Source organism: Microcebus murinus, chromosome 1, assembly GCF_040939455.1.
Source record: "Microcebus murinus isolate Inina chromosome 1, M.murinus_Inina_mat1.0, whole genome shotgun sequence".
Taxonomy (NCBI): domain Eukaryota; kingdom Metazoa; phylum Chordata; class Mammalia; order Primates; family Cheirogaleidae; genus Microcebus; species Microcebus murinus.
Window position 1 is genome coordinate 163,610,567 of NC_134104.1, and position 67,551 is coordinate 163,678,117.

General features: G+C 62.5%; 17 pseudogenes; all 17 read left to right on the forward strand.

Annotated features, from left to right (window-relative positions):
• Nucleotides 1-3,079: 3,079 nt before the first annotated feature.
• On the forward strand, nucleotides 3,080-3,198 carry LOC142874795 (uncharacterized; annotated as a pseudogene).
• Nucleotides 3,199-7,074: 3,876 nt separating this feature from the next.
• On the forward strand, nucleotides 7,075-7,193 carry LOC142874807 (uncharacterized; annotated as a pseudogene).
• Nucleotides 7,194-11,038: 3,845 nt separating this feature from the next.
• LOC142874796 (uncharacterized) lies at nucleotides 11,039-11,157 on the forward strand (annotated as a pseudogene).
• A 3,864-nt stretch (nucleotides 11,158-15,021) lies between these two features.
• On the forward strand, nucleotides 15,022-15,140 carry LOC142874808 (uncharacterized; annotated as a pseudogene).
• Nucleotides 15,141-18,991: 3,851 nt separating this feature from the next.
• Nucleotides 18,992-19,110, forward strand: LOC142874799 (uncharacterized; annotated as a pseudogene).
• Nucleotides 19,111-22,966: 3,856 nt separating this feature from the next.
• Nucleotides 22,967-23,085, forward strand: LOC142874809 (uncharacterized; annotated as a pseudogene).
• A 3,867-nt stretch (nucleotides 23,086-26,952) lies between these two features.
• Nucleotides 26,953-27,077, forward strand: LOC142874821 (uncharacterized; annotated as a pseudogene).
• Nucleotides 27,078-30,965: 3,888 nt separating this feature from the next.
• LOC142874709 (uncharacterized) lies at nucleotides 30,966-31,084 on the forward strand (annotated as a pseudogene).
• A 3,900-nt stretch (nucleotides 31,085-34,984) lies between these two features.
• LOC142874811 (uncharacterized) lies at nucleotides 34,985-35,103 on the forward strand (annotated as a pseudogene).
• A 3,860-nt stretch (nucleotides 35,104-38,963) lies between these two features.
• On the forward strand, nucleotides 38,964-39,082 carry LOC142874813 (uncharacterized; annotated as a pseudogene).
• Nucleotides 39,083-42,943: 3,861 nt separating this feature from the next.
• On the forward strand, nucleotides 42,944-43,062 carry LOC142874814 (uncharacterized; annotated as a pseudogene).
• A 3,860-nt stretch (nucleotides 43,063-46,922) lies between these two features.
• Nucleotides 46,923-47,041, forward strand: LOC142874720 (uncharacterized; annotated as a pseudogene).
• A 3,897-nt stretch (nucleotides 47,042-50,938) lies between these two features.
• On the forward strand, nucleotides 50,939-51,057 carry LOC142874731 (uncharacterized; annotated as a pseudogene).
• A 3,890-nt stretch (nucleotides 51,058-54,947) lies between these two features.
• LOC142874815 (uncharacterized) lies at nucleotides 54,948-55,066 on the forward strand (annotated as a pseudogene).
• Nucleotides 55,067-58,940: 3,874 nt separating this feature from the next.
• On the forward strand, nucleotides 58,941-59,059 carry LOC142874816 (uncharacterized; annotated as a pseudogene).
• A 3,943-nt stretch (nucleotides 59,060-63,002) lies between these two features.
• Nucleotides 63,003-63,121, forward strand: LOC142874742 (uncharacterized; annotated as a pseudogene).
• A 3,963-nt stretch (nucleotides 63,122-67,084) lies between these two features.
• On the forward strand, nucleotides 67,085-67,203 carry LOC142874753 (uncharacterized; annotated as a pseudogene).
• Nucleotides 67,204-67,551: the final 348 nt, after the last annotated feature.

Genomic DNA, 67,551 nt, shown 5'->3' on the forward strand with positions numbered 1-67,551 from the left:
TTATTTTTAAAAAAGTGTCTCTTATCTCTATTATTGCATTTTCTTTTCTCTCTCTTTTCAAGCAGATGATGGGAGTCCAAGTGTTAAGGTGACATGTGTTGCCCGTGCCCCCCTCCCCCGCCCCGTGTTCTTATTCATTTACCTCTCATGTTGTTCCAGCATATTGTGGGGGCACCAATGTTAAGGTCGGGTGCGTTGCCCTCTCCCAGCCTCCCCCCTCGGGTCAGAGCTTCAAGTGCGCCCATCCCCCAGTGGGTGCGTACCCACCCCATTCCTAATGGATGTGTATGCCCATCCCCTCCCCCCACCCGCCCGACACCCACCCGAAGAAGGTGATTCCTCTGTGTCCACTTAGGTGTCCATCGGTTCGTACCCATTTGCTGGTGAGCGCGAGCACGTGGTGCTCGTGTGTCCATTCTTGGGATACTTGGCTTACTGGAACGGGTTCCAGCTCTGGCCAGGAGAACCACGAGAGGTGCCCCCTCACCGCTGCTCCTCATAGCCGAATAGCACTCCGTGGTGTCCACGCGCCACATTTTATTTACCCACTCGTGGGTCGATGGGCACTCGGGTGGCTTCCAGGTCTTTGCGATTGTGACTTGTGCCCTGACACTAACCCTAACCCTTACCCAGCCCGTCTCCTCCACGGCCCCTGCCTGACTGACTCCTTCCCGCCCGGCCTATCACCTGTCACCGTCCTCTGCCCCTGCCTGACACGCTCCTCCCCGCCCGGGCCGTCACCGTCCTCGGCCCCTGCCTGACGGGGCTCCTCCGTGGCCTGGGCCTTCCAAGGGCTTGGTGTGGACGCTGGTTCCAGGACGCCCTCCCAGGAACCCGGTAGCAGGGCGGCCGCAGCGTCTCGCGCAACCCAACCGTCCGCCGGCTGGCCGCCGTGGCTAAGCGGCCTGCGGGGGACGTGCTCCCGCTGTGCCGTGGGGGCCCAGCCTGGTGACTTCTCTGAGGCCCCGCGGCTGCCGCTCCCCGCAAGGGGATAGCCGCGGAGGTGGGGACCGCCTCCTCATGGGGACATACACCCAGCTCTCCACGTCGGATTCCGGGGCTCTCTGTCCTGCCAGAAGGCCCAGCTGGCCTGCGGGTCCTTAGAGTGGCAAAAACATCCGAAAACTGAGATTGAGGGTCCGGTGGGTGTCTGCACTTTTGTGCTGGGCACCCCAGGGAGGCCCGGGGGCTGGCTGGACAACGCGGTCTGCTGGGCTGGGGGGGGGTTGGAGGAGCAACTGATGCCCTTTGCACTTTGGGTAGCAAGTGTCTGAGGTGTCTCTGGGCCCTGTGCCATGTGGGGGTAGGGGCGGGGGCAGGGCGGGGTGGGAGGAGGAGGAGGAGGAGGAGGAGGTGGGAAGGGCCGTGGCCTGCAGTCGTGTTCCCCGGGGTGGCACAGCATGTGGCTTCTTCCACAGGCTGCTTGGCCTGGGCTCCCTGCACCTGGGCCTTTGGAGGACTGGCCCTGTGCTTGCCAACACTTCCTGCAGGGACCCAGAGCTGGGAGGTTGCATCTCTCAGCCCTGGGTCGGGCAGAGCCCCAGCGGGCCATGCCCACAACCTCTCTCAGCAGGGGTCCCCCAGAAGGCTCCTTTGGGACCAGGATTCTCTTGCGGGTGACTCTTTAAGGTCTGGCCCCTGGATGGAGGAGCACCAGGAGTAGAGGAGCAGGAAGGGGAAGGGGGTGGCCATGCGAGGGGACACTTTCAGGCCAAGTCCCAGCTTCAGTCTGATCCTCCTGGGAACCCCGGGGTGGACATCACACCTCCTGGTTGCCCCGCTCTGAGACAAGGAGCCGGGCTTCGCATTCCCACAGCAGCCAGTCGTGGGCTGAGGACACCTGGGGCGTTGGGAACTCCCTGGCTTCTCCTTGGTTTAACATCTGGAGCTGCTTGTGAATTGTGCCGCCACACACACCCGAGTGCAGGTGTCTTCTGCACAGACTGCGGGCCTCGCTCTTCTGAATGCCGCTAGCTCGCGACCCACCCACTGGTGAACCTGGTCAGGGTACTTTCTCTCAGGGGCAGACTCTGATCCGGGCGGGCTACCGGTGTCTCTGTTTGCTCCTTTCTTTCTTCCACTTCGGGAAAGGCTTCCTTACTGGGTGTGGAAATCTCCTATGCCTTTCCTCGCCTATTCTGTCAGCTCTAAAATTCTCTTTCAGTTGCCACCCTCACAGATGGATTAGGAAACTCTTTGCGGTGCACTCATTAGTGAAATGACCTCAATGACGCTGGAATCCAATATCTAATCGCCGATTTTTGGCGAGTCCACACGCCAGGGTGGTTGGGGTCCAATGCAGCCCCGGCCAGGCCCAGGCCCCTTGGACTGGGCCACAGGAGGACACAGAGGAGGGTCCCGGCCCCCACGGTAGCGGTGCGGGCAGTTCTCCAAGGGCTTGGGTGTTTTCCAGAGGGAGGAGATGGAGGGGACTGATTTCTTCAGCGCCCCACGAACCACGCCACCCCACCCCACCCATGGGACACATCCCGAGAGAGAGAGAGAGAGAGAGAGAGAGAGAGAGAGAGAGAGAGAGAGAGAGAGAGAGAGAGACGCCCCATACACTGGCTCCCCTCCCCCGTGCGCTGTGCCCCAGCCCTGGCCCGGGGGAATAGGCGGCCGCCAGGCCACAGGGTGGGGGGCGCAGCTGAAAGGGGTTGTGGGGGAGGGCCGCCCCTGGCTGGGGTCAAAGGGCGAGCGCCCCGCCCCTCCCGCCCGTGCGCAGTCAGCGGCCCCGGCGCGCTGGGGGTGGGGGGCGGGGAGGTGAAGGAGGCCAGGCGAGGAGAGGAGGGGGGCTGGAAGGGCTCCACCTTGGCGGGTCCAGCCGTGGAGGCGCATCTTGTGTGAGTGTGAGTGAGTGAGTGAGTGTGAGTGTGAGTGTGTGTGTATACAGAGACAGCCCCCAACCCCGGCCCGCCGCTCCCTGCCCGCCCCGCCTGTCACCCCGTCCCTCGGAGCCCGCGGGACCCGGCCGGCGAACTCAACAGGCCCGGCCCGGCGCGGGGCCTGGGGCGGGAGGAGGCGGCGGGGAAGCGCAGAGAGGCTCGGCTTCTTGAGCGGGGCAGGGGCGCCCTCCGCCGTCCACGGCCACACCACCCCGAACGCGCCCGATCCCGTCTGGTCTCGGAAGCTAAGGAGGGTCGGGCCTGGTTAGAACTTGGATGGGAGACCGCCCGGGAATACCGGGTGCCGTAGGCTTCTTCTTTTTTTTTTGCCTCTGGTTCTGTCGCGTTTCTGGGAGTGCGGGGGCGGCCCGGGGTGGGGGTGACCCCCACCCTCGGCGCCCGCCGCGGTGCCTGGCGCCCCAGCCCGCACCGTGGGGCCTCCTCTTGTCCCGAGCCGTGACACCGCCGCCACGCGGCAGCATGCGTGGCTTCTGGACAGTCAGGTCTCAGACCAAAGGTCTGCTCTGTGGGAGCCGACACGCTGGAGGAAACCTTGAGAGTCTGAGAGGGGAGGGAGTTCCAGAGAAGGCCAGGATGTCATTTTGAGGGAGTATGTGACCAGAACTCCTCCCGTTGCTTTTGGGGTTCTATGGGCTACACGTAGGAATCTTTGGTGGTGGCACCTGATGTTCGGGGATCCGGAGTCACACCCAGACCTGCTCCACAGGCCTCCTTTTACTTTTCTCTTCGGATTCATTTTTTTTTTTTTTTTTTTTGAGACAGAGTCTCGGTTTGTTGCCCAGGCTAGAGTGAGTGCCGTGGCGTCAGCCTAGCTCACAGCAACTTCAAACTCCTGGGCTCGAGTGATCCTTCTGCCTCAGCCTCCCGGGTAGCTGGGACTGCAGGCATGCGCCACCATGCCCCGCTAATTTTTTATATATATATCAGTTGGCCAATTAATTTCTTTCTATTTATAGTAGAGACGGGGTCTCGCTCTTGCTCAGGCTGGTTTTGAACTCCTGACCTTGAGCAATCCGCCCGCCTCGGCCTCCCAAGAGCTAGGATTACAGGCGTGAGCCACAGCGCCCGGCCGGATTCATTATTTTTAAAAAAGTGTCTCTTATCTCTATTATTGCATTTTCTTTTCTCTCTCTTTTCAAGCAGATGATGGGAGTCCAAGTGTTAAGGTGACATGTGTTGCCCGTGCCCCCCTCCCCCGCCCCGTGTTCTTATTCATTTACCTCTCATGTTGTTCCAGCATATTGTGGGGGCACCAATGTTAAGGTCGGGTGCGTTGCCCTCTCCCAGCCTCCCCCCTCGGGTCAGAGCTTCAAGTGCGCCCATCCCCCAGTGGGTGCGTACCCACCCCATTCCTAATGGATGTGTATGCCCATCCCCTCCCCCCACCCGCCCGACACCCACCCGAAGAAGGTGATTCCTCTGTGTCCACTTAGGTGTCCATCGGTTCGTACCCATTTGCTGGTGAGCGCGAGCACGTGGTGCTCGTGTGTCCATTCTTGGGATACTTGGCTTACTGGAACGGGTTCCAGCTCTGGCCAGGAGAACCACGAGAGGTGCCCCCTCACCGCTGCTCCTCATAGCCGAATAGCACTCCGTGGTGTCCACGCGCCACATTTTATTTACCCACTCGTGGGTCGATGGGCACTCGGGTGGCTTCCAGGTCTTTGCGATTGTGACTTGTGCCCTGACACTAACCCTAACCCTTACCCAGCCCGTCTCCTCCACGGCCCCTGCCTGACTGACTCCTTCCCGCCCGGCCTATCACCTGTCACCGTCCTCTGCCCCTGCCTGACACGCTCCTCCCCGCCCGGGCCGTCACCGTCCTCGGCCCCTGCCTGACGGGGCTCCTCCGTCGCCTGGGCCTTCCAAGGGCTTGGTGTGGACGCTGGTTCCAGGACGCCCTCCCAGGAACCCGGTAGCAGGGCGGCCGCAGCGTCTCGCGCAACCCAACCGTCCGCCGGCTGGCCGCCGTGGCTAAGCGGCCTGCGGGGGACGTGCTCCCGCTGTGCCGTGGGGGCCCAGCCTGGTGACTTCTCTGAGGCCCCGCGGCTGCCGCTCCCCGCAAGGGGATAGCCGCGGAGGTGGGGACCGCCTCCTCATGGGGACGTACACCCAGCTCTCCACATCGGATTCCGGGGCTCTCTGTCCTGCCAGAAGGCCCAGGTGGCCTGCGGGTCCTTAGAGTGGCAAAAACATCCGAAAACTGAGATTGAGGGTCCGGTGGGTGTCTGCACTTTTGTGCTGGGCACCCCAGGGAGGCCCGGGGGCTGGCTGGACAACGCGGTCTGCTGGGCTGGGGGGGGGGTTGGAGGAGCAACTGATGCCCTTTGCACTTTGGGTAGCAAGTGTCTGAGGTGTCTCTGGGCCCTGTGCCATGTGGGGGTGGGGGCGGGGGCGGGGTGGCAGGAGGAGGAGGAGGAGGAGGAGGAGGAGGAGGTGGGAAGGGCCGTGGCCTGCAGTCGTGTTCCCCGGGGTGGCACAGCATGTGGCTTCTTCCACAGGCTGCTTGGCCTGGGCTCCCTGCACCTGGGCCTTTGGAGGACTGGCCCTGTGCTTGCCAACACTTCCTGCAGGGACCCAGAGCTGGGAGGTTGCATCTCTCAGCCCTGGGTCGGGCAGAGCCCCAGCGGGCCATGCCCACAACCTCTCTCAGCAGGGGTCCCCCAGAAGGCTCCTTTGGGACCAGGATTCTCTTGCGGGTGACTCTTTAAGGTCTGGCCCCTGGATGGAGGAGCACCAGGAGTAGAGGAGCAGGAAGGGGAAGGGGGTGGCCATGCGAGGGGACACTTTCAGGCCAAGTCCCAGCTTCAGTCTGATCCTCCTGGGAACCCCGGGGTGGACATCACACCTCCTGGTTGCCCCGCTCTGAGACAAGGAGCCGGGCTTCGCATTCCCACAGCAGCCAGTCGTGGGCTGAGGACACCTGGGGCGTTGGGAACTCCCTGGCTTCTCCTTGGTTTAACATCTGGAGCTGCTTGTGAATTGTGCCGCCACACACACCCGAGTGCAGGTGTCTTCTGCACAGACTGCGGGCCTCGCTCTTCTGAATGCCGCTAGCTCGCGACCCACCCACTGGTGAACCTGGTCAGGGTACTTTCTCTCAGGGGCAGACTCTGATCCGGGCGGGCTACCGGTGTCTCTGTTTGCTCCTTTCTTTCTTCCACTTCGGGAAAGGCTTCCTTACTGGGTGTGGAAATCTCCTATGCCTTTCCTCGCCTATTCTGTCAGCTCTAAAATTCTCTTTCAGTTGCCACCCTCACAGATGGATTAGGAAACTCTTTGCGGTGCACTCATTAGTGAAATGACCTCAATGACGCTGGAATCCAATATCTAATCGCCGATTTTTGGCGAGTCCACACGCCAGGGTGGTTGGGGTCCAATGCAGCCCCGGCCAGGCCCAGGCCCCTTGGACTGGGCCACAGGAGGACACAGAGGAGGGTCCCGGCCCCCACGGTAGCGGTGCGGGCAGTTCTCCAAGGGCTTGGGTGTTTTCCAGAGGGAGGAGATGGAGGGGACTGATTTCTTCAGCGCCCCACGAACCACGCCACCCCACCCCACCCATGGGACACATCCCGAGAGAGAGAGAGAGAGAGAGAGAGAGAGAGAGAGAGAGAGAGAGAGAGAGAGAGAGAGAGACACGCCCCATACACTGGCTCCCCTCCCCCGTGCGCTGTGCCCCAGCCCTGGCCCGGGGGAATAGGCGGCCGCCAGGCCACAGGGTGGGGGGCGCAGCTGAAAGGGGTTGTGGGGGAGGGCCGCCCCTGGCTGGGGTCAAAGGGCGAGCGCCCCGCCCCTCCCGCCCGTGCGCAGTCAGCGGCCCCGGCGCGCTGGGGGTGGGGGGCGGGGAGGTGAAGGAGGCCAGGTGAGGAGAGGAGGGGGGCTTGAAGGTCTCCACCTTGGCGGGTCCAGCCGTGGAGGCGCATCTTGTGTGAGTGTGAGTGAGTGAGTGAGTGTGAGTGTGAGTGTGTGTGTATACAGAGACAGCCCCCAACCCCGGCCCGCCGCTCCCTGCCCGCCCCGCCTGTCACCCCCGTCCCTCGGAGCCCGCGGGACCCGGCCGGCGGCGAACTCAACAGGCCCGGCCCGGCGCGGGGCCTGGGGCGGGAGGAGGCGGCGGGGAAGCGCAGAGAGGCTCGGCTTCTTGAGCGGGGCAGGGGCGCCCTCCGCCGTCCACGGCCACACCACCCCGAACGCGCCCGATCCCGTCTGGTCTCGGAAGCTAAGCAGGCTCGGGCCTGGTTAGAACTTGGATGGGAGACTGCCCGGGAATACCGGGTGCCGTAGGCTTCTTCTTCTTTTTTTTGCCTCTGGTTCTGTCGCGTTTCTGGGAGTGCGGGGGCGGCCCGGGGTGGGGGTGACCCCCACCCTCGGCGCCCCAGCCCGCACCGTGGGGCCTCCTCTTGTCCCGAGCCGTGACACCGCCGCCATGCGGCAGCATGCGTGGCTTCTGGACAGTCAGGTCTCAGACCAAAGGTCTGCTCTGTGGGAGCCGACACGCTGGAGGAAACCTTGAGAGTCTGAGAGGGGAGGGAGTTCCAGAGAAGGCCAGGATGTCATTTTGAGGGAGTATGTGACCAGAACTCCTCCCGTTGCTTTTGGGGTTCTATGGGCTACACGTAGGAATCTTTGGTGGTGGCACCTGATGTTCGGGGATCCGGAGTCACACCCAGACCTGCTCCACAGGCCTCCTTTTACTTTTCTCTTCGGATTCATTTTTTTTTTTTTTTTTTTTTTGAGACAGAGTCTCGGTTTGTTGCCCAGGCTAGAGTGAGTGCCGTGGCGTCAGCCTAGCTCACAGCAACTTCAAACTCCTGGGCTCGAGTGATCCTTCTGCCTCAGCCTCCCGGGTAGCTGGGACTGCAGGCATGCGCCACCATGCCCCGCTAATTTTTTATATATATATCAGTTGGCCAATTAATTTCTTTCTATTTATAGTAGAGACGGGGTCTCGCTCTTGCTCAGGCTGGTTTTGAACTCCTGACCTTGAGCAATCCGCCCGCCTCGGCCTCCCAAGAGCTAGGATTACAGGCGTGAGCCACAGCGCCCGGCCGGATTCATTATTTTTAAAAAAGTGTCTCTTATCTCTATTATTGCATTTTCTTTTCTCTCTCTTTTCAAGCAGATGATGGGAGTCCAAGTGTTAAGGTGACATGTGTTGCCCGTGCCCCCCTCCCCCGCCCCGTGTTCTTATTCATTTACCTCTCATGTTGTTCCAGCATATTGTGGGGGCACCAATGTTAAGGTCGGGTGCGTTGCCCTCTCCCAGCCTCCCCCCTCGGGTCAGAGCTTCAAGTGCGCCCATCCCCCAGTGGGTGCGTACCCACCCCATTCCTAATGGATGTGTATGCCCATCCCCTCCCCCCACCCGCCCGACACCCACCCGAAGAAGGTGATTCCTCTGTGTCCACTTAGGTGTCCATCGGTTCGTACCCATTTGCTGGTGAGCGCGAGCACGTGGTGCTCGTGTGTCCATTCTTGGGATACTTGGCTTACTGGAACGGGTTCCAGCTCTGGCCAGGAGAACCACGAGAGGTGCCCCCTCACCGCTGCTCCTCATAGCCGAATAGCACTCCGTGGTGTCCACGCGCCACATTTTATTTACCCACTCGTGGGTCGATGGGCACTCGGGTGGCTTCCAGGTCTTTGCGATTGTGACTTGTGCCCTGACACTAACCCTAACCCTTACCCAGCCCGTCTCCTCCACGGCCCCTGCCTGACTGACTCCTTCCCGCCCGGCCTATCACCTGTCACCGTCCTCTGCCCCTGCCTGACACGCTCCTCCCCGCCCGGGCCGTCACCGTCCTCGGCCCCTGCCTGACGGGGCTCCTCCGTCGCCTGGGCCTTCCAAGGGCTTGGTGTGGACGCTGGTTCCAGGACGCCCTCCCAGGAACCCGGTAGCAGGGCGGCCGCAGCGTCTCGCGCAACCCAACCGTCCGCCGGCTGGCCGCCGTCGCTAAGTGGCCTGCGGGGGACGTGCTCCCGCTGTGCCGTGGGGGCCCAGCCTGGTGTCTTCTCTGAGGCCCCGCGGCTGCCGCTCCCCGCAAGGGGATAGCCGCGGAGGTGGGGACCGCCTCCTCATGGGGACGTACACCCAGCTCTCCACGTCGGATTCCGGGGCTCTCTGTCCTGCCCAGCTGGCCTGCGGGTCCTTAGAGTGGCAAAAACATCCGAAAACTGAGATTGAGGGTCCGGTGGGTGTCTGCACTTTTGTGCTGGGCACCCCAGGGAGGCCCGGGGGCTGGCTGGACAACGCGGTCTGCTGGGCTGGGGGGGGGTTGGAGGAGCAACTGATGCCCTTTGCACTTTGGGTAGCAAGTGTCTGAGGTGTCTCTGGGCCCTGTGCCATGTGGGGGTAGGGGCGGGGGCAGGGCGGGGTGGGAGGAGGAGGAGGAGGAGGAGGAGGAGGAGGTGGGAAGGGCCGTGGCCTGCAGTCGTGTTCCCCGGGGTGGCACAGCATGTGGCTTCTTCCACAGGCTGCTTGGCCTGGGCTCCCTGCACCTGGGCCTTTGGAGGACTGGCCCTGTGCTTGCCAACACTTCCTGCAGGGACCCAGAGCTGGGAGGTTGCATCTCTCAGCCCTGGGTCGGGCAGAGCCCCAGCGGGCCATGCCCACAACCTCTCTCAGCAGGGGTCCCCCAGAAGGCTCCTTTGGGACCAGGATTCTCTTGCGGGTGACTCTTTAAGGTCTGGCCCCTGGATGGAGGAGCACCAGGAGTAGAGGAGCAGGAAGGGGAAGGGGGTGGCCATGCGAGGGGACACTTTCAGGCCAAGTCCCAGCTTCAGTCTGATCCTCCTGGGAACCCCGGGGTGGACATCACACCTCCTGGTTGCCCCGCTCTGAGACAAGGAGCCGGGCTTCGCATTCCCACAGCAGCCAGTCGTGGGCTGAGGACACCTGGGGCGTTGGGAACTCCCTGGCTTCTCCTTGGTTTAACATCTGGAGCTGCTTGTGAATTGTGCCGCCACACACACCCGAGTGCAGGTGTCTTCTGCACAGACTGCGGGCCTCGCTCTTCTGAATGCCGCTAGCTCGCGACCCACCCACTGGTGAACCTGGTCAGGGTACTTTCTCTCAGGGGCAGACTCTGATCCGGGCGGGCTACCGGTGTCTCTGTTTGCTCCTTTCTTTCTTCCACTTCGGGAAAGGCTTCCTTACTGGGTGTGGAAATCTCCTATGCCTTTCCTCGCCTATTCTGTCAGCTCTAAAATTCTCTTTCAGTTGCCACCCTCACAGATGGATTAGGAAACTCTTTGCGGTGCACTCATTAGTGAAATGACCTCAATGACGCTGGAATCCAATATCTAATCGCCGATTTTTGGCGAGTCCACACGCCAGGGTGGTTGGGGTCCAATGCAGCCCCGGCCAGGCCCAGGCCCCTTGGACTGGGCCACAGGAGGACACAGAGGAGGGTCCCGGCCCCCACGGTAGCGGTGCGGGCAGTTCTCCAAGGGCTTGGGTGTTTTCCAGAGGGAGGAGATGGAGGGGACTGATTTCTTCAGCGCCCCACGAACCACGCCACCCCACCCCACCCATGGGACACATCCCGAGAGAGAGAGAGAAAGAGAGAGAGAGAGAGAGAGAGAGAGAGAGAGAGAGAGAGAGAGACGCCCCATACACTGGCTCCCCTCCCCCGTGCGCTGTGCCCCAGCCCTGGCCCGGGGGAATAGGCGGCCGCCAGGCCACAGGGTGGGGGGCGCAGCTGAAAGGGGTTGTGGGGGAGGGCCGCCCCTGGCTGGGGTCAAAGGGCGAGCGCCCCGCCCCTCCCGCCCGTGCGCAGTCAGCGGCCCCGGCGCGCTGGGGGTGGGGGGCGGGGAGGTGAAGGAGGCCAGGCGAGGAGAGGAGGGGGGCTGGAAGGGCTCCACCTTGGCGGGTCCAGCCGTGGAGGCGCATCTTGTGTGAGTGTGAGTGAGTGAGTGAGTGTGAGTGTGAGTGTGTGTGTATACAGAGACAGCCCCCAACCCCGGCCCGCCGCTCCCTGCCCGCCCCGCCTGTCACCCCGTCCCTCGGAGCCCGCGGGACCCGGCCGGCGAACTCAACAGGCCCGGCCCGGCGCGGGGCCTGGGGCGGGAGGAGGCGGCGGGGAAGCGCAGAGAGGCTCGGCTTCTTGAGCGGGGCAGGGGCGCCCTCCGCCGTCCACGGCCACACCACCCCGAACGCGCCCGATCCCGTCTGGTCTCGGAAGCTAAGGAGGGTCGGGCCTGGTTAGAACTTGGATGGGAGACCGCCCGGGAATACCGGGTGCCGTAGGCTTCTTCTTTTTTTTTTGCCTCTGGTTCTGTCGCGTTTCTGGGAGTGCGGGGGCGGCCCGGGGTGGGGGTGACCCCCACCCTCGGCGCCCGCCGCGGTGCCTGGCGCCCCAGCCCGCACCGTGGGGCCTCCTCTTGTCCCGAGCCGTGACACCGCCGCCACGCGGCAGCATGCGTGGCTTCTGGACAGTCAGGTCTCAGACCAAAGGTCTGCTCTGTGGGAGCCGACACGCTGGAGGAAACCTTGAGAGTCTGAGAGGGGAGGGAGTTCCAGAGAAGGCCAGGATGTCATTTTGAGGGAGTATGTGACCAGAACTCCTCCCGTTGCTTTTGGGGTTCTATGGGCTACACGTAGGAATCTTTGGTGGTGGCACCTGATGTTCGGGGATCCGGAGTCACACCCAGACCTGCTCCACAGGCCTCCTTTTACTTTTCTCTTCGGATTCATTTTTTTTTTTTTTTTTTTTGAGACAGAGTCTCGGTTTGTTGCCCAGGCTAGAGTGAGTGCCGTGGCGTCAGCCTAGCTCACAGCAACTTCAAACTCCTGGGCTCGAGTGATCCTTCTGCCTCAGCCTCCCGGGTAGCTGGGACTGCAGGCATGCGCCACCATGCCCCGCTAATTTTTTATATATATATCAGTTGGCCAATTAATTTCTTTCTATTTATAGTAGAGACGGGGTCTCGCTCTTGCTCAGGCTGGTTTTGAACTCCTGACCTTGAGCAATCCGCCCGCCTCGGCCTCCCAAGAGCTAGGATTACAGGCGTGAGCCACAGCGCCCGGCCGGATTCATTATTTTTAAAAAAGTGTCTCTTATCTCTATTATTGCATTTTCTTTTCTCTCTCTTTTCAAGCAGATGATGGGAGTCCAAGTGTTAAGGTGACATGTGTTGCCCGTGCCCCCCTCCCCCGCCCCGTGTTCTTATTCATTTACCTCTCATGTTGTTCCAGCATATTGTGGGGGCACCAATGTTAAGGTCGGGTGCGTTGCCCTCTCCCAGCCTCCCCCCTCGGGTCAGAGCTTCAAGTGCGCCCATCCCCCAGTGGGTGCGTACCCACCCCATTCCTAATGGATGTGTATGCCCATCCCCTCCCCCCACCCGCCCGACACCCACCCGAAGAAGGTGATTCCTCTGTGTCCACTTAGGTGTCCATCGGTTCGTACCCATTTGCTGGTGAGCGCGAGCACGTGGTGCTCGTGTGTCCATTCTTGGGATACTTGGCTTACTGGAACGGGTTCCAGCTCTGGCCAGGAGAACCACGAGAGGTGCCCCCTCACCGCTGCTCCTCATAGCCGAATAGCACTCCGTGGTGTCCACGCGCCACATTTTATTTACCCACTCGTGGGTCGATGGGCACTCGGGTGGCTTCCAGGTCTTTGCGATTGTGACTTGTGCCCTGACACTAACCCTAACCCTTACCCAGCCCGTCTCCTCCACGGCCCCTGCCTGACTGACTCCTTCCCGCCCGGCCTATCACCTGTCACCGTCCTCTGCCCCTGCCTGACACGCTCCTCCCCGCCCGGGCCGTCACCGTCCTCGGCCCCTGCCTGACGGGGCTCCTCCGTCGCCTGGGCCTTCCAAGGGCTTGGTGTGGACGCTGGTTCCAGGACGCCCTCCCAGGAACCCGGTAGCAGGGCGGCCGCAGCGTCTCGCGCAACCCAACCGTCCGCCGGCTGGCCGCCGTGGCTAAGCGGCCTGCGGGGGACGTGCTCCCGCTGTGCCGTGGGGGCCCAGCCTGGTGACTTCTCTGAGGCCCCGCGGCTGCCGCTCCCCGCAAGGGGATAGCCGCGGAGGTGGGGACCGCCTCCTCATGGGGACGTACACCCAGCTCTCCACATCGGATTCCGGGGCTCTCTGTCCTGCCAGAAGGCCCAGGTGGCCTGCGGGTCCTTAGAGTGGCAAAAACATCCGAAAACTGAGATTGAGGGTCCGGTGGGTGTCTGCACTTTTGTGCTGGGCACCCCAGGGAGGCCCGGGGGCTGGCTGGACAACGCGGTCTGCTGGGCTGGGGGGGGGGTTGGAGGAGCAACTGATGCCCTTTGCACTTTGGGTAGCAAGTGTCTGAGGTGTCTCTGGGCCCTGTGCCATGTGGGGGTGGGGGCGGGGGCGGGGTGGCAGGAGGAGGAGGAGGAGGAGGAGGAGGAGGAGGTGGGAAGGGCCGTGGCCTGCAGTCGTGTTCCCCGGGGTGGCACAGCATGTGGCTTCTTCCACAGGCTGCTTGGCCTGGGCTCCCTGCACCTGGGCCTTTGGAGGACTGGCCCTGTGCTTGCCAACACTTCCTGCAGGGACCCAGAGCTGGGAGGTTGCATCTCTCAGCCCTGGGTCGGGCAGAGCCCCAGCGGGCCATGCCCACAACCTCTCTCAGCAGGGGTCCCCCAGAAGGCTCCTTTGGGACCAGGATTCTCTTGCGGGTGACTCTTTAAGGTCTGGCCCCTGGATGGAGGAGCACCAGGAGTAGAGGAGCAGGAAGGGGAAGGGGGTGGCCATGCGAGGGGACACTTTCAGGCCAAGTCCCAGCTTCAGTCTGATCCTCCTGGGAACCCCGGGGTGGACATCACACCTCCTGGTTGCCCCGCTCTGAGACAAGGAGCCGGGCTTCGCATTCCCACAGCAGCCAGTCGTGGGCTGAGGACACCTGGGGCGTTGGGAACTCCCTGGCTTCTCCTTGGTTTAACATCTGGAGCTGCTTGTGAATTGTGCCGCCACACACACCCGAGTGCAGGTGTCTTCTGCACAGACTGCGGGCCTCGCTCTTCTGAATGCCGCTAGCTCGCGACCCACCCACTGGTGAACCTGGTCAGGGTACTTTCTCTCAGGGGCAGACTCTGATCCGGGCGGGCTACCGGTGTCTCTGTTTGCTCCTTTCTTTCTTCCACTTCGGGAAAGGCTTCCTTACTGGGTGTGGAAATCTCCTATGCCTTTCCTCGCCTATTCTGTCAGCTCTAAAATTCTCTTTCAGTTGCCACCCTCACAGATGGATTAGGAAACTCTTTGCGGTGCACTCATTAGTGAAATGACCTCAATGACGCTGGAATCCAATATCTAATCGCCGATTTTTGGCGAGTCCACACGCCAGGGTGGTTGGGGTCCAATGCAGCCCCGGCCAGGCCCAGGCCCCTTGGACTGGGCCACAGGAGGACACAGAGGAGGGTCCCGGCCCCCACGGTAGCGGTGCGGGCAGTTCTCCAAGGGCTTGGGTGTTTTCCAGAGGGAGGAGATGGAGGGGACTGATTTCTTCAGCGCCCCACGAACCACGCCACCCCACCCCACCCATGGGACACATCCCGAGAGAGAGAGAGAGAGAGAGAGAGAGAGAGAGAGAGAGAGAGAGAGAGAGAGAGACGCCCCATACACTGGCTCCCCTCCCCCGTGCGCTGTGCCCCAGCCCTGGCCCGGGGGAATAGGCGGCCGCCAGGCCACAGGGTGGGGGGCGCAGCTGAAAGGGGTTGTGGGGGAGGGCCGCCCCTGGCTGGGGTCAAAGGGCGAGCGCCCCGCCCCTCCCGCCCGTGCGCAGTCAGCGGCCCCGGCGCGCTGGGGGTGGGGGGCGGGGAGGTGAAGGAGGCCAGGCGAGGAGAGGAGGGGGGCTTGAAGGTCTCCACCTTGGCGGGTCCAGCCGTGGAGGCGCATCTTGTGTGAGTGTGAGTGAGTGAGTGTGAGTGTGAGTGTGTGTGTATACAGAGACAGCCCCCAACCCCGGCCCGCCGCTCCCTGCCCGCCCCGCCTGTCACCCCCGTCCCTCGGAGCCCGCGGGACCCGGCCGGCGGCGAACTCAACAGGCCCGGCCCGGCGCGGGGCCTGGGGCGGGAGGAGGCGGCGGGGAAGCGCAGAGAGGCTCGGCTTCTTGAGCGGGGCAGGGGCGCCCTCCGCCGTCCACGGCCACACCACCCCGAACGCGCCCGATCCCGTCTGGTCTCGGAAGCTAAGCAGGCTCGGGCCTGGTTAGAACTTGGATGGGAGACTGCCCGGGAATACCGGGTGCCGTAGGCTTCTTCTTCTTTTTTTTGCCTCTGGTTCTGTCGCGTTTCTGGGAGTGCGGGGGCGGCCCGGGGTGGGGGTGACCCCCACCCTCGGCGCCCCAGCCCGCACCGTGGGGCCTCCTCTTGTCCCGAGCCGTGACACCGCCGCCATGCGGCAGCATGCGTGGCTTCTGGACAGTCAGGTCTCAGACCAAAGGTCTGCTCTGTGGGAGCTGACACGCTGGAGGAAACCTTGAGAGTCTGAGAGGGGAGGGAGTTCCAGAGAAGGCCAGGATGTCATTTTGAGGGAGTATGTGACCAGAACTCCTCCCGTTGCTTTTGGGGTTCTATGGGCTACACGTAGGAATCTTTGGTGGTGGCACCTGATGTTCGGGGATCCGGAGTCACACCCAGACCTGCTCCACAGGCCTCCTTTTACTTTTCTCTTCGGATTCATTTTTTTTTTTTTTTTTTTTTGAGACAGAGTCTCGGTTTGTTGCCCAGGCTAGAGTGAGTGCCGTGGCGTCAGCCTAGCTCACAGCAACTTCAAACTCCTGGGCTCGAGTGATCCTTCTGCCTCAGCCTCCCGGGTAGCTGGGACTGCAGGCATGCGCCACCATGCCCCGCTAATTTTTTATATATATATCAGTTGGCCAATTAATTTCTTTCTATTTATAGTAGAGACGGGGTCTCGCTCTTGCTCAGGCTGGTTTTGAACTCCTGACCTTGAGCAATCCGCCCGCCTCGGCCTCCCAAGAGCTAGGATTACAGGCGTGAGCCACAGCGCCCGGCCGGATTCATTATTTTTAAAAAAGTGTCTCTTATCTCTATTATTGCATTTTCTTTTCTCTCTCTTTTCAAGCAGATGATGGGAGTCCAAGTGTTAAGGTGACATGTGTTGCCCGTGCCCCCCTCCCCCGCCCCGTGTTCTTATTCATTTACCTCTCATGTTGTTCCAGCATATTGTGGGGGCACCAATGTTAAGGACGGGTGCGTTGCCCTCTCCCAGCCTCCCCCCTCGGGTCAGAGCTTCAAGTGCGCCCATCCCCCAGTGGGTGCGTACCCACCCCATTCCTAATGGATGTGTATGCCCATCCCCTCCCCCCACCCGCCCGACACCCACCCGAAGAAGGTGATTCCTCTGTGTCCACTTAGGTGTCCATCGGTTCGTACCCATTTGCTGGTGAGCGCGAGCACGTGGTGCTCGTGTGTCCATTCTTGGGATACTTGGCTTACTGGAACGGGTTCCAGCTCTGGCCAGGAGAACCACGAGAGGTGCCCCCTCACCGCTGCTCCTCATAGCCGAATAGCACTCCGTGGTGTCCACGCGCCACATTTTATTTACCCACTCGTGGGTCGATGGGCACTCGGGTGGCTTCCAGGTCTTTGCGATTGTGACTTGTGCCCTGACACTAACCCTAACCCTTACCCAGCCCGTCTCCTCCACGGCCCCTGCCTGACTGACTCCTTCCCGCCCGGCCTATCACCTGTCACCGTCCTCTGCCCCTGCCTGACACGCTCCTCCCCGCCCGGGCCGTCACCGTCCTCGGCCCCTGCCTGACGGGGCTCCTCCGTCGCCTGGGCCTTCCAAGGGCTTGGTGTGGACGCTGGTTCCAGGACGCCCTCCCAGGAACCCGGTAGCAGGGCGGCCGCAGCGTCTCGCGCAACCCAACCGTCCGCCGGCTGGCCGCCGTGGCTAAGCGGCCTGCGGGGGACGTGCTCCCGCTGTGCCGTGGGGGCCCAGCCTGGTGACTTCTCTGAGGCCCCGCGGCTGCCGCTCCCCGCAAGGGGATAGCCGCGGAGGTGGGGACCGCCTCCTCATGGGGACGTACACCCAGCTCTCCACATCGGATTCCGGGGCTCTCTGTCCTGCCAGAAGGCCCAGGTGGCCTGCGGGTCCTTAGAGTGGCAAAAACATCCGAAAACTGAGATTGAGGGTCCGGTGGGTGTCTGCACTTTTGTGCTGGGCACCCCAGGGAGGCCCGGGGGCTGGCTGGACAACGCGGTCTGCTGGGCTGGGGGGGGGGTTGGAGGAGCAACTGATGCCCTTTGCACTTTGGGTAGCAAGTGTCTGAGGTGTCTCTGGGCCCTGTGCCATGTGGGGGTGGGGGCGGGGGCGGGGTGGCAGGAGGAGGAGGAGGAGGAGGAGGAGGAGGAGGTGGGAAGGGCCGTGGCCTGCAGTCGTGTTCCCCGGGGTGGCACAGCATGTGGCTTCTTCCACAGGCTGCTTGGCCTGGGCTCCCTGCACCTGGGCCTTTGGAGGACTGGCCCTGTGCTTGCCAACACTTCCTGCAGGGACCCAGAGCTGGGAGGTTGCATCTCTCAGCCCTGGGTCGGGCAGAGCCCCAGCGGGCCATGCCCACAACCTCTCTCAGCAGGGGTCCCCCAGAAGGCTCCTTTGGGACCAGGATTCTCTTGCGGGTGACTCTTTAAGGTCTGGCCCCTGGATGGAGGAGCACCAGGAGTAGAGGAGCAGGAAGGGGAAGGGGGTGGCCATGCGAGGGGACACTTTCAGGCCAAGTCCCAGCTTCAGTCTGATCCTCCTGGGAACCCCGGGGTGGACATCACACCTCCTGGTTGCCCCGCTCTGAGACAAGGAGCCGGGCTTCGCATTCCCACAGCAGCCAGTCGTGGGCTGAGGACACCTGGGGCGTTGGGAACTCCCTGGCTTCTCCTTGGTTTAACATCTGGAGCTGCTTGTGAATTGTGCCGCCACACACACCCGAGTGCAGGTGTCTTCTGCACAGACTGCGGGCCTCGCTCTTCTGAATGCCGCTAGCTCGCGACCCACCCACTGGTGAACCTGGTCAGGGTACTTTCTCTCAGGGGCAGACTCTGATCCGGGCGGGCTACCGGTGTCTCTGTTTGCTCCTTTCTTTCTTCCACTTCGGGAAAGGCTTCCTTACTGGGTGTGGAAATCTCCTATGCCTTTCCTCGCCTATTCTGTCAGCTCTAAAATTCTCTTTCAGTTGCCACCCTCACAGATGGATTAGGAAACTCTTTGCGGTGCACTCATTAGTGAAATGACCTCAATGACGCTGGAATCCAATATCTAATCGCCGATTTTTGGCGAGTCCACACGCCAGGGTGGTTGGGGTCCAATGCAGCCCCGGCCAGGCCCAGGCCCCTTGGACTGGGCCACAGGAGGACACAGAGGAGGGTCCCGGCCCCCACGGTAGCGGTGCGGGCAGTTCTCCAAGGGCTTGGGTGTTTTCCAGAGGGAGGAGATGGAGGGGACTGATTTCTTCAGCGCCCCACGAACCACGCCACCCCACCCCACCCATGGGACACATCCCGAGAGAGAGAGAGAAAGAGAGAGAGAGAGAGAGAGAGAGAGAGAGAGAGAGAGAGAGAGACGCCCCATACACTGGCTCCCCTCCCCCGTGCGCTGTGCCCCAGCCCTGGCCCGGGGGAATAGGCGGCCGCCAGGCCACAGGGTGGGGGGCGCAGCTGAAAGGGGTTGTGGGGGAGGGCCGCCCCTGGCTGGGGTCAAAGGGCGAGCGCCCCGCCCCTCCCGCCCGTGCGCAGTCAGCGGCCCCGGCGCGCTGGGGGTGGGGGGCGGGGAGGTGAAGGAGGCCAGGCGAGGAGAGGAGGGGGGCTGGAAGGGCTCCACCTTGGCGGGTCCAGCCGTGGAGGCGCATCTTGTGTGAGTGTGAGTGAGTGAGTGAGTGTGAGTGTGAGTGTGTGTGTATACAGAGACAGCCCCCAACCCCGGCCCGCCGCTCCCTGCCCGCCCCGCCTGTCACCCCGTCCCTCGGAGCCCGCGGGACCCGGCCGGCGAACTCAACAGGCCCGGCCCGGCGCGGGGCCTGGGGCGGGAGGAGGCGGCGGGGAAGCGCAGAGAGGCTCGGCTTCTTGAGCGGGGCAGGGGCGCCCTCCGCCGTCCACGGCCACACCACCCCGAACGCGCCCGATCCCGTCTGGTCTCGGAAGCTAAGGAGGGTCGGGCCTGGTTAGAACTTGGATGGGAGACCGCCCGGGAATACCGGGTGCCGTAGGCTTCTTCTTTTTTTTTTGCCTCTGGTTCTGTCGCGTTTCTGGGAGTGCGGGGGCGGCCCGGGGTGGGGGTGACCCCCACCCTCGGCGCCCGCCGCGGTGCCTGGCGCCCCAGCCCGCACCGTGGGGCCTCCTCTTGTCCCGAGCCGTGACACCGCCGCCACGCGGCAGCATGCGTGGCTTCTGGACAGTCAGGTCTCAGACCAAAGGTCTGCTCTGTGGGAGCCGACACGCTGGAGGAAACCTTGAGAGTCTGAGAGGGGAGGGAGTTCCAGAGAAGGCCAGGATGTCATTTTGAGGGAGTATGTGACCAGAACTCCTCCCGTTGCTTTTGGGGTTCTATGGGCTACACGTAGGAATCTTTGGTGGTGGCACCTGATGTTCGGGGATCCGGAGTCACACCCAGACCTGCTCCACAGGCCTCCTTTTACTTTTCTCTTCGGATTCATTTTTTTTTTTTTTTTTTTTGAGACAGAGTCTCGGTTTGTTGCCCAGGCTAGAGTGAGTGCCGTGGCGTCAGCCTAGCTCACAGCAACTTCAAACTCCTGGGCTCGAGTGATCCTTCTGCCTCAGCCTCCCGGGTAGCTGGGACTGCAGGCATGCGCCACCATGCCCCGCTAATTTTTTATATATATATCAGTTGGCCAATTAATTTCTTTCTATTTATAGTAGAGACGGGGTCTCGCTCTTGCTCAGGCTGGTTTTGAACTCCTGACCTTGAGCAATCCGCCCGCCTCGGCCTCCCAAGAGCTAGGATTACAGGCGTGAGCCACAGCGCCCGGCCGGATTCATTATTTTTAAAAAAGTGTCTCTTATCTCTATTATTGCATTTTCTTTTCTCTCTCTTTTCAAGCAGATGATGGGAGTCCAAGTGTTAAGGTGACATGTGTTGCCCGTGCCCCCCTCCCCCGCCCCGTGTTCTTATTCATTTACCTCTCATGTTGTTCCAGCATATTGTGGGGGCACCAATGTTAAGGTCGGGTGCGTTGCCCTCTCCCAGCCTCCCCCCTCGGGTCAGAGCTTCAAGTGCGCCCATCCCCCAGTGGGTGCGTACCCACCCCATTCCTAATGGATGTGTATGCCCATCCCCTCCCCCCACCCGCCCGACACCCACCCGAAGAAGGTGATTCCTCTGTGTCCACTTAGGTGTCCATCGGTTCGTACCCATTTGCTGGTGAGCGCGAGCACGTGGTGCTCGTGTGTCCATTCTTGGGATACTTGGCTTACTGGAACGGGTTCCAGCTCTGGCCAGGAGAACCACGAGAGGTGCCCCCTCACCGCTGCTCCTCATAGCCGAATAGCACTCCGTGGTGTCCACGCGCCACATTTTATTTACCCACTCGTGGGTCGATGGGCACTCGGGTGGCTTCCAGGTCTTTGCGATTGTGACTTGTGCCCTGACACTAACCCTAACCCTTACCCAGCCCGTCTCCTCCACGGCCCCTGCCTGACTGACTCCTTCCCGCCCGGCCTATCACCTGTCACCGTCCTCTGCCCCTGCCTGACACGCTCCTCCCCGCCCGGGCCGTCACCGTCCTCGGCCCCTGCCTGACGGGGCTCCTCCGTCGCCTGGGCCTTCCAAGGGCTTGGTGTGGACGCTGGTTCCAGGACGCCCTCCCAGGAACCCGGTAGCAGGGCGGCCGCAGCGTCTCGCGCAACCCAACCGTCCGCCGGCTGGCCGCCGTGGCTAAGCGGCCTGCGGGGGACGTGCTCCCGCTGTGCCGTGGGGGCCCAGCCTGGTGACTTCTCTGAGGCCCCGCGGCTGCCGCTCCCCGCAAGGGGATAGCCGCGGAGGTGGGGACCGCCTCCTCATGGGGACGTACACCCAGCTCTCCACATCGGATTCCGGGGCTCTCTGTCCTGCCAGAAGGCCCAGGTGGCCTGCGGGTCCTTAGAGTGGCAAAAACATACGAAAACTGAGATTGAGGGTCCGGTGGGTGTCTGCACTTTTGTGCTGGGCACCCCAGGGAGGCCCGGGGGCTGGCTGGACAACGCGGTCTGCTGGGCTGGGGGGGGGGTTGGAGGAGCAACTGATGCCCTTTGCACTTTGGGTAGCAAGTGTCTGAGGTGTCTCTGGGCCCTGTGCCATGTGGGGGTGGGGGCGGGGGCGGGGTGGCAGGAGGAGGAGGAGGAGGAGGAGGAGGAGGAGGTGGGAAGGGCCGTGGCCTGCAGTCGTGTTCCCCGGGGTGGCACAGCATGTGGCTTCTTCCACAGGCTGCTTGGCCTGGGCTCCCTGCACCTGGGCCTTTGGAGGACTGGCCCTGTGCTTGCCAACACTTCCTGCAGGGACCCAGAGCTGGGAGGTTGCATCTCTCAGCCCTGGGTCGGGCAGAGCCCCAGCGGGCCATGCCCACAACCTCTCTCAGCAGGGGTCCCCCAGAAGGCTCCTTTGGGACCAGGATTCTCTTGCGGGTGACTCTTTAAGGTCTGGCCCCTGGATGGAGGAGCACCAGGAGTAGAGGAGCAGGAAGGGGAAGGGGGTGGCCATGCGAGGGGACACTTTCAGGCCAAGTCCCAGCTTCAGTCTGATCCTCCTGGGAACCCCGGGGTGGACATCACACCTCCTGGTTGCCCCGCTCTGAGACAAGGAGCCGGGCTTCGCATTCCCACAGCAGCCAGTCGTGGGCTGAGGACACCTGGGGCGTTGGGAACTCCCTGGCTTCTCCTTGGTTTAACATCTGGAGCTGCTTGTGAATTGTGCCGCCACACACACCCGAGTGCAGGTGTCTTCTGCACAGACTGCGGGCCTCGCTCTTCTGAATGCCGCTAGCTCGCGACCCACCCACTGGTGAACCTGGTCAGGGTACTTTCTCTCAGGGGCAGACTCTGATCCGGGCGGGCTACCGGTGTCTCTGTTTGCTCCTTTCTTTCTTCCACTTCGGGAAAGGCTTCCTTACTGGGTGTGGAAATCTCCTATGCCTTTCCTCGCCTATTCTGTCAGCTCTAAAATTCTCTTTCAGTTGCCACCCTCACAGATGGATTAGGAAACTCTTTGCGGTGCACTCATTAGTGAAATGACCTCAATGACGCTGGAATCCAATATCTAATCGCCGATTTTTGGCGAGTCCACACGCCAGGGTGGTTGGGGTCCAATGCAGCCCCGGCCAGGCCCAGGCCCCTTGGACTGGGCCACAGGAGGACACAGAGGAGGGTCCCGGCCCCCACGGTAGCGGTGCGGGCAGTTCTCCAAGGGCTTGGGTGTTTTCCAGAGGGAGGAGATGGAGGGGACTGATTTCTTCAGCGCCCCACGAACCACGCCACCCCACCCCACCCATGGGACACATCCCGAGAGAGAGAGAGAGAGAGAGAGAGAGAGAGAGAGAGAGAGAGAGAGACGCCCCATACACTGGCTCCCCTCCCCCGTGCGCTGTGCCCCAGCCCTGGCCCGGGGGAATAGGCGGCCGCCAGGCCACAGGGTGGGGGGCGCAGCTGAAAGGGGTTGTGGGGGAGGGCCGCCCCTGGCTGGGGTCAAAGGGCGAGCGCCCCGCCCCTCCCGCCCGTGCGCAGTCAGCGGCCCCGGCGCGCTGGGGGTGGGGGGCGGGGAGGTGAAGGAGGCCAGGCGAGGAGAGGAGGGGGGCTTGAAGGTCTCCACCTTGGCGGGTCCAGCCGTGGAGGCGCATCTTGTGTGAGTGTGAGTGAGTGAGTGTGAGTGTGAGTGTGTGTGTATACAGAGACAGCCCCCAACCCCGGCCCGCCGCTCCCTGCCCGCCCCGCCTGTCACCCCCGTCCCTCGGAGCCCGCGGGACCCGGCCGGCGGCGAACTCAACAGGCCCGGCCCGGCGCGGGGCCTGGGGCGGGAGGAGGCGGCGGGGAAGCGCAGAGAGGCTCGGCTTCTTGAGCGGGGCAGGGGCGCCCTCCGCCGTCCACGGCCACACCACCCCGAACGCGCCCGATCCCGTCTGGTCTCGGAAGCTAAGCAGGCTCGGGCCTGGTTAGAACTTGGATGGGAGACTGCCCGGGAATACCGGGTGCCGTAGGCTTCTTCTTCTTTTTTTTGCCTCTGGTTCTGTCGCGTTTCTGGGAGTGCGGGGGCGGCCCGGGGTGGGGGTGACCCCCACCCTCGGCGCCCCAGCCCGCACCGTGGGGCCTCCTCTTGTCCCGAGCCGTGACACCGCCGCCATGCGGCAGCATGCGTGGCTTCTGGACAGTCAGGTCTCAGACCAAAGGTCTGCTCTGTGGGAGCTGACACGCTGGAGGAAACCTTGAGAGTCTGAGAGGGGAGGGAGTTCCAGAGAAGGCCAGGATGTCATTTTGAGGGAGTATGTGACCAGAACTCCTCCCGTTGCTTTTGGGGTTCTATGGGCTACACGTAGGAATCTTTGGTGGTGGCACCTGATGTTCGGGGATCCGGAGTCACACCCAGACCTGCTCCACAGGCCTCCTTTTACTTTTCTCTTCGGATTCATTTTTTTTTTTTTTTTTTTTTGAGACAGAGTCTCGGTTTGTTGCCCAGGCTAGAGTGAGTGCCGTGGCGTCAGCCTAGCTCACAGCAACTTCAAACTCCTGGGCTCGAGTGATCCTTCTGCCTCAGCCTCCCGGGTAGCTGGGACTGCAGGCATGCGCCACCATGCCCCGCTAATTTTTTATATATATATCAGTTGGCCAATTAATTTCTTTCTATTTATAGTAGAGACGGGGTCTCGCTCTTGCTCAGGCTGGTTTTGAACTCCTGACCTTGAGCAATCCGCCCGCCTCGGCCTCCCAAGAGCTAGGATTACAGGCGTGAGCCACAGCGCCCGGCCGGATTCATTATTTTTAAAAAAGTGTCTCTTATCTCTATTATTGCATTTTCTTTTCTCTCTCTTTTCAAGCAGATGATGGGAGTCCAAGTGTTAAGGTGACATGTGTTGCCCGTGCCCCCCTCCCCCGCCCCGTGTTCTTATTCATTTACCTCTCATGTTGTTCCAGCATATTGTGGGGGCACCAATGTTAAGGACGGGTGCGTTGCCCTCTCCCAGCCTCCCCCCTCGGGTCAGAGCTTCAAGTGCGCCCATCCCCCAGTGGGTGCGTACCCACCCCATTCCTAATGGATGTGTATGCCCATCCCCTCCCCCCACCCGCCCGACACCCACCCGAAGAAGGTGATTCCTCTGTGTCCACTTAGGTGTCCATCGGTTCGTACCCATTTGCTGGTGAGCGCGAGCACGTGGTGCTCGTGTGTCCATTCTTGGGATACTTGGCTTACTGGAACGGGTTCCAGCTCTGGCCAGGAGAACCACGAGAGGTGCCCCCTCACCGCTGCTCCTCATAGCCGAATAGCACTCCGTGGTGTCCACGCGCCACATTTTATTTACCCACTCGTGGGTCGATGGGCACTCGGGTGGCTTCCAGGTCTTTGCGATTGTGACTTGTGCCCTGACACTAACCCTAACCCTTACCCAGCCCGTCTCCTCCACGGCCCCTGCCTGACTGACTCCTTCCCGCCCGGCCTATCACCTGTCACCGTCCTCTGCCCCTGCCTGACACGCTCCTCCCCGCCCGGGCCGTCACCGTCCTCGGCCCCTGCCTGACGGGGCTCCTCCGTCGCCTGGGCCTTCCAAGGGCTTGGTGTGGACGCTGGTTCCAGGACGCCCTCCCAGGAACCCGGTAGCAGGGCGGCCGCAGCGTCTCGCGCAACCCAACCGTCCGCCGGCTGGCCGCCGTCGCTAAGTGGCCTGCGGGGGACGTGCTCCCGCTGTGCCGTGGGGGCCCAGCCTGGTGTCTTCTCTGAGGCCCCGCGGCTGCCGCTCCCCGCAAGGGGATAGCCGCGGAGGTGGGGACCGCCTCCTCATGGGGACGTACACCCAGCTCTCCACGTCGGATTCCGGGGCTCTCTGTCCTGCCAGAAGGCCCAGCTGGCCTGCGGGTCCTTAGAGTGGCAAAAACATCCGAAAACTGAGATTGAGGGTCCGGTGGGTGTCTGCACTTTTGTGCTGGGCACCCCAGGGAGGCCCGGGGGCTGGCTGGACAACGCGGTCTGCTGGGCTGGGGGGGGGTTGGAGGAGCAACTGATGCCCTTTGCACTTTGGGTAGCAAGTGTCTGAGGTGTCTCTGGGCCCTGTGCCATGTGGGGGTAGGGGCGGGGGCAGGGCGGGGTGGGAGGAGGAGGAGGAGGAGGAGGAGGAGGAGGTGGGAAGGGCCGTGGCCTGCAGTCGTGTTCCCCGGGGTGGCACAGCATGTGGCTTCTTCCACAGGCTGCTTGGCCTGGGCTCCCTGCACCTGGGCCTTTGGAGGACTGGCCCTGTGCTTGCCAACACTTCCTGCAGGGACCCAGAGCTGGGAGGTTGCATCTCTCAGCCCTGGGTCGGGCAGAGCCCCAGCGGGCCATGCCCACAACCTCTCTCAGCAGGGGTCCCCCAGAAGGCTCCTTTGGGACCAGGATTCTCTTGCGGGTGACTCTTTAAGGTCTGGCCCCTGGATGGAGGAGCACCAGGAGTAGAGGAGCAGGAAGGGGAAGGGGGTGGCCATGCGAGGGGACACTTTCAGGCCAAGTCCCAGCTTCAGTCTGATCCTCCTGGGAACCCCGGGGTGGACATCACACCTCCTGGTTGCCCCGCTCTGAGACAAGGAGCCGGGCTTCGCATTCCCACAGCAGCCAGTCGTGGGCTGAGGACACCTGGGGCGTTGGGAACTCCCTGGCTTCTCCTTGGTTTAACATCTGGAGCTGCTTGTGAATTGTGCCGCCACACACACCCGAGTGCAGGTGTCTTCTGCACAGACTGCGGGCCTCGCTCTTCTGAATGCCGCTAGCTCGCGACCCACCCACTGGTGAACCTGGTCAGGGTACTTTCTCTCAGGGGCAGACTCTGATCCGGGCGGGCTACCGGTGTCTCTGTTTGCTCCTTTCTTTCTTCCACTTCGGGAAAGGCTTCCTTACTGGGTGTGGAAATCTCCTATGCCTTTCCTCGCCTATTCTGTCAGCTCTAAAATTCTCTTTCAGTTGCCACCCTCACAGATGGATTAGGAAACTCTTTGCGGTGCACTCATTAGTGAAATGACCTCAATGACGCTGGAATCCAATATCTAATCGCCGATTTTTGGCGAGTCCACACGCCAGGGTGGTTGGGGTCCAATGCAGCCCCGGCCAGGCCCAGGCCCCTTGGACTGGGCCACAGGAGGACACAGAGGAGGGTCCCGGCCCCCACGGTAGCGGTGCGGGCAGTTCTCCAAGGGCTTGGGTGTTTTCCAGAGGGAGGAGATGGAGGGGACTGATTTCTTCAGCGCCCCACGAACCACGCCACCCCACCCCACCCATGGGACACATCCCGAGAGAGAGAGAGAAAGAGAGAGAGAGAGAGAGAGAGAGAGAGAGAGAGAGAGAGAGAGAGAGAGAGAGAGACGCCCCATACACTGGCTCCCCTCCCCCGTGCGCTGTGCCCCAGCCCTGGCCCGGGGGAATAGGCGGCCGCCAGGCCACAGGGTGGGGGGCGCAGCTGAAAGGGGTTGTGGGGGAGGGCCGCCCCTGCCTGGGGTCAAAGGGCGAGCGCCCCGCCCCTCCCGCCCGTGCGCAGTCAGCGGCCCCCGCGCGCTGGGGGTGGGGGGCGGGGAGGTGAAGGAGGCCAGGCGAGGAGAGGAGGGGGGCTTGAAGGTCTCCACCTTGGCGGGTCCAGCCGTGGAGGCGCATCTTGTGTGAGTGTGAGTGAGTGAGTGAGTGTGAGTGTGAGTGTGTGTGTATACAGAGACAGCCCCCAACCCCGGCCCGCCGCTCCCTGCCCGCCCCGCCTGTCACCCCGTCCCTCGGAGCCCGCGGGACCCGGCCGGCGGCGAACTCAACAGGCCCGGCCCGGCGCGGGGCCTGGGGCGGGAGGAGGCGGCGGGGAAGCGCAGAGAGGCTCGGCTTCTTGAGCGGGGCAGGGGCGCCCTCCGCCGTCCACGGCCACACCACCCCGAACGCGAACGCGCCCGATCCCGTCTGGTCTCGGAAGCTAAGCAGGCTCGGGCCTGGTTAGAACTTGGATGGGAGACTGCCCGGGAATACCGGGTGCCGTAGGCTTCTTCTTTTTTTTTTGCCTCTGGTTCTGTCGCGTTTCTGGGAGTGCGGGGGCGGCCCGGGGTGGGGGTGACCCCCACCCTCGGCGCCCGCCGCGGTGCCTGGCGCCCCAGCCCGCACCGTGGGGCCTCCTCTTGTCCCGAGCCGTGACACCGCCGCCACGCGGCAGCATGCGTGGCTTCTGGACAGTCAGGTCTCAGACCAAAGGTCTGCTCTGTGGGAGCCGACACGCTGGAGGAAACCTTGAGAGTCTGAGAGGGGAGGGAGTTCCAGAGAAGGCCAGGATGTCATTTTGAGGGAGTATGTGACCAGAACTCCTCCCGTTGCTTTTGGGGTTCTATGGGCTACACGTAGGAATCTTTGGTGGTGGCACCTGATGTTCGGGGATCCGGAGTCACACCCAGACCTGCTCCACAGGCCTCCTTTTACTTTTCTCTTCGGATTCATTTTTTTTTTTTTTTTTTTGAGACAGAGTCTCGGTTTGTTGCCCAGGCTAGAGTGAGTGCCGTGGCATCAGCCTAGCTCACAGCAACTTCAAACTCCTGGGCTCGAGTGATCCTTCTGCCTCAGCCTCCCGGGTAGCTGGGACTGCAGGCATGCGCCACCATGCCCCGCTAATTTTTTATATATATATCAGTTGGCCAATTAATTTCTTTCTATTTATAGTAGAGACGGGGTCTCGCTCTTGCTCAGGCTGGTTTTGAACTCCTGACCTTGAGCAATCCGCCCGCCTCGGCCTCCCAAGAGCTAGGATTACAGGCGTGAGCCACAGCGCCCGGCCGGATTCATTATTTTTAAAAAAGTGTCTCTTATCTCTATTATTGCATTTTCTTTTCTCTCTCTTTTCAAGCAGATGATGGGAGTCCAAGTGTTAAGGTGACATGTGTTGCCCGTGCCCCCCTCCCCCGCCCCGTGTTCTTATTCATTTACCTCTCATGTTGTTCCAGCATATTGTGGGGGCACCAATGTTAAGGTCGGGCGCGTTGCCCTCTCCCAGCCTCCCCCCTCGGGTCAGAGCTTCAAGTGCGCCCATCCCCCAGTGGGTGCGTACCCACCCCATTCCTAATGGATGTGTATGCCCATCCCCTCCCCCCACCCGCCCGACACCCACCCGAAGAAGGTGATTCCTCTGTGTCCACTTAGGTGTCCATCGGTTCGTACCCATTTGCTGGTGAGCGCGAGCACGTGGTGCTCGTGTGTCCATTCTTGGGATACTTGGCTTACTGGAACGGGTTCCAGCTCTGGCCAGGAGAACCACGAGAGGTGCCCCTCACCGCTGCTCCTCACAGCCGAATAGCACTCCGTGGTGTCCACGCGCCACATTTTATTTACCCACTCGTGGGTCGATGGGCACTCGGGTGGCTTCCAGGTCTTTGCGATTGTGACTTGTGCCCTGACACTAACCCTAACCCTTACCCAGCCCGTCTCCTCCACGGCCCCTGCCTGACTGACTCCTTCCCGCCCGGCCTATCACCTGTCACCGTCCTCTGCCCCTGCCTGACACGCTCCTCCCCGCCCGGGCCGTCACCGTCCTCGGCCCCTGCCTGACGGGGCTCCTCCGTCGCCTGGGCCTTCCAAGGGCTTGGTGTGGACGCTGGTTCCAGGACGCCCTCCCAGGAACCCGGTAGCAGGGCGGCCGCAGCGACTCGCGCAACCCAACCGTCCGCCGGCTGGCCGCCGTGGCTAAGCGGCCTGCGGGGGACGTGCTCCCGCTGTGCCGTGGGGGCCCAGCCTGGTGTCTTCTCTGAGGCCCCGCGGCTGCCGCTCCCTGCAAGGGGATAGCCGCGGAGGTGGGGACCGCCTCCTCATGGGGACGTATACCCAGCTCTCCACGTCGGATTCCGGGGCTCTCTGTCCTGCCAGAAGGCCCAGCTGGCCTGCGGGTCCTTAGAGTGGCAAAAACATCCGAAAACTGAGATTGAGGGTCCGGTGGGTGTCTGCACTTTTGTGCTGGGCACCCCAGGGAGGCCCGGGGGCTGGTAGGACAACGCGGTCTGCTGGGCTGGGGGGGGGTTGGAGGAGCAACTGATGCCCTTTGCACTTTGGGTAGCAAGTGTCTGAGGTGTCTCTGGGCCCTGTGCCATGTGGGGGTGGGGGCGGGGGCGGGGCGGGGTGGGAGGAGGAGGAGGAGGAGGAGGAGGAGGAGGAGGAGGAGGAGGAGGTGGGAAGGGCCGTGGCCTGCAGTCGTGTTCCCGGGGTGGCACAGCATGTGGCTTCTTCCACAGGCTGCTTGGCCTGGGCTCCCTGCACCTGGGCCTTTGGAGGACTGGCCCTGTGCTTGCCAACACTTCCTGCAGGGACCCAGAGCTGGGAGGTTGCATCTCTCAGCCCTGGGTCGGGCAGAGCCCCAGCGGGCCATGCCCACAACCTCTCTCAGCAGGGGTCCCCCAGAAGGCTCCTTTGGGACCAGGATTCTCTTGCGGGTGACTCTTTAAGGTCTGGCCCCTGGATGGAGGAGCACCAGGAGTAGAGGAGCAGGAAGGGGAAGGGGGTGGCCATGCGAGGGGACACTTTCAGGCCAAGTCCCAGCTTCAGTCTGATCCTCCTGGGAACCCCGGGGTGGACATCACACCTCCTGGTTGCCCCGCTCTGAGACAAGGAGCCGGGCTTCGCATTCCCACAGCAGCCAGTCGTGGGCTGAGGACACCTGGGGCGTTGGGAACTCCCTGGCTTCTCCTTGGTTTAACATCTGGAGCTGCTTGTGAATTGTGCCGCCACACACACCCGAGTGCAGGTGTCTTCTGCACAGACTGCGGGCCTCGCTCTTCTGAATGCCGCTAGCTCGCGACCCACCCACTGGTGAACCTGGTCAGGGTACTTTCTCTCAGGGGCAGACTCTGATCCGGGCGGGCTACCGGTGTCTCTGTTTGCTCCTTTCTTTCTTCCACTTCGGGAAAGGCTTCCTTACTGGGTGTGGAAATCTCCTATGCCTTTCCTCGCCTATTCTGTCAGCTCTAAAATTCTCTTTCAGTTGCCACCCTCACAGATGGATTAGGAAACTCTTTGCGGTGCACTCATTAGTGAAATGACCTCAATGACGCTGGAATCCAATATCTAATCGCCGATTTTTGGCGAGTCCACACGCCAGGGTGGTTGGGGTCCAATGCAGCCCCGGCCAGGCCCAGGCCCCTTGGACTGGGCCACAGGAGGACACAGAGGAGGGTCCCGGCCCCCACGGTAGCGGTGCGGGCAGTTCTCCAAGGGCTTGGGTGTTTTCCAGAGGGAGGAGATGGAGGGGACTGATTTCTTCAGCGCCCCACGAACCACGCCACCCCACCCCACCCATGGGACACATCCCGAGAGAGAGAGAGAAAGAGAGAGAGAGAGAGAGAGAGAGAGAGAGAGAGAGAGAGAGAGAGAGACGCCCCATACACTGGCTCCCCTCCCCCGTGCGCTGTGCCCCAGCCCTGGCCCGGGGGAATAGGCGGCCGCCAGGCCACAGGGTGGGGGGCGCAGCTGAAAGGGGTTGTGGGGGAGGGCCGCCCCTGCCTGGGGTCAAAGGGCGAGCGCCCCGCCCCTCCCGCCCGTGCGCAGTCAGCGGCCCCGGCGCGCTGGGGGTGGGGGGCGGGGAGGTGAAGGAGGCCAGGCGAGGAGAGGAGGGGGGCTTGAAGGTCTCCACCTTGGCGGGTCCAGCCGTGGAGGCGCATCTTGTGTGAGTGTGAGTGAGTGAGTGAGTGTGAGTGTGAGTGTGTGTGTATACAGAGACAGCCCCCAACCCCGGCCCGCCGCTCCCTGCCCGCCCCGCCTGTCACCCCGTCCCTCGGAGCCCGCGGGACCCGGCCGGCGGCGAACTCAACAGGCCCGGCCCGGCGCGGGGCCTGGGGCGGGAGGAGGCGGCGGGGAAGCGCAGAGAGGCTCGGCTTCTTGAGCGGGGCAGGGGCGCCCTCCGCCGTCCACGGCCACACCACCCCGAACGCGCCCGATCCCGTCTGGTCTCGGAAGCTAAGCAGGCTCGGGCCTGGTTAGAACTTGGATGGGAGACCGCCCGGGAATACCGGGTGCCGTAGGCTTCTTCTTTTTTTTTTGCCTCTGGTTCTGTCGCGTTTCTGGGAGTGCGGGGGCGGCCCGGGGTGGGGGTGACCCCCACCCTCGGCGCCCGCCGCGGTGCCTGGCGCCCCAGCCCGCACCGTGGGGCCTCCTCTTGTCCCGAGCCGTGACACCGCCGCCACGCGGCAGCATGCGTGGCTTCTGGACAGTCAGGTCTCAGACCAAAGGTCTGCTCTGTGGGAGCCGACACGCTGGAGGAAACCTTGAGAGTCTGAGAGGGGAGGGAGTTCCAGAGAAGGCCAGGATGTCATTTTGAGGGAGTATGTGACCAGAACTCCTCCCGTTGCTTTTGGGGTTCTATGGGCTACACGTAGGAATCTTTGGTGGTGGCACCTGATGTTCGGGGATCCGGAGTCACACCCAGACCTGCTCCACAGGCCTCCTTTTACTTTTCTCTTCGGATTCATTTTTTTTTTTTTTTTTTTTGAGACAGAGTCTCGGTTTGTTGCCCAGGCTAGAGTGAGTGCCGTGGCGTCAGCCTAGCTCACAGCAACTTCAAACTCCTGGGCTCGAGTGATCCTTCTGCCTCAGCCTCCCGGGTAGCTGGGACTGCAGGCATGCGCCACCATGCCCCGCTAATTTTTTATATATATATCAGTTGGCCAATTAATTTCTTTCTATTTATAGTAGAGACGGGGTCTCGCTCTTGCTCAGGCTGGTTTTGAACTCCTGACCTTGAGCAATCCGCCCGCCTCGGCCTCCCAAGAGCTAGGATTACAGGCGTGAGCCACAGCGCCCGGCCGGATTCATTATTTTTAAAAAAGTGTCTCTTATCTCTATTATTGCATTTTCTTTTCTCTCTCTTTTCAAGCAGATGATGGGAGTCCAAGTGTTAAGGTGACATGTGTTGCCCGTGCCCCCCTCCCCCGCCCCGTGTTCTTATTCATTTACCTCTCATGTTGTTCCAGCATATTGTGGGGGCACCAATGTTAAGGTCGGGTGCGTTGCCCTCTCCCAGCCTCCCCCCTCGGGTCAGAGCTTCAAGTGCGCCCATCCCCCAGTGGGTGCGTACCCACCCCATTCCTAATGGATGTGTATGCCCATCCCCTCCCCCCACCCGCCCGACACCCACCCGAAGAAGGTGATTCCTCTGTGTCCACTTAGGTGTCCATCGGTTCGTACCCATTTGCTGGTGAGCGCGAGCACGTGGTGCTCGTGTGTCCATTCTTGGGATACTTGGCTTACTGGAACGGGTTCCAGCTCTGGCCAGGAGAACCACGAGAGGTGCCCCTCACCGCTGCTCCTCACAGCCGAATAGCACTCCGTGGTGTCCACGCGCCACATTTTATTTACCCACTCGTGGGTCGATGGGCACTCGGGTGGCTTCCAGGTCTTTGCGATTGTGACTTGTGCCCTGACACTAACCCTAACCCTTACCCAGCCCGTCTCCTCCACGGCCCCTGCCTGACTGACTCCTTCCCGCCCGGCCTATCACCTGTCACCGTCCTCTGCCCCTGCCTGACACGCTCCTCCCCGCCCGGGCCGTCACCGTCCTCGGCCCCTGCCTGACGGGGCTCCTCCGTCGCCTGGGCCTTCCAAGGGCTTGGTGTGGACGCTGGTTCCAGGACGCCCTCCCAGGAACCCGGTAGCAGGGCGGCCGCAGCGTCTCGCGCAACCCAACCGTCCGCCGGCTGGCCGCCGTGGCTAAGCGGCCTGCGGGGGACGTGCTCCCGCTGTGCCGTGGGGGCCCAGCCTGGTGTCTTCTCTGAGGCCCCGCGGCTGCCGCTCCCTGCAAGGGGATAGCCGCGGAGGTGGGGACCGCCTCCTCATGGGGACGTATACCCAGCTCTCCACGTCGGATTCCGGGGCTCTCTGTCCTGCCAGAAGGCCCAGCTGGCCTGCGGGTCCTTAGAGTGGCAAAAACATCCGAAAACTGAGATTGAGGGTCCGGTGGGTGTCTGCACTTTTGTGCTGGGCACCCCAGGGAGGCCCGGGGGCTGGCTGGACAACGCGGTCTGCTGGGCTGGGGGGGGGTTGGAGGAGCAACTGATGCCCTTTGCACTTTGGGTAGCAAGTGTCTGAGGTGTCTCTGGGCCCTGTGCCATGTGGGGGTGGGGGCGGGGGCGGGGCGGGGTGGGAGGAGGAGGAGGAGGAGGAGGAGGAGGAGGAGGAGGAGGAGGAGGTGGGAAGGGCCGTGGCCTGCAGTCGTGTTCCCGGGGTGGCACAGCATGTGGCTTCTTCCACAGGCTGCTTGGCCTGGGCTCCCTGCACCTGGGCCTTTGGAGGACTGGCCCTGTGCTTGCCAACACTTCCTGCAGGGACCCAGAGCTGGGAGGTTGCATCTCTCAGCCCTGGGTCGGGCAGAGCCCCAGCGGGCCATGCCCACAACCTCTCTCAGCAGGGGTCCCCCAGAAGGCTCCTTTGGGACCAGGATTCTCTTGCGGGTGACTCTTTAAGGTCTGGCCCCTGGATGGAGGAGCACCAGGAGTAGAGGAGCAGGAAGGGGAAGGGGGTGGCCATGCGAGGGGACACTTTCAGGCCAAGTCCCAGCTTCAGTCTGATCCTCCTGGGAACCCCGGGGTGGACATCACACCTCCTGGTTGCCCCGCTCTGAGACAAGGAGCCGGGCTTCGCATTCCCACAGCAGCCAGTCGTGGGCTGAGGACACCTGGGGCGTTGGGAACTCCCTGGCTTCTCCTTGGTTTAACATCTGGAGCTGCTTGTGAATTGTGCCGCCACACACACCCGAGTGCAGGTGTCTTCTGCACAGACTGCGGGCCTCGCTCTTCTGAATGCCGCTAGCTCGCGACCCACCCACTGGTGAACCTGGTCAGGGTACTTTCTCTCAGGGGCAGACTCTGATCCGGGCGGGCTACCGGTGTCTCTGTTTGCTCCTTTCTTTCTTCCACTTCGGGAAAGGCTTCCTTACTGGGTGTGGAAATCTCCTATGCCTTTCCTCGCCTATTCTGTCAGCTCTAAAATTCTCTTTCAGTTGCCACCCTCACAGATGGATTAGGAAACTCTTTGCGGTGCACTCATTAGTGAAATGACCTCAATGACGCTGGAATCCAATATCTAATCGCCGATTTTTGGCGAGTCCACACGCCAGGGTGGTTGGGGTCCAATGCAGCCCCGGCCAGGCCCAGGCCCCTTGGACTGGGCCACAGGAGGACACAGAGGAGGGTCCCGGCCCCCACGGTAGCGGTGCGGGCAGTTCTCCAAGGGCTTGGGTGTTTTCCAGAGGGAGGAGATGGAGGGGACTGATTTCTTCAGCGCCCCACGAACCACGCCACCCCACCCCACCCATGGGACACATCCCGAGAGAGAGAGAGAGAGAGAGAGAGAGAGAGAGAGAGAGAGAGAGAGAGAGAGAGAGAGAGAGAGAGAGAGAGACGCCCCATACACTGGCTCCCCTCCCCCGTGCGCTGTGCCCCAGCCCTGGCCCGGGGGAATAGGCGGCCGCCAGGCCACAGGGTGGGGGGCGCAGCTGAAAGGGGTTGTGGGGGAGGGCCGCCCCTGGCTGGGGTCAAAGGGCGAGCGCCCCGCCCCTCCCGCCCGTGCGCAGTCAGCGGCCCCGGCGCGCTGGGGGTGGGGGGCGGGGAGGTGAAGGAGGCCAGGCGAGGAGAGGAGGGGGGCTGGAAGGGCTCCACCTTGGCGGGTCCAGCCGTGGAGGCGCATCTTGTGTGAGTGTGAGTGAGTGAGTGAGTGTGAGTGTGAGTGTGTGTGTATACAGAGACAGCCCCCAACCCCGGCCCGCCGCTCCCTGCCCGCCCCGCCTGTCACCCCCGTCCCTCGGAGCCCGCGGGACCCGGCCGGCGGCGAACTCAACAGGCCCGGCCCGGCGCGGGGCCTGGGGCGGGAGGAGGCGGCGGGGAAGCGCAGAGAGGCTCGGCTTCTTGAGCGGGGCAGGGGCGCCCTCCGCCGTCCACGGCCACACCACCCCGAACGCGCCCGATCCCGTCTGGTCTCGGAAGCTAAGCAGGCTCGGGCCTGGTTAGAACTTGGATGGGAGACTGCCCGGGAATACCGGGTGCCGTAGGCTTCTTCTTCTTTTTTTTGCCTCTGGTTCTGTCGCGTTTCTGGGAGTGCGGGGGCGGCCCGGGGTGGGGGTGACCCCCACCCTCGGCGCCCCAGCCCGCACCGTGGGGCCTCCTCTTGTCCCGAGCCGTGACACCGCCGCCATGCGGCAGCATGCGTGGCTTCTGGACAGTCAGGTCTCAGACCAAAGGTCTGCTCTGTGGGAGCCGACACGCTGGAGGAAACCTTGAGAGTCTGAGAGGGGAGGGAGTTCCAGAGAAGGCCAGGATGTCATTTTGAGGGAGTATGTGACCAGAACTCCTCCCGTTGCTTTTGGGGTTCTATGGGCTACACGTAGGAATCTTTGGTGGTGGCACCTGATGTTCGGGGATCCGGAGTCACACCCAGACCTGCTCCACAGGCCTCCTTTTACTTTTCTCTTCGGATTCATTTTTTTTTTTTTTTTTTTTTTTGAGACAGAGTCTCGGTTTGTTGCCCAGGCTAGAGTGAGTGCCGTGGCGTCAGCCTAGCTCACAGCAACTTCAAACTCCTGGGCTCGAGTGATCCTTCTGCCTCAGCCTCCCGGGTAGCTGGGACTGCAGGCATGCGCCACCATGCCCCGCTAATTTTTTATATATATATCAGTTGGCCAATTAATTTCTTTCTATTTATAGTAGAGACGGGGTCTCGCTCTTGCTCAGGCTGGTTTTGAACTCCTGACCTTGAGCAATCCGCCCGCCTCGGCCTCCCAAGAGCTAGGATTACAGGCGTGAGCCACAGCGCCCGGCCGGATTCATTATTTTTAAAAAAGTGTCTCTTATCTCTATTATTGCATTTTCTTTTCTCTCTCTTTTCAAGCAGATGATGGGAGTCCAAGTGTTAAGGTGACATGTGTTGCCCGTGCCCCCCTCCCCCGCCCCGTGTTCTTATTCATTTACCTCTCATGTTGTTCCAGCATATTGTGGGGGCACCAATGTTAAGGTCGGGTGCGTTGCCCTCTCCCAGCCTCCCCCCTCGGGTCAGAGCTTCAAGTGCGCCCATCCCCCAGTGGGTGCGTACCCACCCCATTCCTAATGGATGTGTATGCCCATCCCCTCCCCCCACCCGCCCGACACCCACCCGAAGAAGGTGATTCCTCTGTGTCCACTTAGGTGTCCATCGGTTCGTACCCATTTGCTGGTGAGCGCGAGCACGTGGTGCTCGTGTGTCCATTCTTGGGATACTTGGCTTACTGGAACGGGTTCCAGCTCTGGCCAGGAGAACCACGAGAGGTGCCCCCTCACCGCTGCTCCTCATAGCCGAATAGCACTCCGTGGTGTCCACGCGCCACATTTTATTTACCCACTCGTGGGTCGATGGGCACTCGGGTGGCTTCCAGGTCTTTGCGATTGTGACTTGTGCCCTGACACTAACCCTAACCCTTACCCAGCCCGTCTCCTCCACGGCCCCTGCCTGACTGACTCCTTCCCGCCCGGCCTATCACCTGTCACCGTCCTCTGCCCCTGCCTGACACGCTCCTCCCCGCCCGGGCCGTCACCGTCCTCGGCCCCTGCCTGACGGGGCTCCTCCGTCGCCTGGGCCTTCCAAGGGCTTGGTGTGGACGCTGGTTCCAGGACGCCCTCCCAGGAACCCGGTAGCAGGGCGGCCGCAGCGTCTCGCGCAACCCAACCGTCCGCCGGCTGGCCGCCGTCGCTAAGTGGCCTGCGGGGGACGTGCTCCCGCTGTGCCGTGGGGGCCCAGCCTGGTGTCTTCTCTGAGGCCCCGCGGCTGCCGCTCCCCGCAAGGGGATAGCCGCGGAGGTGGGGACCGCCTCCTCATGGGGACGTACACCCAGCTCTCCACGTCGGATTCCGGGGCTCTCTGTCCTGCCCAGCTGGCCTGCGGGTCCTTAGAGTGGCAAAAACATCCGAAAACTGAGATTGAGGGTCCGGTGGGTGTCTGCACTTTTGTGCTGGGCACCCCAGGGAGGCCCGGGGGCTGGCTGGACAACGCGGTCTGCTGGGCTGGGGGGGGGTTGGAGGAGCAACTGATGCCCTTTGCACTTTGGGTAGCAAGTGTCTGAGGTGTCTCTGGGCCCTGTGCCATGTGGGGGTAGGGGCGGGGGCAGGGCGGGGTGGGAGGAGGAGGAGGAGGAGGAGGAGGAGGAGGTGGGAAGGGCCGTGGCCTGCAGTCGTGTTCCCCGGGGTGGCACAGCATGTGGCTTCTTCCACAGGCTGCTTGGCCTGGGCTCCCTGCACCTGGGCCTTTGGAGGACTGGCCCTGTGCTTGCCAACACTTCCTGCAGGGACCCAGAGCTGGGAGGTTGCATCTCTCAGCCCTGGGTCGGGCAGAGCCCCAGCGGGCCATGCCCACAACCTCTCTCAGCAGGGGTCCCCCAGAAGGCTCCTTTGGGACCAGGATTCTCTTGCGGGTGACTCTTTAAGGTCTGGCCCCTGGATGGAGGAGCACCAGGAGTAGAGGAGCAGGAAGGGGAAGGGGGTGGCCATGCGAGGGGACACTTTCAGGCCAAGTCCCAGCTTCAGTCTGATCCTCCTGGGAACCCCGGGGTGGACATCACACCTCCTGGTTGCCCCGCTCTGAGACAAGGAGCCGGGCTTCGCATTCCCACAGCAGCCAGTCGTGGGCTGAGGACACCTGGGGCGTTGGGAACTCCCTGGCTTCTCCTTGGTTTAACATCTGGAGCTGCTTGTGAATTGTGCCGCCACACACACCCGAGTGCAGGTGTCTTCTGCACAGACTGCGGGCCTCGCTCTTCTGAATGCCGCTAGCTCGCGACCCACCCACTGGTGAACCTGGTCAGGGTACTTTCTCTCAGGGGCAGACTCTGATCCGGGCGGGCTACCGGTGTCTCTGTTTGCTCCTTTCTTTCTTCCACTTCGGGAAAGGCTTCCTTACTGGGTGTGGAAATCTCCTATGCCTTTCCTCGCCTATTCTGTCAGCTCTAAAATTCTCTTTCAGTTGCCACCCTCACAGATGGATTAGGAAACTCTTTGCGGTGCACTCATTAGTGAAATGACCTCAATGACGCTGGAATCCAATATCTAATCGCCGATTTTTGGCGAGTCCACACGCCAGGGTGGTTGGGGTCCAATGCAGCCCCGGCCAGGCCCAGGCCCCTTGGACTGGGCCACAGGAGGACACAGAGGAGGGTCCCGGCCCCCACGGTAGCGGTGCGGGCAGTTCTCCAAGGGCTTGGGTGTTTTCCAGAGGGAGGAGATGGAGGGGACTGATTTCTTCAGCGCCCCACGAACCACGCCACCCCACCCCACCCATGGGACACATCCCGAGAGAGAGAGAGAGAGAGAGAGAGAGAGAGAGAGAGAGAGAGAGAGAGAGAGAGAGAGAGAGAGAGAGAGAGACGCCCCATACACTGGCTCCCCTCCCCCGTGCGCTGTGCCCCAGCCCTGGCCCGGGGGAATAGGCGGCCGCCAGGCCACAGGGTGGGGGGCGCAGCTGAAAGGGGTTGTGGGGGAGGGCCGCCCCTGGCTGGGGTCAAAGGGCGAGCGCCCCGCCCCTCCCGCCCGTGCGCAGTCAGCGGCCCCGGCGCGCTGGGGGTGGGGGGCGGGGAGGTGAAGGAGGCCAGGCGAGGAGAGGAGGGGGGCTTGAAGGTCTCCACCTTGGCGGGTCCAGCCGTGGAGGCGCATCTTGTGTGAGTGTGAGTGAGTGAGTGTGAGTGTGAGTGTGTGTGTATACAGAGACAGCCCCCAACCCCGGCCCGCCGCTCCCTGCCCGCCCCGCCTGTCACCCCCGTCCCTCGGAGCCCGCGGGACCCGGCCGGCGGCGAACTCAACAGGCCCGGCCCGGCGCGGGGCCTGGGGCGGGAGGAGGCGGCGGGGAAGCGCAGAGAGGCTCGGCTTCTTGAGCGGGGCAGGGGCGCCCTCCGCCGTCCACGGCCACACCACCCCGAACGCGCCCGATCCCGTCTGGTCTCGGAAGCTAAGCAGGCTCGGGCCTGGTTAGAACTTGGATGGGAGACTGCCCGGGAATACCGGGTGCCGTAGGCTTCTTCTTCTTTTTTTTGCCTCTGGTTCTGTCGCGTTTCTGGGAGTGCGGGGGCGGCCCGGGGTGGGGGTGACCCCCACCCTCGGCGCCCCAGCCCGCACCGTGGGGCCTCCTCTTGTCCCGAGCCGTGACACCGCCGCCATGCGGCAGCATGCGTGGCTTCTGGACAGTCAGGTCTCAGACCAAAGGTCTGCTCTGTGGGAGCCGACACGCTGGAGGAAACCTTGAGAGTCTGAGAGGGGAGGGAGTTCCAGAGAAGGCCAGGATGTCATTTTGAGGGAGTATGTGACCAGAACTCCTCCCGTTGCTTTTGGGGTTCTATGGGCTACACGTAGGAATCTTTGGTGGTGGCACCTGATGTTCGGGGATCCGGAGTCACACCCAGACCTGCTCCACAGGCCTCCTTTTACTTTTCTCTTCGGATTCATTTTTTTTTTTTTTTTTTTTTTGAGACAGAGTCTCGGTTTGTTGCCCAGGCTAGAGTGAGTGCCGTGGCGTCAGCCTAGCTCACAGCAACTTCAAACTCCTGGGCTCGAGTGATCCTTCTGCCTCAGCCTCCCGGGTAGCTGGGACTGCAGGCATGCGCCACCATGCCCCGCTAATTTTTTATATATATATCAGTTGGCCAATTAATTTCTTTCTATTTATAGTAGAGACGGGGTCTCGCTCTTGCTCAGGCTGGTTTTGAACTCCTGACCTTGAGCAATCCGCCCGCCTCGGCCTCCCAAGAGCTAGGATTACAGGCGTGAGCCACAGCGCCCGGCCGGATTCATTATTTTTAAAAAAGTGTCTCTTATCTCTATTATTGCATTTTCTTTTCTCTCTCTTTTCAAGCAGATGATGGGAGTCCAAGTGTTAAGGTGACATGTGTTGCCCGTGCCCCCCTCCCCCGCCCCGTGTTCTTATTCATTTACCTCTCATGTTGTTCCAGCATATTGTGGGGGCACCAATGTTAAGGTCGGGTGCGTTGCCCTCTCCCAGCCTCCCCCCTCGGGTCAGAGCTTCAAGTGCGCCCATCCCCCAGTGGGTGCGTACCCACCCCATTCCTAATGGATGTGTATGCCCATCCCCTCCCCCCACCCGCCCGACACCCACCCGAAGAAGGTGATTCCTCTGTGTCCACTTAGGTGTCCATCGGTTCGTACCCATTTGCTGGTGAGCGCGAGCACGTGGTGCTCGTGTGTCCATTCTTGGGATACTTGGCTTACTGGAACGGGTTCCAGCTCTGGCCAGGAGAACCACGAGAGGTGCCCCCTCACCGCTGCTCCTCATAGCCGAATAGCACTCCGTGGTGTCCACGCGCCACATTTTATTTACCCACTCGTGGGTCGATGGGCACTCGGGTGGCTTCCAGGTCTTTGCGATTGTGACTTGTGCCCTGACACTAACCCTAACCCTTACCCAGCCCGTCTCCTCCACGGCCCCTGCCTGACTGACTCCTTCCCGCCCGGCCTATCACCTGTCACCGTCCTCTGCCCCTGCCTGACACGCTCCTCCCCGCCCGGGCCGTCACCGTCCTCGGCCCCTGCCTGACGGGGCTCCTCCGTCGCCTGGGCCTTCCAAGGGCTTGGTGTGGACGCTGGTTCCAGGACGCCCTCCCAGGAACCCGGTAGCAGGGCGGCCGCAGCGTCTCGCGCAACCCAACCGTCCGCCGGCTGGCCGCCGTCGCTAAGTGGCCTGCGGGGGACGTGCTCCCGCTGTGCCGTGGGGGCCCAGCCTGGTGTCTTCTCTGAGGCCCCGCGGCTGCCGCTCCCCGCAAGGGGATAGCCGCGGAGGTGGGGACCGCCTCCTCATGGGGACGTACACCCAGCTCTCCACGTCGGATTCCGGGGCTCTCTGTCCTGCCCAGCTGGCCTGCGGGTCCTTAGAGTGGCAAAAACATCCGAAAACTGAGATTGAGGGTCCGGTGGGTGTCTGCACTTTTGTGCTGGGCACCCCAGGGAGGCCCGGGGGCTGGCTGGACAACGCGGTCTGCTGGGCTGGGGGGGGGTTGGAGGAGCAACTGATGCCCTTTGCACTTTGGGTAGCAAGTGTCTGAGGTGTCTCTGGGCCCTGTGCCATGTGGGGGTAGGGGCGGGGGCAGGGCGGGGTGGGAGGAGGAGGAGGAGGAGGAGGAGGAGGAGGTGGGAAGGGCCGTGGCCTGCAGTCGTGTTCCCCGGGGTGGCACAGCATGTGGCTTCTTCCACAGGCTGCTTGGCCTGGGCTCCCTGCACCTGGGCCTTTGGAGGACTGGCCCTGTGCTTGCCAACACTTCCTGCAGGGACCCAGAGCTGGGAGGTTGCATCTCTCAGCCCTGGGTCGGGCAGAGCCCCAGCGGGCCATGCCCACAACCTCTCTCAGCAGGGGTCCCCCAGAAGGCTCCTTTGGGACCAGGATTCTCTTGCGGGTGACTCTTTAAGGTCTGGCCCCTGGATGGAGGAGCACCAGGAGTAGAGGAGCAGGAAGGGGAAGGGGGTGGCCATGCGAGGGGACACTTTCAGGCCAAGTCCCAGCTTCAGTCTGATCCTCCTGGGAACCCCGGGGTGGACATCACACCTCCTGGTTGCCCCGCTCTGAGACAAGGAGCCGGGCTTCGCATTCCCACAGCAGCCAGTCGTGGGCTGAGGACACCTGGGGCGTTGGGAACTCCCTGGCTTCTCCTTGGTTTAACATCTGGAGCTGCTTGTGAATTGTGCCGCCACACACACCCGAGTGCAGGTGTCTTCTGCACAGACTGCGGGCCTCGCTCTTCTGAATGCCGCTAGCTCGCGACCCACCCACTGGTGAACCTGGTCAGGGTACTTTCTCTCAGGGGCAGACTCTGATCCGGGCGGGCTACCGGTGTCTCTGTTTGCTCCTTTCTTTCTTCCACTTCGGGAAAGGCTTCCTTACTGGGTGTGGAAATCTCCTATGCCTTTCCTCGCCTATTCTGTCAGCTCTAAAATTCTCTTTCAGTTGCCACCCTCACAGATGGATTAGGAAACTCTTTGCGGTGCACTCATTAGTGAAATGACCTCAATGACGCTGGAATCCAATATCTAATCGCCGATTTTTGGCGAGTCCACACGCCAGGGTGGTTGGGGTCCAATGCAGCCCCGGCCAGGCCCAGGCCCCTTGGACTGGGCCACAGGAGGACACAGAGGAGGGTCCCGGCCCCCACGGTAGCGGTGCGGGCAGTTCTCCAAGGGCTTGGGTGTTTTCCAGAGGGAGGAGATGGAGGGGACTGATTTCTTCAGCGCCCCACGAACCACGCCACCCCACCCCACCCATGGGACACATCCCGAGAGAGAGAGAGAGAGAGAGAGAGAGAGAGAGAGAGAGAGAGAGAGAGAGAGAGAGAGAGAGAGAGAGAGAGAGACGCCCCATACACTGGCTCCCCTCCCCCGTGCGCTGTGCCCCAGCCCTGGCCCGGGGGAATAGGCGGCCGCCAGGCCACAGGGTGGGGGGCGCAGCTGAAAGGGGTTGTGGGGGAGGGCCGCCCCTGGCTGGGGTCAAAGGGCGAGCGCCCCGCCCCTCCCGCCCGTGCGCAGTCAGCGGCCCCGGCGCGCTGGGGGTGGGGGGCGGGGAGGTGAAGGAGGCCAGGCGAGGAGAGGAGGGGGGCTTGAAGGTCTCCACCTTGGCGGGTCCAGCCGTGGAGGCGCATCTTGTGTGAGTGTGAGTGAGTGAGTGTGAGTGTGAGTGTGTGTGTATACAGAGACAGCCCCCAACCCCGGCCCGCCGCTCCCTGCCCGCCCCGCCTGTCACCCCCGTCCCTCGGAGCCCGCGGGACCCGGCCGGCGGCGAACTCAACAGGCCCGGCCCGGCGCGGGGCCTGGGGCGGGAGGAGGCGGCGGGGAAGCGCAGAGAGGCTCGGCTTCTTGAGCGGGGCAGGGGCGCCCTCCGCCGTCCACGGCCACACCACCCCGAACGCGCCCGATCCCGTCTGGTCTCGGAAGCTAAGCAGGCTCGGGCCTGGTTAGAACTTGGATGGGAGACTGCCCGGGAATACCGGGTGCCGTAGGCTTCTTCTTCTTTTTTTTGCCTCTGGTTCTGTCGCGTTTCTGGGAGTGCGGGGGCGGCCCGGGGTGGGGGTGACCCCCACCCTCGGCGCCCCAGCCCGCACCGTGGGGCCTCCTCTTGTCCCGAGCCGTGACACCGCCGCCATGCGGCAGCATGCGTGGCTTCTGGACAGTCAGGTCTCAGACCAAAGGTCTGCTCTGTGGGAGCCGACACGCTGGAGGAAACCTTGAGAGTCTGAGAGGGGAGGGAGTTCCAGAGAAGGCCAGGATGTCATTTTGAGGGAGTATGTGACCAGAACTCCTCCCGTTGCTTTTGGGGTTCTATGGGCTACACGTAGGAATCTTTGGTGGTGGCACCTGATGTTCGGGGATCCGGAGTCACACCCAGACCTGCTCCACAGGCCTCCTTTTACTTTTCTCTTCGGATTCATTTTTTTTTTTTTTTTTTTTTTGAGACAGAGTCTCGGTTTGTTGCCCAGGCTAGAGTGAGTGCCGTGGCGTCAGCCTAGCTCACAGCAACTTCAAACTCCTGGGCTCGAGTGATCCTTCTGCCTCAGCCTCCCGGGTAGCTGGGACTGCAGGCATGCGCCACCATGCCCCGCTAATTTTTTATATATATATCAGTTGGCCAATTAATTTCTTTCTATTTATAGTAGAGACGGGGTCTCGCTCTTGCTCAGGCTGGTTTTGAACTCCTGACCTTGAGCAATCCGCCCGCCTCGGCCTCCCAAGAGCTAGGATTACAGGCGTGAGCCACAGCGCCCGGCCGGATTCATTATTTTTAAAAAAGTGTCTCTTATCTCTATTATTGCATTTTCTTTTCTCTCTCTTTTCAAGCAGATGATGGGAGTCCAAGTGTTAAGGTGACATGTGTTGCCCGTGCCCCCCTCCCCCGCCCCGTGTTCTTATTCATTTACCTCTCATGTTGTTCCAGCATATTGTGGGGGCACCAATGTTAAGGTCGGGTGCGTTGCCCTCTCCCAGCCTCCCCCCTCGGGTCAGAGCTTCAAGTGCGCCCATCCCCCAGTGGGTGCGTACCCACCCCATTCCTAATGGATGTGTATGCCCATCCCCTCCCCCCACCCGCCCGACACCCACCCGAAGAAGGTGATTCCTCTGTGTCCACTTAGGTGTCCATCGGTTCGTACCCATTTGCTGGTGAGCGCGAGCACGTGGTGCTCGTGTGTCCATTCTTGGGATACTTGGCTTACTGGAACGGGTTCCAGCTCTGGCCAGGAGAACCACGAGAGGTGCCCCCTCACCGCTGCTCCTCATAGCCGAATAGCACTCCGTGGTGTCCACGCGCCACATTTTATTTACCCACTCGTGGGTCGATGGGCACTCGGGTGGCTTCCAGGTCTTTGCGATTGTGACTTGTGCCCTGACACTAACCCTAACCCTTACCCAGCCCGTCTCCTCCACGGCCCCTGCCTGACTGACTCCTTCCCGCCCGGCCTATCACCTGTCACCGTCCTCTGCCCCTGCCTGACACGCTCCTCCCCGCCCGGGCCGTCACCGTCCTCGGCCCCTGCCTGACGGGGCTCCTCCGTCGCCTGGGCCTTCCAAGGGCTTGGTGTGGACGCTGGTTCCAGGACGCCCTCCCAGGAACCCGGTAGCAGGGCGGCCGCAGCGTCTCGCGCAACCCAACCGTCCGCCGGCTGGCCGCCGTCGCTAAGTGGCCTGCGGGGGACGTGCTCCCGCTGTGCCGTGGGGGCCCAGCCTGGTGTCTTCTCTGAGGCCCCGCGGCTGCCGCTCCCCGCAAGGGGATAGCCGCGGAGGTGGGGACCGCCTCCTCATGGGGACGTACACCCAGCTCTCCACGTCGGATTCCGGGGCTCTCTGTCCTGCCCAGCTGGCCTGCGGGTCCTTAGAGTGGCAAAAACATCCGAAAACTGAGATTGAGGGTCCGGTGGGTGTCTGCACTTTTGTGCTGGGCACCCCAGGGAGGCCCGGGGGCTGGCTGGACAACGCGGTCTGCTGGGCTGGGGGGGGGTTGGAGGAGCAACTGATGCCCTTTGCACTTTGGGTAGCAAGTGTCTGAGGTGTCTCTGGGCCCTGTGCCATGTGGGGGTAGGGGCGGGGGCAGGGCGGGGTGGGAGGAGGAGGAGGAGGAGGAGGAGGAGGAGGTGGGAAGGGCCGTGGCCTGCAGTCGTGTTCCCCGGGGTGGCACAGCATGTGGCTTCTTCCACAGGCTGCTTGGCCTGGGCTCCCTGCACCTGGGCCTTTGGAGGACTGGCCCTGTGCTTGCCAACACTTCCTGCAGGGACCCAGAGCTGGGAGGTTGCATCTCTCAGCCCTGGGTCGGGCAGAGCCCCAGCGGGCCATGCCCACAACCTCTCTCAGCAGGGGTCCCCCAGAAGGCTCCTTTGGGACCAGGATTCTCTTGCGGGTGACTCTTTAAGGTCTGGCCCCTGGATGGAGGAGCACCAGGAGTAGAGGAGCAGGAAGGGGAAGGGGGTGGCCATGCGAGGGGACACTTTCAGGCCAAGTCCCAGCTTCAGTCTGATCCTCCTGGGAACCCCGGGGTGGACATCACACCTCCTGGTTGCCCCGCTCTGAGACAAGGAGCCGGGCTTCGCATTCCCACAGCAGCCAGTCGTGGGCTGAGGACACCTGGGGCGTTGGGAACTCCCTGGCTTCTCCTTGGTTTAACATCTGGAGCTGCTTGTGAATTGTGCCGCCACACACACCCGAGTGCAGGTGTCTTCTGCACAGACTGCGGGCCTCGCTCTTCTGAATGCCGCTAGCTCGCGACCCACCCACTGGTGAACCTGGTCAGGGTACTTTCTCTCAGGGGCAGACTCTGATCCGGGCGGGCTACCGGTGTCTCTGTTTGCTCCTTTCTTTCTTCCACTTCGGGAAAGGCTTCCTTACTGGGTGTGGAAATCTCCTATGCCTTTCCTCGCCTATTCTGTCAGCTCTAAAATTCTCTTTCAGTTGCCACCCTCACAGATGGATTAGGAAACTCTTTGCGGTGCACTCATTAGTGAAATGACCTCAATGACGCTGGAATCCAATATCTAATCGCCGATTTTTGGCGAGTCCACACGCCAGGGTGGTTGGGGTCCAATGCAGCCCCGGCCAGGCCCAGGCCCCTTGGACTGGGCCACAGGAGGACACAGAGGAGGGTCCCGGCCCCCACGGTAGCGGTGCGGGCAGTTCTCCAAGGGCTTGGGTGTTTTCCAGAGGGAGGAGATGGAGGGGACTGATTTCTTCAGCGCCCCACGAACCACGCCACCCCACCCCACCCATGGGACACATCCCGAGAGAGAGAGAGAAAGAGAGAGAGAGAGAGAGAGAGAGAGAGAGAGAGAGAGAGAGAGAGAGAGAGAGAGACGCCCCATACACTGGCTCCCCTCCCCCGTGCGCTGTGCCCCAGCCCTGGCCCGGGGGAATAGGCGGCCGCCAGGCCACAGGGTGGGGGGCGCAGCTGAAAGGGGTTGTGGGGGAGGGCCGCCCCTGCCTGGGGTCAAAGGGCGAGCGCCCCGCCCCTCCCGCCCGTGCGCAGTCAGCGGCCCCGGCGCGCTGGGGGTGGGGGGCGGGGAGGTGAAGGAGGCCAGGCGAGGAGAGGAGGGGGGCTTGAAGGTCTCCACCTTGGCGGGTCCAGCCGTGGAGGCGCATCTTGTGTGAGTGTGAGTGAGTGAGTGAGTGTGAGTGTGAGTGTGTGTGTATACAGAGACAGCCCCCAACCCCGGCCCGCCGCTCCCTGCCCGCCCCGCCTGTCACCCCGTCCCTCGGAGCCCGCGGGACCCGGCCGGCGGCGAACTCAACAGGCCCGGCCCGGCGCGGGGCCTGGGGCGGGAGGAGGCGGCGGGGAAGCGCAGAGAGGCTCGGCTTCTTGAGCGGGGCAGGGGCGCCCTCCGCCGTCCACGGCCACACCACCCCGAACGCGCCCGATCCCGTCTGGTCTCGGAAGCTAAGCAGGCTCGGGCCTGGTTAGAACTTGGATGGGAGACCGCCCGGGAATACCGGGTGCCGTAGGCTTCTTCTTTTTTTTTTGCCTCTGGTTCTGTCGCGTTTCTGGGAGTGCGGGGGCGGCCCGGGGTGGGGGTGACCCCCACCCTCGGCGCCCGCCGCGGTGCCTGGCGCCCCAGCCCGCACCGTGGGGCCTCCTCTTGTCCCGAGCCGTGACACCGCCGCCACGCGGCAGCATGCGTGGCTTCTGGACAGTCAGGTCTCAGACCAAAGGTCTGCTCTGTGGGAGCCGACACGCTGGAGGAAACCTTGAGAGTCTGAGAGGGGAGGGAGTTCCAGAGAAGGCCAGGATGTCATTTTGAGGGAGTATGTGACCAGAACTCCTCCCGTTGCTTTTGGGGTTCTATGGGCTACACGTAGGAATCTTTGGTGGTGGCACCTGATGTTCGGGGATCCGGAGTCACACCCAGACCTGCTCCACAGGCCTCCTTTTACTTTTCTCTTCGGATTCATTTTTTTTTTTTTTTTTTTGAGACAGAGTCTCGGTTTGTTGCCCAGGCTAGAGTGAGTGCCGTGGCGTCAGCCTAGCTCACAGCAACTTCAAACTCCTGGGCTCGAGTGATCCTTCTGCCTCAGCCTCCCGGGTAGCTGGGACTGCAGGCATGCGCCACCATGCCCCGCTAATTTTTTATATATATATCAGTTGGCCAATTAATTTCTTTCTATTTATAGTAGAGACGGGGTCTCGCTCTTGCTCAGGCTGGTTTTGAACTCCTGACCTTGAGCAATCCGCCCGCCTCGGCCTCCCAAGAGCTAGGATTACAGGCGTGAGCCACAGCGCCCGGCCGGATTCATTATTTTTAAAAAAGTGTCTCTTATCTCTATTATTGCATTTTCTTTTCTCTCTCTTTTCAAGCAGATGATGGGAGTCCAAGTGTTAAGGTGACATGTGTTGCCCGTGCCCCCCTCCCCCGCCCCGTGTTCTTATTCATTTACCTCTCATGTTGTTCCAGCATATTGTGGGGGCACCAATGTTAAGGTCGGGTGCGTTGCCCTCTCCCAGCCTCCCCCCTCGGGTCAGAGCTTCAAGTGCGCCCATCCCCCAGTGGGTGCGTACCCACCCCATTCCTAATGGATGTGTATGCCCATCCCCTCCCCCCACCCGCCCGACACCCACCCGAAGAAGGTGATTCCTCTGTGTCCACTTAGGTGTCCATCGGTTCGTACCCATTTGCTGGTGAGCGCGAGCACGTGGTGCTCGTGTGTCCATTCTTGGGATACTTGGCTTACTGGAACGGGTTCCAGCTCTGGCCAGGAGAACCACGAGAGGTGCCCCTCACCGCTGCTCCTCACAGCCGAATAGCACTCCGTGGTGTCCACGCGCCACATTTTATTTACCCACTCGTGGGTCGATGGGCACTCGGGTGGCTTCCAGGTCTTTGCGATTGTGACTTGTGCCCTGACACTAACCCTAACCCTTACCCAGCCCGTCTCCTCCACGGCCCCTGCCTGACTGACTCCTTCCCGCCCGGCCTATCACCTGTCACCGTCCTCTGCCCCTGCCTGACACGCTCCTCCCCGCCCGGGCCGTCACCGTCCTCGGCCCCTGCCTGACGGGGCTCCTCCGTCGCCTGGGCCTTCCAAGGGCTTGGTGTGGACGCTGGTTCCAGGACGCCCTCCCAGGAACCCGGTAGCAGGGCGGCCGCAGCGTCTCGCGCAACCCAACCGTCCGCCGGCTGGCCGCCGTGGCTAAGCGGCCTGCGGGGGACGTGCTCCCGCTGTGCCGTGGGGGCCCAGCCTGGTGTCTTCTCTGAGGCCCCGCGGCTGCCGCTCCCTGCAAGGGGATAGCCGCGGAGGTGGGGACCGCCTCCTCATGGGGACGTATACCCAGCTCTCCACGTCGGATTCCGGGGCTCTCTGTCCTGCCAGAAGGCCCAGCTGGCCTGCGGGTCCTTAGAGTGGCAAAAACATCCGAAAACTGAGATTGAGGGTCCGGTGGGTGTCTGCACTTTTGTGCTGGGCACCCCAGGGAGGCCCGGGGGCTGGCTGGACAACGCGGTCTGCTGGGCTGGGGGGGGGTTGGAGGAGCAACTGATGCCCTTTGCACTTTGGGTAGCAAGTGTCTGAGGTGTCTCTGGGCCCTGTGCCATGTGGGGGTGGGGGCGGGGGCGGGGCGGGGTGGGAGGAGGAGGAGGAGGAGGAGGAGGAGGAGGAGGAGGAGGAGGTGGGAAGGGCCGTGGCCTGCAGTCGTGTTCCCGGGGTGGCACAGCATGTGGCTTCTTCCACAGGCTGCTTGGCCTGGGCTCCCTGCACCTGGGCCTTTGGAGGACTGGCCCTGTGCTTGCCAACACTTCCTGCAGGGACCCAGAGCTGGGAGGTTGCATCTCTCAGCCCTGGGTCGGGCAGAGCCCCAGCGGGCCATGCCCACAACCTCTCTCAGCAGGGGTCCCCCAGAAGGCTCCTTTGGGACCAGGATTCTCTTGCGGGTGACTCTTTAAGGTCTGGCCCCTGGATGGAGGAGCACCAGGAGTAGAGGAGCAGGAAGGGGAAGGGGGTGGCCATGCGAGGGGACACTTTCAGGCCAAGTCCCAGCTTCAGTCTGATCCTCCTGGGAACCCCGGGGTGGACATCACACCTCCTGGTTGCCCCGCTCTGAGACAAGGAGCCGGGCTTCGCATTCCCACAGCAGCCAGTCGTGGGCTGAGGACACCTGGGGCGTTGGGAACTCCCTGGCTTCTCCTTGGTTTAACATCTGGAGCTGCTTGTGAATTGTGCCGCCACACACACCCGAGTGCAGGTGTCTTCTGCACAGACTGCGGGCCTCGCTCTTCTGAACGCCGCTAGATCGCCACCCACCCACGGGTGAACCTGGTCAGGGTACTTTCTCTCAGGGGCAGACTCTGATCCGGGCGGGCTACCGGTGTCTCTGCTCCTTTCTTTCTTCCACTTCGGGAAAGGCTTCCTTACTGGGTGTGGAAATCTCCTATGCCTTTCCTCGCCTATTCTGTCAGCTCTAAAATTCTCTTTCAGTTGCCACCCTCACAGATGGATTAGGAAACTCTTTGCGGTGCACTCATTAGTGAAATGACCTCAATGACGCTGGAATCCAATATCTAATCGCCGATTTTTGGCGAGTCCACACGCCAGGGTGGTTGGGGTCCAATGCAGCCCCGGCCAGGCCCAGGCCCCTTGGACTGGGCCACAGGAGGACACAGAGGAGGGTCCCGGCCCCCACGGTAGCGGTGCGGGCAGTTCTCCAAGGGCTTGGGTGTTTTCCAGAGGGAGGAGATGGAGGGGACTGATTTCTTCAGCGCCCCACAAACCACGCCACCCCACCCCACCCATGGGACACATCCCGAGAGAGAGAGAGAGAGAGAGAGAGAGAGAGAGAGAGAGAGAGAGAGAGAGAGAGAGAGAGAGAGAGAGAGAGAGAGAGACACGCCCCATACACTGGCTCCCCTCCCCCGTGCGCTGTGCCCCAGCCCTGGCCCGGGGGAATAGGCGGCCGCCAGGCCACAGGGTGGGGGGCGCAGCTGAAAGGGGTTGTGGGGGAGGGCCGCCCCTGCCTGGGGTCAAAGGGCGAGCGCCCCGCCCCTCCCGCCCGTGCGCAGTCAGCGGCCCCGGCGCGCTGGGGGTGGGGGGCGGGGAGGTGAAGGAGGCCAGGCGAGGAGAGGAGGGGGGCTTGAAGGTCTCCACCTTGGCGGGTCCAGCCGTGGAGGCGCATCTTGTGTGAGTGTGAGTGAGTGAGTGAGTGTGAGTGTGAGTGTGTGTGTATACAGAGACAGCCCCCAACCCCGGCCCGCCGCTCCCTGCCCGCCCCGCCTGTCACCCCCGTCCCTCGGAGCCCGCGGGACCCGGCCGGCGAACTCAACAGGCCCGGCCCGGCGCGGGGCCTGGGGCGGGAGGAGGCGGCGGGGAAGCGCAGAGAGGCTCGGCTTCTTGAGCGGGGCAGGGGCGCCCTCCGCCGTCCACGGCCACACCACCCCGAACGCGCCCGATCCCGTCTGGTCTCGGAAGCTAAGCAGGCTCGGGCCTGGTTAGAACTTGGATGGGAGACCGCCCGGGAATACCGGGTGCCGTAGGCTTCTTCTTTTTTTTTTTGCCTCTGGTTCTGTCGCGTTTCTGGGAGTGCGGGGGCGGCCCGGGGTGGGGGTGACCCCCACCCTCGGCGCCCGCCGCGGTGCCTGGCGCCCCAGCCCGCACCGTGGGGCCTCCTCTTGTCCCGAGCCGTGACACCGCCGCCACGCGGCAGCATGCGTGGCTTCTGGACAGTCAGGTCTCAGACCAAAGGTCTGCTCTGTGGGAGCCGACACGCTGGAGGAAACCTTGAGAGTCTGAGAGGGGAGGGAGTTCCAGAGAAGGCCAGGATGTCATTTTGAGGGAGTATGTGACCAGAACTCCTCCCGTTGCTTTTGGGGTTCTATGGGCTACACGTAGGAATCTTTGGTGGTGGCACCTGATGTTCGGGGATCCGGAGTCACACCCAGACCTGCTCCACAGGCCTCCTTTTACTTTTCTCTTCGGATTCATTTTTTTTTTTTTTTTTTTTGAGACAGAGTCTCGGTTTGTTGCCCAGGCTAGAGTGAGTGCCGTGGCGTCAGCCTAGCTCACAGCAACTTCAAACTCCTGGGCTCGAGTGATCCTTCTGCCTCAGCCTCCCGGGTAGCTGGGACTGCAGGCATGCGCCACCATGCCCCGCTAATTTTTTATATATATATCAGTTGGCCAATTAATTTCTTTCTATTTATAGTAGAGACGGGGTCTCGCTCTTGCTCAGGCTGGTTTTGAACTCCTGACCTTGAGCAATCCGCCCGCCTCGGCCTCCCAAGAGCTAGGATTACAGGCGTGAGCCACAGCGCCCGGCCGGATTCATTATTTTTAAAAAAGTGTCTCTTATCTCTATTATTGCATTTTCTTTTCTCTCTCTTTTCAAGCAGATGATGGGAGTCCAAGTGTTAAGGTGACATGTGTTGCCCGTGCCCCCCTCCCCCGCCCCGTGTTCTTATTCATTTACCTCTCATGTTGTTCCAGCATATTGTGGGGGCACCAATGTTAAGGTCGGGCGCGTTGCCCTCTCCCAGCCTCCCCCCTCGGGTCAGAGCTTCAAGTGCGCCCATCCCCCAGTGGGTGCGTACCCACCCCATTCCTAATGGATGTGTATGCCCATCCCCTCCCCCCACCCGCCCGACACCCACCCGAAGAAGGTGATTCCTCTGTGTCCACTTAGGTGTCCATCGGTTCGTACCCATTTGCTGGTGAGCGCGAGCACGTGGTGCTCGTGTGTCCATTCTTGGGATACTTGGCTTACTGGAACGGGTTCCAGCTCTGGCCAGGAGAACCACGAGAGGTGCCCCTCACCGCTGCTCCTCACAGCCGAATAGCACTCCGTGGTGTCCACGCGCCACATTTTATTTACCCACTCGTGGGTCGATGGGCACTCGGGTGGCTTCCAGGTCTTTGCGATTGTGACTTGTGCCCTGACACTAACCCTAACCCTTACCCAGCCCGTCTCCTCCACGGCCCCTGCCTGACTGACTCCTTCCCGCCCGGCCTATCACCTGTCACCGTCCTCTGCCCCTGCCTGACACGCTCCTCCCCGCCCGGGCCGTCACCGTCCTCGGCCCCTGCCTGACGGGGCTCCTCCGTCGCCTGGGCCTTCCAAGGGCTTGGTGTGGACGCTGGTTCCAGGACGCCCTCCCAGGAACCCGGTAGCAGGGCGGCCGCAGCGTCTCGCGCAACCCAACCGTCCGCCGGCTGGCCGCCGTGGCTAAGCGGCCTGCGGGGGACGTGCTCCCGCTGTGCCGTGGGGGCCCAGCCTGGTGTCTTCTCTGAGGCCCCGCGGCTGCCGCTCCCTGCAAGGGGATAGCCGCGGAGGTGGGGACCGCCTCCTCATGGGGACGTATACCCAGCTCTCCACGTCGGATTCCGGGGCTCTCTGTCCTGCCAGAAGGCCCAGCTGGCCTGCGGGTCCTTAGAGTGGCAAAAACATCCGAAAACTGAGATTGAGGGTCCGGTGGGTGTCTGCACTTTTGTGCTGGGCACCCCAGGGAGGCCCGGGGGCTGGCTGGACAACGCGGTCTGCTGGGCTGGGGGGGGGTTGGAGGAGCAACTGATGCCCTTTGCACTTTGGGTAGCAAGTGTCTGAGGTGTCTCTGGGCCCTGTGCCATGTGGGGGTGGGGGCGGGGGCGGGGCGGGGTGGGAGGAGGAGGAGGAGGAGGAGGAGGAGGAGGAGGAGGAGGAGGTGGGAAGGGCCGTGGCCTGCAGTCGTGTTCCCGGGGTGGCACAGCATGTGGCTTCTTCCACAGGCTGCTTGGCCTGGGCTCCCTGCACCTGGGCCTTTGGAGGACTGGCCCTGTGCTTGCCAACACTTCCTGCAGGGACCCAGAGCTGGGAGGTTGCATCTCTCAGCCCTGGGTCGGGCAGAGCCCCAGCGGGCCATGCCCACAACCTCTCTCAGCAGGGGTCCCCCAGAAGGCTCCTTTGGGACCAGGATTCTCTTGCGGGTGACTCTTTAAGGTCTGGCCCCTGGATGGAGGAGCACCAGGAGTAGAGGAGCAGGAAGGGGAAGGGGGTGGCCATGCGAGGGGACACTTTCAGGCCAAGTCCCAGCTTCAGTCTGATCCTCCTGGGAACCCCGGGGTGGACATCACACCTCCTGGTTGCCCCGCTCTGAGACAAGGAGCCGGGCTTCGCATTCCCACAGCAGCCAGTCGTGGGCTGAGGACACCTGGGGCGTTGGGAACTCCCTGGCTTCTCCTTGGTTTAACATCTGGAGCTGCTTGTGAATTGTGCCGCCACACACACCCGAGTGCAGGTGTCTTCTGCACAGACTGCGGGCCTCGCTCTTCTGAACGCCGCTAGCTCGCGACCCACCCACTGGTGAACCTGGTCAGGGTACTTTCTCTCAGGGGCAGACTCTGATCCGGGCGGGCTACCGGTGTCTCTGCTCCTTTCTTTCTTCCACTTCGGGAAAGGCTTCCTTACTGGGTGTGGAAATCTCCTATGCCTTTCCTCGCCTATTCTGTCAGCTCTAAAATTCTCTTTCAGTTGCCACCCTCACAGATGGATTAGGAAACTCTTTGCGGTGCACTCATTAGTGAAATGACCTCAATGACGCTGGAATCCAATATCTAATCGCCGATTTTTGGCGAGTCCACACGCCAGGGTGGTTGGGGTCCAATGCAGCCCCGGCCAGGCCCAGGCCCCTTGGACTGGGCCACAGGAGGACACAGAGGAGGGTCCCGGCCCCCACGGTAGCGGTGCGGGCAGTTCTCCAAGGGCTTGGGTGTTTTCCAGAGGGAGGAGATGGAGGGGACTGATTTCTTCAGCGCCCCACAAACCACGCCACCCCACCCCACCCATGGGACACATCCCGAGAGAGAGAGAGAGAGAGAGAGAGAGAGAGAGAGAGAGAGAGAGAGAGAGAGAGAGAGAGAGAGAGACACGCCCCATACACTGGCTCCCCTCCCCCGTGCGCTGTGCCCCAGCCCTGGCCCGGGGGAATAGGCGGCCGCCAGGCCACAGGGTGGGGGGCGCAGCTGAAAGGGGTTGTGGGGGAGGGCCGCCCCTGCCTGGGGTCAAAGGGCGAGCGCCCCGCCCCTCCCGCCCGTGCGCAGTCAGCGGCCCCGGCGCGCTGGGGGTGGGGGGCGGGGAGGTGAAGGAGGCCAGGCGAGGAGAGGAGGGGGGCTTGAAGGTCTCCACCTTGGCGGGTCCAGCCGTGGAGGCGCATCTTGTGTGAGTGTGAGTGAGTGAGTGAGTGTGAGTGTGAGTGTGTGTGTATACAGAGACAGCCCCCAACCCCGGCCCGCCGCTCCCTGCCCGCCCCGCCTGTCACCCCCGTCCCTCGGAGCCCGCGGGACCCGGCCGGCGGCGAACTCAACAGGCCCGGCCCGGCGCGGGGCCTGGGGCGGGAGGAGGCGGCGGGGAAGCGCAGAGAGGCTCGGCTTCTTGAGCGGGGCAGGGGCGCCCTCCGCCGTCCACGGCCACACCACCCCGAACGCGCCCGATCCCGTCTGGTCTCGGAAGCTAAGCAGGCTCGGGCCTGGTTAGAACTTGGATGGGAGACTGCCCGGGAATACCGGGTGCCGTAGGCTTCTTCTTCTTTTTTTTGCCTCTGGTTCTGTCGCGTTTCTGGGAGTGCGGGGGCGGCCCGGGGTGGGGGTGACCCCCACCCTCGGCGCCCCAGCCCGCACCGTGGGGCCTCCTCTTGTCCCGAGCCGTGACACCGCCGCCATGCGGCAGCATGCGTGGCTTCTGGACAGTCAGGTCTCAGACCAAAGGTCTGCTCTGTGGGAGCCGACACGCTGGAGGAAACCTTGAGAGTCTGAGAGGGGAGGGAGTTCCAGAGAAGGCCAGGATGTCATTTTGAGGGAGTATGTGACCAGAACTCCTCCCGTTGCTTTTGGGGTTCTATGGGCTACACGTAGGAATCTTTGGTGGTGGCACCTGATGTTCGGGGATCCGGAGTCACACCCAGACCTGCTCCACAGGCCTCCTTTTACTTTTCTCTTCGGATTCATTTTTTTTTTTTTTTTTTTGAGACAGAGTCTCGGTTTGTTGCCCAGGCTAGAGTGAGTGCCGTGGCGTCAGCCTAGCTCACAGCAACTTCAAACTCCTGGGCTCGAGTGATCCTTCTGCCTCAGCCTCCCGGGTAGCTGGGACTGCAGGCATGCGCCACCATGCCCCGCTAATTTTTTATATATATATCAGTTGGCCAATTAATTTCTTTCTATTTATAGTAGAGACGGGGTCTCGCTCTTGCTCAGGCTGGTTTTGAACTCCTGACCTTGAGCAATCCGCCCGCCTCGGCCTCCCAAGAGCTAGGATTACAGGCGTGAGCCACAGCGCCCGGCCGGATTCATTATTTTTAAAAAAGTGTCTCTTATCTCTATTATTGCATTTTCTTTTCTCTCTCTTTTCAAGCAGATGATGGGAGTCCAAGTGTTAAGGTGACATGTGTTGCCCGTGCCCCCCTCCCCCGCCCCGTGTTCTTATTCATTTACCTCTCATGTTGTTCCAGCATATTGTGGGGGCACCAATGTTAAGGTCGGGCGCGTTGCCCTCTCCCAGCCTCCCCCCTCGGGTCAGAGCTTCAAGTGCGCCCATCCCCCAGTGGGTGCGTACCCACCCCATTCCTAATGGATGTGTATGCCCATCCCCTCCCCCCACCCGCCCGACACCCACCCGAAGAAGGTGATTCCTCTGTGTCCACTTAGGTGTCCATCGGTTCGTACCCATTTGCTGGTGAGCGCGAGCACGTGGTGCTCGTGTGTCCATTCTTGGGATACTTGGCTTACTGGAACGGGTTCCAGCTCTGGCCAGGAGAACCACGAGAGGTGCCCCTCACCGCTGCTCCTCACAGCCGAATAGCACTCCGTGGTGTCCACGCGCCACATTTTATTTACCCACTCGTGGGTCGATGGGCACTCGGGTGGCTTCCAGGTCTTTGCGATTGTGACTTGTGCCCTGACACTAACCCTAACCCTTACCCAGCCCGTCTCCTCCACGGCCCCTGCCTGACTGACTCCTTCCCGCCCGGCCTATCACCTGTCACCGTCCTCTGCCCCTGCCTGACACGCTCCTCCCCGCCCGGGCCGTCACCGTCCTCGGCCCCTGCCTGACGGGGCTCCTCCGTCGCCTGGGCCTTCCAAGGGCTTGGTGTGGACGCTGGTTCCAGGACGCCCTCCCAGGAACCCGGTAGCAGGGCGGCCGCAGCGTCTCGCGCAACCCAACCGTCCGCCGGCTGGCCGCCGTGGCTAAGCGGCCTGCGGGGGACGTGCTCCCGCTGTGCCGTGGGGGCCCAGCCTGGTGTCTTCTCTGAGGCCCCGCGGCTGCCGCTCCCTGCAAGGGGATAGCCGCGGAGGTGGGGACCGCCTCCTCATGGGGACGTATACCCAGCTCTCCACGTCGGATTCCGGGGCTCTCTGTCCTGCCAGAAGGCCCAGCTGGCCTGCGGGTCCTTAGAGTGGCAAAAACATCCGAAAACTGAGATTGAGGGTCCGGTGGGTGTCTGCACTTTTGTGCTGGGCACCCCAGGGAGGCCCGGGGGCTGGCTGGACAACGCGGTCTGCTGGGCTGGGGGGGGGTTGGAGGAGCAACTGATGCCCTTTGCACTTTGGGTAGCAAGTGTCTGAGGTGTCTCTGGGCCCTGTGCCATGTGGGGGTGGGGGCGGGGGCGGGGCGGGGTGGGAGGAGGAGGAGGAGGAGGAGGAGGAGGAGGAGGAGGAGGAGGTGGGAAGGGCCGTGGCCTGCAGTCGTGTTCCCGGGGTGGCACAGCATGTGGCTTCTTCCACAGGCTGCTTGGCCTGGGCTCCCTGCACCTGGGCCTTTGGAGGACTGGCCCTGTGCTTGCCAACACTTCCTGCAGGGACCCAGAGCTGGGAGGTTGCATCTCTCAGCCCTGGGTCGGGCAGAGCCCCAGCGGGCCATGCCCACAACCTCTCTCAGCAGGGGTCCCCCAGAAGGCTCCTTTGGGACCAGGATTCTCTTGCGGGTGACTCTTTAAGGTCTGGCCCCTGGATGGAGGAGCACCAGGAGTAGAGGAGCAGGAAGGGGAAGGGGGTGGCCATGCGAGGGGACACTTTCAGGCCAAGTCCCAGCTTCAGTCTGATCCTCCTGGGAACCCCGGGGTGGACATCACACCTCCTGGTTGCCCCGCTCTGAGACAAGGAGCCGGGCTTCGCATTCCCACAGCAGCCAGTCGTGGGCTGAGGACACCTGGGGCGTTGGGAACTCCCTGGCTTCTCCTTGGTTTAACATCTGGAGCTGCTTGTGAATTGTGCCGCCACACACACCCGAGTGCAGGTGTCTTCTGCACAGACTGCGGGCCTCGCTCTTCTGAACGCCGCTAGCTCGCGACCCACCCACTGGTGAACCTGGTCAGGGTACTTTCTCTCAGGGGCAGACTCTGATCCGGGCGGGCTACCGGTGTCTCTGTTTGCTCCTTTCTTTCTTCCACTTCGGGAAAGGCTTCCTTACTGGGTGTGGAAATCTCCTATGCCTTTCCTCGCCTATTCTGTCAACTCTAAAATTCTCTTTCAGTTGCCACCCTCACAGATGGATTAGGAAACTCTTTGCGGTGCACTCATTAGTGAAATGACCTCAATGACGCTGGAATCCAATATCTAATCGCCGATTTTTGGCGAGTCCACACGCCAGGGTGGTTGGGGTCCAATGCAGCCCCGGCCAGGCCCAGGCCCCTTGGACTGGGCCACAGGAGGACACAGAGGAGGGTCCCGGCCCCCACGGTAGCGGTGCGGGCAGTTCTCCAAGGGCTTGGGTGTTTTCCAGAGGGAGGAGATGGAGGGGACTGATTTCTTCAGCGCCCCACAAACCACGCCACCCCACCCCACCCATGGGACACATCCCGAGAGAGAGAGAGAGAGAGAGAGAGAGAGAGAGAGAGAGAGAGAGAGAGAGAGAGAGAGAGAGAGAGACACGCCCCATACACTGGCTCCCCTCCCCCGTGCGCTGTGCCCCAGCCCTGGCCCGGGGGAATAGGCGGCCGCCAGGCCACAGGGTGGGGGGCGCAGCTGAAAGGGGTTGTGGGGGAGGGCCGCCCCTGCCTGGGGTCAAAGGGCGAGCGCCCCGCCCCTCCCGCCCGTGCGCAGTCAGCGGCCCCGGCGCGCTGGGGGTGGGGGGCGGGGAGGTGAAGGAGGCCAGGCGAGGAGAGGAGGGGGGCTTGAAGGTCTCCACCTTGGCGGGTCCAGCCGTGGAGGCGCATCTTGTGTGAGTGTGAGTGAGTGAGTGAGTGTGAGTGTGAGTGTGTGTGTATACAGAGACAGCCCCCAACCCCGGCCCGCCGCTCCCTGCCCGCCCCGCCTGTCACCCCCGTCCCTCGGAGCCCGCGGGACCCGGCCGGCGGCGAACTCAACAGGCCCGGCCCGGCGCGGGGCCTGGGGCGGGAGGAGGCGGCGGGGAAGCGCAGAGAGGCTCGGCTTCTTGAGCGGGGCAGGGGCGCCCTCCGCCGTCCACGGCCACACCACCCCGAACGCGCCCGATCCCGTCTGGTCTCGGAAGCTAAGCAGGCTCGGGCCTGGTTAGAACTTGGATGGGAGACTGCCCGGGAATACCGGGTGCCGTAGGCTTCTTCTTCTTTTTTTTGCCTCTGGTTCTGTCGCGTTTCTGGGAGTGCGGGGGCGGCCCGGGGTGGGGGTGACCCCCACCCTCGGCGCCCCAGCCCGCACCGTGGGGCCTCCTCTTGTCCCGAGCCGTGACACCGCCGCCATGCGGCAGCATGCGTGGCTTCTGGACAGTCAGGTCTCAGACCAAAGGTCTGCTCTGTGGGAGCCGACACGCTGGAGGAAACCTTGAGAGTCTGAGAGGGGAGGGAGTTCCAGAGAAGGCCAGGATGTCATTTTGAGGGAGTATGTGACCAGAACTCCTCCCGTTGCTTTTGGGGTTCTATGGGCTACACGTAGGAATCTTTGGTGGTGGCACCTGATGTTCGGGGATCCGGAGTCACACCCAGACCTGCTCCACAGGCCTCCTTTTACTTTTCTCTTCGGATTCATTTTTTTTTTTTTTTTTTTGAGACAGAGTCTCGGTTTGTTGCCCAGGCTAGAGTGAGTGCCGTGGCGTCAGCCTAGCTCACAGCAACTTCAAACTCCTGGGCTCGAGTGATCCTTCTGCCTCAGCCTCCCGGGTAGCTGGGACTGCAGGCATGCGCCACCATGCCCCGCTAATTTTTTATATATATATCAGTTGGCCAATTAATTTCTTTCTATTTATAGTAGAGACGGGGTCTCGCTCTTGCTCAGGCTGGTTTTGAACTCCTGACCTTGAGCAATCCGCCCGCCTCGGCCTCCCAAGAGCTAGGATTACAGGCGTGAGCCACAGCGCCCGGCCGGATTCATTATTTTTAAAAAAGTGTCTCTTATCTCTATTATTGCATTTTCTTTTCTCTCTCTTTTCAAGCAGATGATGGGAGTCCAAGTGTTAAGGTGACATGTGTTGCCCGTGCCCCCCTCCCCCGCCCCGTGTTCTTATTCATTTACCTCTCATGTTGTTCCAGCATATTGTGGGGGCACCAATGTTAAGGTCGGGCGCGTTGCCCTCTCCCAGCCTCCCCCCTCGGGTCAGAGCTTCAAGTGCGCCCATCCCCCAGTGGGTGCGTACCCACCCCATTCCTAATGGATGTGTATGCCCATCCCCTCCCCCCACCCGCCCGACACCCACCCGAAGAAGGTGATTCCTCTGTGTCCACTTAGGTGTCCATCGGTTCGTACCCATTTGCTGGTGAGCGTGAGCACGTGGTGCTCGTGTGTCCATTCTTGGGATACTTGGCTTACTGGAACGGGTTCCAGCTCTGGCCAGGAGAACCACGAGAGGTGCCCCCTCACCGCTGCTCCTCATAGCCGAATAGCACTCCGTGGTGTCCACGCGCCACATTTTATTTACCCACTCGTGGGTCGATGGGCACTCGGGTGGCTTCCAGGTCTTTGCGATTGTGACTTGTGCCCTGACACTAACCCTAACCCTTACCCAGCCCGTCTCCTCCACGGCCCCTGCCTGACTGACTCCTTCCCGCCCGGCCTATCACCTGTCACCGTCCTCTGCCCCTGCCTGACACGCTCGTCCCCGCCCGGGCCGTCACCGTCCTCGGCCCCTGCCTGACGGGGCTCCTCCGTCGCCTGGGCCTTCCAAGGGCTTGGTGTGGACGCTGGTTCCAGGACGCCCTCCCAGGAACCCGGTAGCAGGGCGGCCGCAGCGTCTCGCGCAACCCAACCGTCCGCCGGCTGGCCGCCGTCGCTAAGTGGCCTGCGGGGGACGTGCTCCCGCTGTGCCGTGGGGGCCCAGCCTGGTGTCTTCTCTGAGGCCCCGCGGCTGCCGCTCCCCGCAAGGGGATAGCCGCGGAGGTGGGGACCGCCTCCTCATGGGGACGTATACCCAGCTCTCCACGTCGGATTCCGGGGCTCTCTGTCCTGCCAGAAGGCCCAGCTGGCCTGCGGGTCCTTAGAGTGGCAAAAACATCCGAAAACTGAGATTGAGGGTCCGGTGGGTGTCTGCACTTTTGTGCTGGGCACCCCAGGGAGGCCCGGGGGCTGGCTGGACAACGCGGTCTGCTGGGCTGGGGGGGGGGTTGGAGGAGCAACTGATGCCCTTTGCACTTTGGGTAGCAAGTGTCTGAGGTGTCTCTGGGCCCTGTGCCATGTGGGGGTGGGGGCGGGGGCGGGGCGGGGTGGGAGGAGGAGGAGGAGGAGGAGGAGGAGGAGGAGGAGGAGGAGGTGGGAAGGGCCGTGGCCTGCAGTCGTGTTCCCCGGGGTGGCACAGCATGTGGCTTCTTCCACAGGCTGCTTGGCCTGGGCTCCCTGCACCTGGGCCTTTGGAGGACTGGCCCTGTGCTTGCCAACACTTCCTGCAGGGACCCAGAGCTGGGAGGTTGCATCTCTCAGCCCTGGGTCGGGCAGAGCCCCAGCGGGCCATGCCCACAACCTCTCTCAGCAGGGGTCCCCCAGAAGGCTCCTTTGGGACCAGGATTCTCTTGCGGGTGACTCTTTAAGGTCTGGCCCCTGGATGGAGGAGCACCAGGAGTAGAGGAGCAGGAAGGGGAAGGGGGTGGCCATGCGAGGGGACACTTTCAGGCCAAGTCCCAGCTTCAGTCTGATCCTCCTGGGAACCCCGGGGTGGACATCACACCTCCTGGTTGCCCCGCTCTGAGACAAGGAGCCGGGCTTCGCATTCCCACAGCAGCCAGTCGTGGGCTGAGGACACCTGGGGCGTTGGGAACTCCCTGGCTTCTCCTTGGTTTAACATCTGGAGCTGCTTGTGAATTGTGCCGCCACACACACCCGAGTGCAGGTGTCTTCTGCACAGACTGCGGGCCTCGCTCTTCTGAACGCCGCTAGCTCGCGACCCACCCACTGGTGAACCTGGTCAGGGTACTTTCTCTCAGGGGCAGACTCTGATCCGGGCGGGCTACCGGTGTCTCTGTTTGCTCCTTTCTTTCTTCCACTTCGGGAAAGGCTTCCTTACTGGGTGTGGAAATCTCCTATGCCTTTCCTCGCCTATTCTGTCAGCTCTAAAATTCTCTTTCAGTTGCCACCCTCACAGATGGATTAGGAAACTCTTTGCGGTGCACTCATTAGTGAAATGACCTCAATGACGCTGGAATCCAATATCTAATCGCCGATTTTTGGCGAGTCCACACGCCAGGGTGGTTGGGGTCCAATGCAGCCCCGGCCAGGCCCAGGCCCCTTGGACTGGGCCACAGGAGGACACAGAGGAGGGTCCCGGCCCCCACGGTAGCGGTGCGGGCAGTTCTCCAAGGGCTTGGGTGTTTTCCAGAGGGAGGAGATGGAGGGGACTGATTTCTTCAGCGCCCCACAAACCACGCCACCCCACCCCACCCATGGGACACATCCCGAGAGAGAGAGAGAGAGAGAGAGAGAGAGAGAGAGAGAGAGAGAGAGAGAGAGAGAGAGAGAGAGAGAGAGACACGCCCCATACACTGGCTCCCCTCCCCCGTGCGCTGTGCCCCAGCCCTGGCCCGGGGGAATAGGCGGCCGCCAGACACTGGCTCCCCTCCCCCGTGCGCTGTGCCCCAGCCCTGGCCCGGGGGAATAGGCGGCCGCCAGGCCACAGGGTGGGGGGCGCAGCTGAAAGGGGTTGTGGGGGAGGGCCGCCCCTGGCTGGGGTCAAAGGGCGAGCGCCCCGCCCCTCCCGCCCGTGCGCAGTCAGCGGCCCCGGCGCGCTGGGGGTGGGGGGCGGGGAGGTGAAGGAGGCCAGGCGAGGAGAGGAGGGGGGCTTGAAGGTCTCCACCTTGGCGGGTCCAGCCGTGGAGGCGCATCTTGTGTGAGTGTGAGTGAGTGAGTGAGTGTGAGTGTGAGTGTGTGTGTATACAGAGACAGCCCCCAACCCCGGCCCGCCGCTCCCTGCCCGCCCCGCCTGTCACCCCCGTCCCTCGGAGCCCGCGGGACCCGGCCGGCGAACTCAACAGGCCCGGCCCGGCGCGGGGCCTGGGGCGGGAGGAGGCGGCGGGGAAGCGCAGAGAGGCTCGGCTTCTTGAGCGGGGCAGGGGCGCCCTCCGCCGTCCACGGCCACACCACCCCGAACGCGCCCGATCCCGTCTGGTCTCGGAAGCTAAGCAGGCTCGGGCCTGGTTAGAACTTGGATGGGAGACCGCCCGGGAATACCGGGTGCCGTAGGCTTCTTCTTTTTTTTTTTGCCTCTGGTTCTGTCGCGTTTCTGGGAGTGCGGGGGCGGCCCGGGGTGGGGGTGACCCCCACCCTCGGCGCCCGCCGCGGTGCCTGGCGCCCCAGCCCGCACCGTGGGGCCTCCTCTTGTCCCGAGCCGTGACACCGCCGCCACGCGGCAGCATGCGTGGCTTCTGGACAGTCAGGTCTCAGACCAAAGGTCTGCTCTGTGGGAGCCGACACGCTGGAGGAAACCTTGAGAGTCTGAGAGGGGAGGGAGTTCCAGAGAAGGCCAGGATGTCATTTTGAGGGAGTATGTGACCAGAACTCCTCCCGTTGCTTTTGGGGTTCTATGGGCTACACGTAGGAATCTTTGGTGGTGGCACCTGATGTTCGGGGATCCGGAGTCACACCCAGACCTGCTCCACAGGCCTCCTTTTACTTTTCTCTTCGGATTCATTTTTTTTTTTTTTTTTTTTGAGACAGAGTCTCGGTTTGTTGCCCAGGCTAGAGTGAGTGCCGTGGCGTCAGCCTAGCTCACAGCAACTTCAAACTCCTGGGCTCGAGTGATCCTTCTGCCTCAGCCTCCCGGGTAGCTGGGACTGCAGGCATGCGCCACCATGCCCCGCTAATTTTTTATATATATATCAGTTGGCCAATTAATTTCTTTCTATTTATAGTAGAGACGGGGTCTCGCTCTTGCTCAGGCTGGTTTTGAACTCCTGACCTTGAGCAATCCGCCCGCCTCGGCCTCCCAAGAGCTAGGATTACAGGCGTGAGCCACAGCGCCCGGCCGGATTCATTATTTTTAAAAAAGTGTCTCTTATCTCTATTATTGCATTTTCTTTTCTCTCTCTTTTCAAGCAGATGATGGGAGTCCAAGTGTTAAGGTGACATGTGTTGCCCGTGCCCCCCTCCCCCGCCCCGTGTTCTTATTCATTTACCTCTCATGTTGTTCCAGCATATTGTGGGGGCACCAATGTTAAGGTCGGGCGCGTTGCCCTCTCCCAGCCTCCCCCCTCGGGTCAGAGCTTCAAGTGCGCCCATCCCCCAGTGGGTGCGTACCCACCCCATTCCTAATGGATGTGTATGCCCATCCCCTCCCCCCCACCCGCCCGACACCCACCCGAAGAAGGTGATTCCTCTGTGTCCACTTAGGTGTCCATCGGTTCGTACCCATTTGCTGGTGAGCGCGAGCACGTGGTGCTCGTGTGTCCATTCTTGGGATACTTGGCTTACTGGAACGGGTTCCAGCTCTGGCCAGGAGAACCACGAGAGGTGCCCCCTCACCGCTGCTCCTCATAGCCGAATAGCACTCCGTGGTGTCCACGCGCCACATTTTATTTACCCACTCGTGGGTCGATGGGCACTCGGGTGGCTTCCAGGTCTTTGCGATTGTGACTTGTGCCCTGACACTAACCCTAACCCTTACCCAGCCCGTCTCCTCCACGGCCCCTGCCTGACTGACTCCTTCCCGCCCGGCCTATCACCTGTCACCGTCCTCTGCCCCTGCCTGACACGCTCGTCCCCGCCCGGGCCGTCACCGTCCTCGGCCCCTGCCTGACGGGGCTCCTCCGTCGCCTGGGCCTTCCAAGGGCTTGGTGTGGACGCTGGTTCCAGGACGCCCTCCCAGGAACCCGGTAGCAGGGCGGCCGCAGCGTCTCGCGCAACCCAACCGTCCGCCGGCTGGCCGCCGTCGCTAAGTGGCCTGCGGGGGACGTGCTCCCGCTGTGCCGTGGGGGCCCAGCCTGGTGTCTTCTCTGAGGCCCCGCGGCTGCCGCTCCCCGCAAGGGGATAGCCGCGGAGGTGGGGACCGCCTCCTCATGGGGACGTATACCCAGCTCTCCACGTCGGATTCCGGGGCTCTCTGTCCTGCCAGAAGGCCCAGCTGGCCTGCGGGTCCTTAGAGTGGCAAAAACATCCGAAAACTGAGATTGAGGGTCCGGTGGGTGTCTGCACTTTTGTGCTGGGCACCCCAGGGAGGCCCGGGGGCTGGCTGGACAACGCGGTCTGCTGGGCTGGGGGGGGGGTTGGAGGAGCAACTGATGCCCTTTGCACTTTGGGTAGCAAGTGTCTGAGGTGTCTCTGGGCCCTGTGCCATGTGGGGGTGGGGGCGGGGGGCGGGGCGGGGTGGGAGGAGGAGGAGGAGGAGGAGGAGGAGGAGGAGGAGGAGGTGGGAAGGGCCGTGGCCTGCAGTCGTGTTCCCCGGGGTGGCACAGCATGTGGCTTCTTCCACAGGCTGCTTGGCCTGGGCTCCCTGCACCTGGGCCTTTGGAGGACTGGCCCTGTGCTTGCCAACACTTCCTGCAGGGACCCAGAGCTGGGAGGTTGCATCTCTCAGCCCTGGGTCGGGCAGAGCCCCAGCGGGCCATGCCCACAACCTCTCTCAGCAGGGGTCCCCCAGAAGGCTCCTTTGGGACCAGGATTCTCTTGCGGGTGACTCTTTAAGGTCTGGCCCCTGGATGGAGGAGCACCAGGAGTAGAGGAGCAGGAAGGGGAAGGGGGTGGCCATGCGAGGGGACACTTTCAGGCCAAGTCCCAGCTTCAGTCTGATCCTCCTGGGAACCCCGGGGTGGACATCACACCTCCTGGTTGCCCCGCTCTGAGACAAGGAGCCGGGCTTCGCATTCCCACAGCAGCCAGTCGTGGGCTGAGGACACCTGGGGCGTTGGGAACTCCCTGGCTTCTCCTTGGTTTAACATCTGGAGCTGCTTGTGAATTGTGCCGCCACACACACCCGAGTGCAGGTGTCTTCTGCACAGACTGCGGGCCTCGCTCTTCTGAACGCCGCTAGCTCGCGACCCACCCACTGGTGAACCTGGTCAGGGTACTTTCTCTCAGGGGCAGACTCTGATCCGGGCGGGCTACCGGTGTCTCTGTTTGCTCCTTTCTTTCTTCCACTTCGGGAAAGGCTTCCTTACTGGGTGTGGAAATCTCCTATGCCTTTCCTCGCCTATTCTGTCAGCTCTAAAATTCTCTTTCAGTTGCCACCCTCACAGATGGATTAGGAAACTCTTTGCGGTGCACTCATTAGTGAAATGACCTCAATGACGCTGGAATCCAATATCTAATCGCCGATTTTTGGCGAGTCCACACGCCAGGGTGGTTGGGGTCCAATGCAGCCCCGGCCAGGCCCAGGCCCCTTGGACTGGGCCACAGGAGGACACAGAGGAGGGTCCCGGCCCCCACGGTAGCGGTGCGGGCAGTTCTCCAAGGGCTTGGGTGTTTTCCAGAGGGAGGAGATGGAGGGGACTGATTTCTTCAGCGCCCCCACAAACCACGCCACCCCACCCCACCCATGGGACACATCCCGAGAGAGAGAGAGAGAGAGAGAGAGAGAGAGAGAGAGAGAGAGAGAGAGAGAGAGAGAGAGAGAGAGAGAGACACGCCCCATACACTGGCTCCCCTCCCCCGTGCGCTGTGCCCCAGCCCTGGCCCGGGGGAATAGGCGGCCGCCAGACACTGGCTCCCCTCCCCCGTGCGCTGTGCCCCAGCCCTGGCCCGGGGGAATAGGCGGCCGCCAGGCCACAGGGTGGGGGGCGCAGCTGAAAGGGGTTGTGGGGGAGGGCCGCCCCTGGCTGGGGTCAAAGGGCGAGCGCCCCGCCCCTCCCGCCCGTGCGCAGTCAGCGGCCCCGGCGCGCTGGGGGTGGGGGGCGGGGAGGTGAAGGAGGCCAGGCGAGGAGAGGAGGGGGGCTTGAAGGTCTCCACCTTGGCGGGTCCAGCCGTGGAGGCGCATCTTGTGTGAGTGTGAGTGAGTGAGTGAGTGTGAGTGTGAGTGTGTGTGTATACAGAGACAGCCCCCAACCCCGGCCCGCCGCTCCCTGCCCGCCCCGCCTGTCACCCCCGTCCCTCGGAGCCCGCGGGACCCGGCCGGCGAACTCAACAGGCCCGGCCCGGCGCGGGGCCTGGGGCGGGAGGAGGCGGCGGGGAAGCGCAGAGAGGCTCGGCTTCTTGAGCGGGGCAGGGGCGCCCTCCGCCGTCCACGGCCACACCACCCCGAACGCGCCCGATCCCGTCTGGTCTCGGAAGCTAAGCAGGCTCGGGCCTGGTTAGAACTTGGATGGGAGACCGCCCGGGAATACCGGGTGCCGTAGGCTTCTTCTTTTTTTTTTTGCCTCTGGTTCTGTCGCGTTTCTGGGAGTGCGGGGGCGGCCCGGGGTGGGGGTGACCCCCACCCTCGGCGCCCGCCGCGGTGCCTGGCGCCCCAGCCCGCACCGTGGGGCCTCCTCTTGTCCCGAGCCGTGACACCGCCGCCACGCGGCAGCATGCGTGGCTTCTGGACAGTCAGGTCTCAGACCAAAGGTCTGCTCTGTGGGAGCCGACACGCTGGAGGAAACCTTGAGAGTCTGAGAGGGGAGGGAGTTCCAGAGAAGGCCAGGATGTCATTTTGAGGGAGTATGTGACCAGAACTCCTCCCGTTGCTTTTGGGGTTCTATGGGCTACAC